General features: G+C 39.0%; 7 protein-coding genes across 20 annotated transcripts; 2 read left to right on the plus strand and 5 right to left on the minus strand.

The window, feature by feature from the left end:
* Positions 1-32,002: 32,002 nt before the first annotated feature.
* Positions 32,003-34,184, minus strand: LOC112294774 (outer envelope pore protein 16, chloroplastic). Of its 3 annotated transcripts, none has more exons than XM_024545593.3 (6): positions 34,134-34,184; positions 33,425-33,575; positions 33,101-33,152; positions 32,829-32,894; positions 32,515-32,582; positions 32,003-32,386 (listed from the first exon to the last, which is right to left on the minus strand). In XM_024545593.3, the coding sequence occupies exons 2-6, from the start codon at positions 33,536-33,538 to the stop codon at positions 32,243-32,245; spliced, it is 444 nt and encodes a 147-aa protein (XP_024401361.1). In that variant the 5' UTR covers positions 33,539-33,575; positions 34,134-34,184; the 3' UTR covers positions 32,003-32,242. The 3 variants fall into 3 exon arrangements, with proteins under 3 accessions (XP_024401361.1, XP_024401362.1, XP_024401363.1); XM_024545594.3 differs by having other exon boundaries at positions 34,060-34,184; XM_024545595.3 differs by lacking the exon at positions 34,134-34,184 and adding an exon at positions 33,775-34,118.
* A 2,573-nt stretch (positions 34,185-36,757) lies between these two features.
* On the minus strand, positions 36,758-41,917 carry LOC112294201 (GATA transcription factor 24). Of its 6 annotated transcripts, none has more exons than XM_090243915.1 (9): positions 41,547-41,917; positions 39,534-40,222; positions 39,188-39,274; positions 38,850-38,983; positions 38,498-38,629; positions 38,215-38,320; positions 38,012-38,089; positions 37,698-37,769; positions 36,758-37,457 (listed from the first exon to the last, which is right to left on the minus strand). In XM_090243915.1, the coding sequence occupies exons 2-9, from the start codon at positions 40,002-40,004 to the stop codon at positions 37,359-37,361; spliced, it is 1,179 nt and encodes a 392-aa protein (XP_090100041.1). In that variant the 5' UTR covers positions 40,005-40,222; positions 41,547-41,917; the 3' UTR covers positions 36,758-37,358. The 6 variants fall into 6 exon arrangements, with proteins under 6 accessions (XP_090100041.1, XP_024400208.1, XP_024400206.1 ...); XM_024544440.3 differs by having other exon boundaries at positions 37,698-37,776; positions 41,591-41,915; XM_024544438.3 differs by having other exon boundaries at positions 41,591-41,897.
* A 1,606-nt stretch (positions 41,918-43,523) lies between these two features.
* On the minus strand, positions 43,524-46,580 carry LOC112294205 (syntaxin-61). Its single transcript, XM_024544447.3, has 7 exons — positions 45,983-46,580; positions 45,754-45,867; positions 44,879-44,992; positions 44,569-44,738; positions 44,256-44,346; positions 44,022-44,087; positions 43,524-43,797 (listed from the first exon to the last, which is right to left on the minus strand). Exons 1-7 carry the CDS (start codon positions 46,031-46,033, stop codon positions 43,687-43,689), a joined length of 717 nt encoding a protein of 238 aa, XP_024400215.1. The 5' UTR covers positions 46,034-46,580; the 3' UTR covers positions 43,524-43,686.
* A 2,420-nt stretch (positions 46,581-49,000) lies between these two features.
* Positions 49,001-52,732, plus strand: LOC112294202 (pentatricopeptide repeat-containing protein At3g12770). Of its 3 annotated transcripts, none has more exons than XM_024544444.3 (3): positions 49,001-49,200; positions 49,501-49,580; positions 49,811-52,732. In XM_024544444.3, exons 2-3 carry the CDS (start codon positions 49,570-49,572, stop codon positions 52,467-52,469), a joined length of 2,670 nt encoding a protein of 889 aa, XP_024400212.1. In that variant the 5' UTR covers positions 49,001-49,200; positions 49,501-49,569; the 3' UTR covers positions 52,470-52,732. The 3 variants fall into 3 exon arrangements, with proteins under 3 accessions (XP_024400212.1, XP_024400211.1, XP_024400210.1); XM_024544443.3 differs by having other exon boundaries at positions 49,024-49,200; positions 49,808-52,732; XM_024544442.3 differs by having other exon boundaries at positions 49,047-49,200; positions 49,697-52,732.
* Positions 52,733-54,735: 2,003 nt separating this feature from the next.
* On the minus strand, positions 54,736-56,491 carry LOC112294206 (uncharacterized). Of its 4 annotated transcripts, none has more exons than XM_024544453.3 (3): positions 55,936-56,491; positions 55,781-55,835; positions 54,736-55,566 (listed from the first exon to the last, which is right to left on the minus strand). In XM_024544453.3, the coding sequence occupies exons 1-3, from the start codon at positions 56,125-56,127 to the stop codon at positions 55,301-55,303; spliced, it is 513 nt and encodes a 170-aa protein (XP_024400221.1). In that variant the 5' UTR covers positions 56,128-56,491; the 3' UTR covers positions 54,736-55,300. The 4 variants fall into 4 exon arrangements, with proteins under 4 accessions (XP_024400221.1, XP_024400219.1, XP_024400220.1 ...); XM_024544451.3 differs by having other exon boundaries at positions 55,760-55,835; positions 55,936-56,333; XM_024544452.3 differs by having other exon boundaries at positions 54,736-55,569; positions 55,936-56,327.
* Positions 56,492-56,549: 58 nt separating this feature from the next.
* On the plus strand, positions 56,550-59,898 carry LOC112294207 (vacuolar protein-sorting-associated protein 37 homolog 2). Of its 2 annotated transcripts, none has more exons than XM_024544454.3 (7): positions 56,550-56,847; positions 57,577-58,008; positions 58,339-58,426; positions 58,743-58,782; positions 58,942-58,988; positions 59,251-59,371; positions 59,481-59,898. In XM_024544454.3, exons 2-7 carry the CDS (start codon positions 57,938-57,940, stop codon positions 59,522-59,524), a joined length of 411 nt encoding a protein of 136 aa, XP_024400222.1. In that variant the 5' UTR covers positions 56,550-56,847; positions 57,577-57,937; the 3' UTR covers positions 59,525-59,898. The 2 variants fall into 2 exon arrangements, with proteins under 2 accessions (XP_024400222.1, XP_090100045.1); XM_090243919.1 differs by having other exon boundaries at positions 56,842-56,982.
* Positions 59,899-61,809: 1,911 nt separating this feature from the next.
* LOC112294204 (uncharacterized) lies at positions 61,810-63,817 on the minus strand. The gene has a single exon (XM_024544445.3). The coding sequence runs from the start codon at positions 63,095-63,097 to the stop codon at positions 62,072-62,074; it is 1,026 nt and encodes a 341-aa protein (XP_024400213.1). The 5' UTR covers positions 63,098-63,817; the 3' UTR covers positions 61,810-62,071.
* Between the last annotated feature and the right edge of the window lie 5,788 nt (positions 63,818-69,605).

A 69,605-nucleotide genomic window follows, 5' to 3' on the forward strand; every position in this document is an offset into this window, starting at 1 on the left:
AGACCTTTCTAGAGACAAGTTTCTAGAACCTTCTAGAAAGAAGTCTCTAGAAACTTCCAGAAGATTCCTTGAATATTCTCTTAGAATATTCTTCAAAGATTCCCTAAAGATTCTTTGAAGATTCTCTAAAGATTCTCTTAGAAGGCTCTAGAAGATTCTTAGAATATTCTAGTAGATTCTAGGAAGTTACTTGAGAAGCTTCCTAGCTCTTAGGTAGTTGCTCGAGAAGCTTCATAGTTCTTGGGAAGCTTCTTGATGCGCTTCCTTAGAACCATAGGCCAGTAGTATATATAGGAGTCGAGGTTGAAGAGTTCTTCAGTCTCGACAACGCATCTCTTGAAGCTCTAGCTCAATTCTCCTGGCGTTACTCTTGTACTCATCTGATAATCTAGTTCTTGTCATTTCTTCTTGAACTTCTTGTTTAGATTTCTTGTTTGTATTTTTGGTCTGTGACAGTTTGTCGAGACTACCTTTATCTTAATATCAGAGCTGAATCCTTCTTGTTTGAGAGCGGATTACCCCTCTTCTTGAAGGTATTCTAGCGCTTTAGGGGTTGCGGATTACCTTCCTCTAAACTGATATTTTCTCAATCACAATATCAGAGCTTAGTTCTTTGAGGCAGAGAGTGGACTACCCCTTTCCTTTGAGATACTTGAGCGTTCTAAGGGTTGCGGATTACCCTCTCTTGGACTGATATTAATTCCTTCTTTTTGTTTAGCATAGCTAGTAGAAAAGACTGTTAACATCGATTTCAGAGCTTTGCCTTCTTGATAGAGTGCAGATTACCCCTCTTCTCGAAAGCATTGAGGCATTTTTAGAGGTTGCGGATTACCCTCCTCTAAAACTGAAATCGTTTAGTGTTTTTTTTTTCTTTTCTCTTCTCCGAGTAGATTTTAGTGACAGGTAGTGCTATAATTTTTTCCAAGAGACTTAACAATTTCTTCTTCTCTCAAAATTTTAATCCATCTATTCTCTAAATATGGAAGTAGACCAGGTCATAGACAGTGCATCTCCACAAATAGACAATAGAGTGGCAACTCTTGCAGATCTTCAAGCTCTTATGAATAGTGTACGAAAGGAGATTGTATTTCTTCGCAATCCAAGTAAAGAACCTCAAATTGATCTAGTGACCGAAGAAGCTAGACGTGAAATTCATAGCCTACAACAAGAGATTATTCGACTAAGAGAAGCAAGACATGTGTCACATACGACCCCTATAGATACTTCAAGGATTAGTACGAAAGAACCAAAAGCGAGTATGCCACACAAGTTTGACGGAACAAGAGCCAACTTCTGAGGTTTTGTGCAACAAGTACGGCTTTACCTACGCCTATACCCTTCTCGTTATCCGAATGGATTTACCCAGGTTGCTTTCATAGGTACTCTTCTATCAGGAAATGCTCGCTCTTGGCTTGCTCTACTATTGGAGAAGGATTCTCCAATATTGTAAGACTTAGAGGCTTTCATAGAGAGACTTACTGCTGCGTTTAGAGATAGCGATCGAGAAAGAGTGGCTGAAAGAAAGATACAAAATCTGTGACAAGGATCACGTTCTGCTGCAATCTATGCTGCAGAATTTCAACAGCTTACATGTGATCTTGATTGGAATGATAAGGCATTCATGACACGATTTCAATATGGACTGAGAGATGATGTCAAGAACTTATTGATCACCATGCCTAAGGCGGATACTTTAGAAGAACTTATATCTCAGGCAATTATTTGTGACAACCGCTTCTTTGAATTACGACAAGAAAGACGATCAGGCTGGAGAAATGATGGAGCATTTGCTACATTTTCAAAAGGTCCAGAGAATCACTCCACAGATCTTGAACCCATGCAAATTGATGCGGTACGTTTCAAACCCCTCACAGCTGAGGAAAGGAAGCGACGGTTTGAACAAAACTTGTGTTTATATTGCGGAGAAGTGGGCCATAAAGCTGTAGATTGTCGGAAGAAACAGAAGCCTCAAACAACAAGACTCAGGAGTACATGTCACGGCCATAATCATGTAAGCTAATAATTACATATAGAAATAGGTAGAAGTAAGTAAAAGTAGATAAAAGTAAGTTAATTCTATAATATTTAATATAGAAGCTTCCTAGAAACTTCCTAGACGCTGCTTTGACTTCATAGGTGTCTTTAATTGACTTTTTGGATTAGAAACGTGGTCAACAAGTTGGCCATGTGCCACACATATTGTTAGCTTGAAGATCAAGGTAACTATGTGGCCCACACGTAGAAAAACTTGCCTTGTAAGTCAAGGCATGTGTCCTACAAAGTCAACACATATTGGAGGTCCTATAGAACGTCGCCACGTAGCCCCTAGTTAGATAGTATATATAGAGACAAGAGTGAAGGCTTCTTCACTCTTGTCAACTCCTTTCTTGCTTCTAATCCAGGTTCAAGAGTCTTTAGTTTCTTGTCTTGTGGTAATAGCCATTCCAGTTTCCTTTTAATATACCTACTTGTTTATATTTTGACTTATTATATCGAGATAGCCTTTTGGTGTATATTTTCCCTCATCGAGTCTTTGTCCTTGACAGATTGACAAGAGTACACTTACAATATCAAAGCTTTTTTTTTTCTTGAGTAAGAGTGGATTACCCCTTTCTCTTGACAAGACATAAGCGTATTAGAAGTTTGCGGATTACCCACTTCTAAACTGATATTGTTCTTAGTATCTTCTTTGTTATCAAGTCTTTCTTTTCTTTTGTCTTGAGCAATATCAAACAAATTTTTCTTCTTAGTGTCATTATGGCAGAGCTTGTTGAAATGAAGAGTGCAATGGCACAAATGCAAGAGCAAATGAGGGAGTTAATGCTTGCGATGCATCAACTCAATTCACCAACACAAGAAAGAACAAGAATAGCAGAAAGTGGAGATATTGAGATGATCGGAGCTGCTTCAACATCTACAACAAATCACGTTCCTTCTCCAATTGTACAACACCCTATAAGCACTAGAGAACCAAGAATTGCCTTACCTGAGAAATTTGATGGTACGAGATCAAAGTTTCGAGGGTTCATCAATCAAGTACAATTGGCAATTGAACTTCAACCACAAAGCTATCCAACTCCAGGATCACAAGTCAGGTTTATTGGCACTCTACTTTCTGGTTCTGCATTATCGTGGTTTTCATCTTTTTTTGAACAATGAAATCCAATATTGGAAAATTTAGAAGCTTTTTTGGCGGAGTTTCGATCTATGTATGGTGAACACGATGCAACTCGTGTTGCAACAAATAAGATCCAAATTCTGCGACAAGGAAATCGCTCAGTAACAGTATATGCTTCACAATTTCGACAACTTGCAATTGACATCAAGTGGGATGATGCTGCACTCATCAGTCAATTTCTTTATGGATTGCAATACGAAGTAAAGAAATTGATGCTCAACTTACCTGATCCTCAAACTTTGAGTCAAGCAATCGATTTTGCGGTAAAATGTGATAATCGACTTTTCGAATTTCGATCTGAGAATCATTCACGAAAACCTCAACATTATTACTCAATGACAACATCAACATCTTTGCCAAACGTACATTCAGAAGTAGAAGACATGCAAATTGACGCGGTACGTTTTAAACCCCTAACTGAGCAAGAAAAGATTCGTCGTTGTCAAGAAGGATTATATTTATATTGCGGAGAACCTAAGCACACTGCTCAACATTGTCCAAAGAAACGACGCAACTATAAAATGAGGGGTACGACGGTCAAAGAAGACAACATGTCGGAAAACGGATTCGTCCAGCTACAATAGGGACCGTGCAGCTGGAACCTTGTACAATTCCTAATGAAGGTCCTATCCTCTCCTCAGAACCCTCTCCTTGTTTTATAATAGACTTATATTTAGGACCTAAGAATTACAAAGCCTCTGCTTTATTAGATTGGGGAGCCTCAGCATGTTTTTTAGATGAACAATTTGTTAAAAGTCGTAAAATACCCTTTGTACAGAAACCTAAACCAGTACATGTAGAAGTCATAGATGGTCGTCCCTTGTCTTTTGGAGATGTCACTCATGAAACTCATCCTATAAAAGTAACAATAGACGGTCATGATAGCTACATAGCTTTTAACATAATTAAATCCCCGTCCAATCCAGTTATTTTAGGTTTATCCTGGCTAGAAAAATATAACTCTCGAATAGATTGGAATTCACGTAAACTTGACTTTTCCCAGAGCGTTATTAATGGTTCTACTAACCAAGTAAAAAATTATAAGTCTAGTATAGTAAAACCCGTACTGATAGGTGCAAAAGCATTTATACACGCAGCAAAAGAAGGATCAACTTTTGCTATTTATGCTGCACCTATTTCTGAAAACGTAAAGACTTCAAGTGGCATTCCAAGTCAATATCAGGAGTATCAAGACGTTTTTGAGAAAAAGAATGCAGATATTCTTCCTGAGCATCGTCCATATGATTGTTCAATCGACCTCAAGGAAGGAACTCAGCCACCATTTGGACCAATTTACAGTTTATCGCAAGATGAGATGGCTGAACTCAAGACATATATTGACGAGAATTTAGCGAAGAATTTCATACGCCATTCAAAATCTCCAACAGGAGCTCCAATTCTATTCGTAAAGAAAAAAGATGGATCTTTACGAATGTGTGTTGATTATCGAGGACTCAACAAGATCACAATCAAGAACAGGTATCCATTACCTTTGATATCAGGACTCCTTGACCAGTTGAATCAAGCTAAGATCTATACAAAAATAGATCTAAGAGGAGCATATAATCTAGTACGGATCAAAGAAGGAGATGAATGGAAGACTGCGTTTCGAACCAGGTATGGACATTTCGAATATAATGTCATGCCCTTTGGACTCACGAATGCACCAGCTACTTTTCAACATCTCATGAATGATGTATTTCGTGAATTCTTGGACAATTTTATCGTCTGCTATCTAGACGATATCCTGATCTATTCTAAGAACGTCGAAGAACATGAAATACATGTTCGTCAAGTATTACAAAAACTTAGAGATGCAGGATTGTACGCCAAGATGGAAAAGTGTGTATTTCACACTATTCAAGTTGACTTTTTAGGATACATCATTTCAAATGATAGTCTCATGATGGATTCTAAGAAAGTCCAAACAATCATGGATTGGAAGATTCCAAGGACGGTAAGAGATGTCTAATGTTTCTTGGGATTTACCAATTACTATCGGATCTTCATCAAAGATTTCTCACGAATTGCAGCTCCACTTACACGCTTGACTAGTAAAGATAAATTTCAATGGAATCAAGAAGCGGAAGCAGCATTTGAAGCCTTGAAGACATCGTTTGTCTCTGCACCAGTCTTATATCGTGTTGACTTTTCCAAGGCATTTTTTATGGAAACAGATGCATCAGATTTTGCCTTGGGTGCAGTTTTATCACAAATGGAAACAGATGACAAACTTCATCCGATAGCTTTTCATTCAAGAAAATTCTTAGCAGCCGAGATCAATTATGAGATCTACGATAAAGAACTTCTTGCGATCGTGGATTCCTTTCAAGAATGGCGTCATTATCTAGAAGGCGCTTCTAGTCCAGTCACTGTGTATACAGATCACAAGAACCTCGAGTATTTCATGTCAGCACGCGTGTTGAATCGTCGTCAAGCTCGTTGGAGTATGTCTTTGTCAAGATTCGAGTTCATTATCACTTATCGGCCAGGAAAACAACAAGGTTTGTCCGATGCCCTATCTAGACGTTCTTATTTTGCACCAAAAGAAAGAGATGTAGCTTTTGAGCAACAAAGAATAGTCCTCTTGAAACCGGAGCAATTTCATCTCCGAGCAATGAAATCAACATTGACTGTTGATTCAACTTTTCTCAAGCAAATCCAATCCAGTATGTCCTCAGATCCTCTTGTTCATGATATCGAGAATAATTCTTCCAAGTCTCATGATCCTTCTAAGTTCGAGTTCAAGAATAATCTATTATATTTTGAAAGACGCCTATATGTTCCAGAAGGAGAAGCACGTTTACGTGTTCTTCAAGCACGTCATGACTTTCCAGCAGCAGGGCACTTTGGATATAATAAGACTTTGGAACTCATATCAAGAGATTTTTGGTGGCCACAAATGTGGAAGTCAGTCAAAGACTTTGTACAATCATGTGATATTTGTTCAAGATCAAAAATTCCTCGTCATCGACCTTATGGACTTCTTCAGCCATTACCTATACCAGAACAACCATGGTCTTCTGTTTCTATGGATTTCATCACAGATCTTCCGAGCTCAAGATCTTATGATTCTATATTTCTGATAGTAGGTTGTTTCACCAAAATGGCACATTTTGTGCCATGTACAAAATTTATCACAGGTGAAGAAACAGCTAAGCTTTTCATTGATAATATCTATCGCTATCATGGATTACCTAAAGATATCATATCGGATAGGGGAACTCAATTTGTGTCAAGATTTTGGAGGACCCTTTTCAAGATTTTAAAAGTGGACATAAAGCTATCTTCGGCTTTCCATCCTCAAACTGATGGACAAACAGAGCGCGTAAACCAAGTCTTGGAGCAATATTTAAGGTGTACTATCAACTACCAACAAGATGATTGGACAACCCTTCTGCCATTCGCAGAGTTTGCTTATAATAATACGGTACATTCTTCCACGCAACAAACACCTTTCTTTGCCAATTATGGCTATCATCCACGACTTGATACTTTTGATTTTTCAAAAATTGATAATCCTGCAGCAGAAGATATGGCAAATCGGTTGTCAGAGTTACATGCAATAATGAAGATGTAATTGAAGGAAGCTCAAGAACGACAAAAGATAAACGCAGATCTATATCGTAAGGAGCAACCACAACTCAATGTGGGTGATAAGGTATGGCTACTTCGTCGCAATATCAAGACTACTCGACCTTGTCACAAGTTGGACTATCGTAGGCTTGGCCCCTTTTCTGTTTTTGAACAGATCAACCCAGTTGCATATCCGTTACATCTACCGGAGTCAATGAAGATCCATCCTGTATTCCACGTGTCTCTTCTTGAACCATATAAGACAATGGATATACAAGGAAGAAGACAAATGCCACCGCCTCCTATAGAAGTAGATAATAATAAAGAATTTGAGGTGGAGGAGATATTAGACTCAAGGCGGCGCCGAAATAAGCTGGAATATCTTGTTCATTGGCGTGGATATGATATTAGTGAACGCACATGGGAGCCATCCAGGAATCTAACAAATGCATCAGCTAAAGTCAAAGTTTTTCATCAACGACATCCATCGAAATCAAGATGAAAATCTCTCTTATAAAAGAGACAAGATTGAGGCAAGATAACATTCAATTTTCTATCCTTGTTTGTTACTTCTTTGTATTTGTGACGCTAATTAGATGGAGAGCCAACAACCAGCGGATTCAACTCAAGAACCTTCGTTTGCTGACCTGCCGTACGAGACATTACGATTGTCACAACCTTCAAGACGACACAATCGAGATGAACATCTTCAAGAATGACATGTTCTTCCTCGAATAGATGGTGAGATACAACGCGTTTGGTATCACGATTTGGGAAGGGACTCCCGATGTTTGGTGATTTTGCTAGAGATAGGAACAACTCCTGATGGTGTTCCAAATATTCTATTCGAAGGAAGTTACGAAGGCCTCAACAATGATCAAATAACTGGGTGGTCTTCCCGCCCTGGTATGGGACACTATCGATGGTTGAGAGGCCCTATCAATCATCTTCGAAGAGTACAGAGATCAGAATATGTGGCGAATACAATTCGTCGCATCATAGATTTCCTCAACATATGATGACCGCTCCTCGTGGAACTCGTCTCTAGAAGGGGGGGTAATGTCACGGCCATAATCATGTAAGCTAATAATTACATATAGAAATAGGTAGAAGTAAGTAAAAGTAGATAAAAGTAAGTTAATTCTATAATATTTAATATAGAAGCTTCCTAGAAACTTCTTAGACGCTGCTTTGACTTCATAGGTGTCTTTAATTGACTTTTTGGATTAGAAACGTGGTCAACAAGTTGGCCATGTGCCACACATATTGTTAGCTTGAAGATCAAGGTAACTATGTGGCCCACACGTAGAAAAACTTGCCTTGTAAGTCAAGGCATGTGTCCTACAAAGTCAACACATATTGGAGGTCCTATAGAACGTCGCCACGTAGCCCCTAGTTAGATAGTATATATAGAGACAAGAGTGAAGGCTTCTTCACTCTTGTCAACTCCTTTCTTGCTTCTAGTCCAGGTTCAAGAGTCTTTAGTTTCTTGTCTTGTGGCAATAGCCATTCCAGTTTCCTTTTAATATACCTACTTGTTTATATTTTGACTTATTATATCGAGATAGCCTTTTGGTGTATATTTTCCCTCATCGAGTCTTTGTCCTTGACAGTACAAGCATGCAAGAAAACAAGGACACCCAGCCACAATAGGGACCGTACGGCTGGACATCTCAACATCCAAAATTAATCAAGGTCCCTTTCTCTCAGCTCAACCTTCAGATTGTTTTATGGTACCTTTACATCTGGATATTCATGAACTACAAGTCGATGCTTTATTAGACTCGGGTGCATCCGCTTGCTTTATAGATGAAGAGTTTGCCAAGCTTCACAATATTTCTCTTGTAAAGAAACTTAAGCCTGTCCATGTAGAAGTCATAGACGGACGACCATTATCTTCGGGCAATATTATCCATGAAACTAAACCATTGAAGGTACGTCTTGAAAACCATGAGAGCAATATTGTGTTTAATGTTATCAAGACCCCTTCATGTCCTATCATTTTGGGACTATCTTGGCTTGATAGATATAATCCATTGATAGATTGGAAGTTGCGGAAAGTGACATTTCCAACAAACTCCTTGAAGGTGGAATCTGCCAAGACAATGTCTAGAAACAAATCCTTGTTTATAGGTGCAAGGGCTTTCATGAAGGAAGCCAAGCAAAATACACCTCTTGTCATCTTCGCAACTCCGACTTGAGAAGATGCAACTCCGACTTTGGTTATTCCAAAGCAGTATGAAGAATTCAAAGATGTCTTTGAAAAGAAGAATGCTGATATGCTGCCAGAGCATCGACCCTATGACTGTGCCATTGAATTGCAAGAAGGAGCATTACCACCTTTTGGACCAATCTACAATTTTTCGCAGACGGAGTTGACTGAGTTGTGGAAGTACATTGACGAGAATCTAGCCAAGAACTTCATCCGTCATTCAAAGTCGCCAATTGGGGCACCAATCTTATTTGTGAAGAAGAAGGATGGCTCACTACGGATGTGCGTGGACTATCGAGGTCTCAACAAGGTGACAAAAAAGAATCGCTACCCACTGCCTTTGATCTCTGGTCTTCTAGAACAACTTGGGCGTGCAAGGATCTTTACAAAGATTGACCTAAGGGGAGCTTACAACCTTGTGTGAATCAAGGAAGGAGATGAATGGAAGACAGCTTTCCGAACAAGGTATGGCCATTTTGAATACAATGTCATGCCATTTGGTCTTACTAATGCTCCAGCGGTCTTTCAACACATGATGAATGACATCTTTCGAGAGCATCTAGACGATTTTATTGTCATCTATCTAGATGATATTTTGATATTTTCTAAGAACGAGGAAGAACATGAGAAGCACGTTCGTCTGGTACTCAAAAAAACTACGGGAGCGAGGACTCTATGCCAAATTGGAGAAGTGCTTATTTCACCAAACTGAGATGGAGTTTTTGGGATTCATCGCGACTATGGAAGGCTTGAAGATGGATCCAAAGAAGGTGGAAGCAATCATGTCTTGGGAAGTTCCGAAGACGGTTAGGGACGTACAATGTTTTCTTGGATTTGCTAACTACTATCGGATCTTCATCAAGAATTATTCTCAAGTTGCTGCCCCCTTCACTCGGTTAACGTGCAAAGATAAGCTCGAATGGGGACCTATCGCAAAAAAAGCATTTCAAGATTTGAAGATGGTATTTACTACAGCTCCAATCTTGGTACATCCAGACTTTACAAAGGCCTTTTATTTGGAGACAGATGCTTCGGATTTTGCTTTAGGAGCTGTACTTTCACAGATGGGCGTAGATGAGAAGCTCCATCCAGTTGCGTTCTATTCTCGAAAATTCTCTGCTGCTGAGATCAACTATGAGATCCACGATAAGGAACTCCTTGCTATAGTAGATTCTTTCCAAGAGTGGCGCCACTTTCTCGAAGGAACTACACATCTAGTGACCGTATATACAGATCACAAGAATTTGGAGTATTTTATGTCGGCTCGAGTTTTGAATCGGCGTCAAGCTCGGTGGAGTATGTCGCTATCCAGGTTCGACTTTGTTATTACTTATCGGCCTGGAAAGCAACAAGGGTTGTTCGATGCATTATCAAGGAGATCATATCTCGCGCCAAAGGCTGGAGATGCAGCATTTGATCAACAGTGCACGACATTGTTGAAGCCAGAGAAATTTCGGCTCAACGCAGCTATTGTACCAATTGATGCTGACTTCCTCAACCAGATACGGGCCGCAACCATTGAAGATTCTCTAGCCCTTGATATCAAGCAACATGCTAGTGATGATAAATTCAAGATAGAAGGAGATCTAGTATATTTCGAAGAGCAGTTGTATATCCCAAAAGGGCCAACACGACTCCGAGTTCTTCAATCTCGTCATGACTTTCCAGTTGCGGGACATTTTGGATTCAATAAGACCTTAGAACTTATTTCCCGCGATTTCTGGTGGCCTCAAATGTGGAAGGATGTGAAAGATTTTGTTGTATCTTGTGACATTTGTTCAAGATCCAAAAACCCTCGACATCGGCCTTATGGACTTCTACATCCATTGCCTATTCCGCGCCGACCATGGTCTTCGATTTCCATGGACTTTATTACGGATCTACCACCATCGAATTCATTTGACAGCATTTTTGTTGTCGTAGACCGGCTTACAAAGATGGCGCATTTTGTCCCTTGCAAGAAGACATCGTCAAGCGAAGACATAGCAAGACTCTTTCTTGATAGTGTGTATCGATATCATGGTCTACCAGATGATATCGTATCGGATCGAGGAACCCAATTTGTGTCAAAGTTTTGGAAATCTCTTTTTGAAATATTGAAGGTGGATATCAAGGTTTCTTCGGCATTTCATTCTCAAACGGACGGCCAAACAGAACGGGTGAATCAAGTTTTAGAGTAATATTTACGTTGCACCATCAACTATCAACAAGATGATTGGGCCGCATGTCTACCGCTAGCCAAGTTTGCATATAACAACACCCTTCATGCGTCAACTCAACAAACGCCATTCTTTTCCAATTATGGATACCATCCGAAGCTTCACTTATGGAGTTCGTCAACGATTAACAATCCGGCAGCTGAAGGATTGGTGAAGGAGCTTTCGCAGCTTCAAACTATATTGAAGCTTCAATTGCAAACTGCCCAAGAATCTTACAAGGCGTCCGCGGACAAATTTCAGAATCAGCCACCTAAATTCACGATTGGAGACAAAGTTTGGCTGCTTCGACGAAATATTAAGACCAAGCGGCCATGTGACAAATTGGACTATTAGAGATTGGGACCATTTGTTATCCAGAAGCAGATCAATCCTGTAGCGTATCGTCTGGAGTTACCAGCTACTATGAAGGTACATCCTGTCTTTCATGTTTCTTTGTTGGAGCCTTATCGAGAATCGTCTTTTCCTAGAAGAGTACAATGTCCACCACCTAACATAGAAATAGAGAACCACAAAGAATACGAGGTGGAAAAGGTCCTGGATTCACGGCAAAGACGGGGTAAATTAGAATACTTTGTGCATTGGAGCGGTTACGACATTAATGAACGAACATGGGAGCCGGTCGAAAATCTCGCGAATGTGTCGCAAAAGGTACAGGAGTTTCATCGACGATATCCTGAGAAACCCAAGCCGGTTCGACGATAGCTTCTTACTGAAGCTTGCTCATCCAAAAAACAGAAAAGAGGAGAGAGCACCACCAAAATCCATAGTTGATGTAGTCATTCTCTCCAAGATAGCGTAGAACTTTGTTAGTAGCCCAAGTTTGTTCTTATTGTTTTAGCCTTTGAATATGGATAGCCAAGATACTACACTTGTCATGTCATCTCAAGCAACTAGCTCACGAAGACGACCGCGAGATGAAGAACCGCCTGCACCACGACGACGTCGAAGGATTCCGAGCAACAGATCGCTGGTGATTGTATTTGAGGTCGAGCCTGCCTACAATGGTCAGCCAGAAGGAGTGTTTGCAGGACAATTTCACAATAAAGACACGGAGGTTCATGCTTGGTCAGAAGTTGAAGGCGTGGACCACTACCGTTGGCTTCAAGGACCATTGAATCACTTGCCTCATGAACAACAATTGGAGTTCATAGCGGAGGTTATGCGACAGATCTTCATTTTCTTGCGTTGGTATTGACTGACGATAACATTGCTTCTCGGAGACCTTGAAGCTAAAGGAGGAGGTGATGTTAGGGACATAGTCCTTAGACCTTTCTAGAGACAAGTTTCTAGAACCTTCTAGAAAGAAGTCTCTAGAAACTTCCAGAAGATTCCTTGAATATTCTCTTAGAATATTCTTCAAAGATTCTCTAAAGATTCTCTAAAGATTCTCTTAGAAGGCTCTAGAAGATTCTTAGAATATTCTAGTAGATTCTAGGAAGTTATTTGAGAAGCTTCCTAGCTCTTGGGTAGTTGCTCGAGAAGCTTCATAGTTCTTGGGAAGCTTCTTGATGCGCTTCCTTAGAACCATAGGCCAGTAGTATATATAGGAGTCGAGGCTGAAGAGTTCTTCAGTCTCGACAACGCATCTCTTGAAGCTCTAACTCAATTCTCCTGGCGTTACTCTTGTACTCATCTGATAATCTAGTTCTTGTCATTTCTTCTTGAACTTCTTGTTTAGATTTCTTGTTTGTATTTTTGGTCCGTGACAATTTCTCTTATATCTAACCTTACTGTTTTCTACTTACTTGTGTCTTGCTTGTTGTGTTTTTTCAATAAGTTATGGGCCCACACACACTTTGTTGTGCTATTTAAGTTGAAGTCATTTGCTAGTAGTTGTTCTTGTGTGGAATAGATCTTATGGTGTTTGTTGATGTTAGGAATTGTATGATCTAATCTTAAGTTTTGACTTGTAGAGGTTCTGATTTGGACCTTATAGATCTCTAATATTAGTTTGAAGATTCTTAACTTCTAGGATTGAGTGATTAAGACCTTATACAAAGATCTTCAAAGTGTCTTTGGTGTTGTGGTGAGAAAGTGAGTTTTATGAGTGGAAGAACTTGATGGTGAGGTTGATTAGAGTTCACATACTTGTTAGAAGCTTCAAAAGTTGATTTTGGAGTATTTGGAATGAAGAAACATTCATTTGTTCACAAGAGGGCATTCTGAGATTTTGCTAGTACAAAATTGTTTTAGTGATTTTAAGCACATAGAGACTCTTTTTCTTGATATTTTTTGATAGACCTCTTTTAAGGCATGGCTTTAAGTGAGGGTAAAGATTTGAGAGTGATTGAGAAGTTTAGAGGTGACAATTTCTACCATTGGAAGGTCAAAATGGAGCTTTTCTTGGCATCTTTGGACCTTTGAGACATTATATATGAAAGTGAAGAGCCTCCAAGCACACATGCTGATGTTAAAGAGAAGAAGGACATCACAAGGCATGAAAAGAAGGCTTTTGGTATGATTGCCACCAATTTAGATGAAGCCAACTTTTTTCACATTATCTCTTGCACAAGACCAGTAGAAGTATGGAAGACTCTTTCTAACATATATGAGAGCAAGAACTTGTCCAATATCATCTTCACAAGGAGGAAATTCTTGACTTGCAAGATGGAAGAAGGTGAAGACCTCATGGCTCATGTCAATAAGATAAAGGCCCTTACTAATCAACTTGCAATTGTTGACAAGCTTTTAAAAGAGAGTGATATTATCATAACCTTGCTTATGAGCCTTCCTGAGTCCTATAACTACCTCACTGTGGTATTGGAGTCCGTCAAGCTAAAAGAACTCACAATGAATTATGTGGCAATAAGACTTGCCCATGAAGTGACGAAGAAGAAAGAAAAAGAGTCCCAAAGTGAGGATTCGGCTCTCTTTTGAAGACAAGGCAAGAGAAGTCATTCTAATTAATGTGGCAATGTGAAAACTTACTTCATTTGTGGAAAACCAGGTCACTTTGCTCGAAATTGCTACAAGGCTAAGAAAAAAAATAGAGAAAGTGCAAACAATGCTCGTGATCAATATGAAAGTGATGATTATACATTCATGGCAAGTAAAGGCACTTCCATGGCTGCCATGTCCAAGTAGATCATTGATTCTAGTCCCACCAAGCACATGACTCCATACAAGTATTCATTTGACACTTATAAAGAGATTTCAATAGCAAATATTCTCATCGGAGACAATCGCATAGTACAAGCTATTGGAATGGGCTCCATTGTTAAAAAGATTGTTGTGAAAGACCAAACCAAGAGGATCAGATTGAAAGACGTCTTACATGTGCCAAAGATGAAGAAAAACCTCTTCTCGGTGAAAAAACTTATTTCACATGATTATAAAGTATAATTTAATAAGAATGGGTGTTTTGTGAAGACATTGGAAGGAGATCATATTGCAAAGGGCTTTAGAGATGGCAACCTCTACTTCATCAAGTGTAGAAGGTGAATGGAGTTGAAGTGGCGGTATTTGTTAAATTTTGTCAAGATCAAGACAAGTTTGGCATTTGGCATCGACACCTTGGTCATTTGAATGCCAAGAGCATAAAGGACCTCCAATCCATGATAAGTGGCTTAGATCTTGGTCATATAACCCACAATGCTATGACACTTGCTTATGAAGGTTATATTCAAGGCAAACAACAAAGGGCCTCATTTCCAAGTGGAATTGCAACACATGGAACCAAGTTATTAGAGATTGTCCATTTTGATATTTGTGGACCTATGAAGATGCCATCAATACGAGGTACAAGGTATTTTGTCACATTAATTGATGACTTTTCAAAGAAGGTGTGGATTTTCATCTTCAAAGCAAAGAATGAGTGTTTGACAAGGTTTAAGGAGTTTAAGGTATTTGTGGAGAAGTAATGTGAATGTAAAATCAAGATATTACGTATGGATAATAGAAGTGAGTATATGTCAAAGTAATTCAATGATTTCTTGAAGATGCATGGTATTGTAAGACAAAGCTCTATTCCTTACACTCCACAACAAAATAGAGTTGCTGAAAGAGCAAATTAGACCATTGTGAAGAGGGCAAGGAGTATGCTTCATGTACAACACCTTGGACATGAGTTTTGGATGGAGGCAGTGGTGAATGCAGTGTACATAAGAAATAGGTGTCCTACAAATACATTTACATCAATGATGCCGAAAGAAGCTTGGAGTAGGAGAAAACCTTGGATTTTTCACATGAGGACCTTTGGATGCATAACATATGTAAAGATATCAGATTGTATGAGATCAAAAATTGATACAAAAGGTACAAAATGTGTGTTTGTTGAATATTATGAAGGTACAAAGGCTTATAGGCTCATGTATTTGGAGACTAAAAAGATCATCAAAAGTCGTGATGTTGAGTTTTTGGAGCACAAGAGTGCATGTGAGCACTTGGACATGTGTCTAAGTGAGAGTAATGACGTATTTATAGACCCATCTTCAAATTCAACAAAGAAGGAAGAAGACAAAGACAATGATGGTTGTAAAGGTAGAAATGAAGATGAAGAGGCAAAGAAGGTAGACAAGAAGGTCTCTACAATTGCTAAGACCAGCAATGAACAACATGAAGATGTTGATGATGATGGTGATGAGGATTATGAACCTTTGAGTGAGAAAAGACTATCTTCAAAAGAAAAGAAGGTTGGAGGTGACCATGGAATGCAACAAGTTGAGTCTTCTTCAAATGAAAGGAGATATCCTTTGAGAGATAAAAAATAATGTGGTGAATGGTAGAAGGATTACATTTTTCTTTAAGTAAGTAAAGAACATGCCAATGTTGCACTTCTTGCTGATCCATTGAATTTGTGTGATGCAATGAAGTCCACGGATGCTACAAAATAGGAGAATGCTATGGAAGAAGAGTACAAATCATTCATGGACAATGGAACATGGGAATTGATTCAACTTCCACCAAATTGAGCTTCAATTGATTGTAAGTGGGTGTTTAGAACAAAGAGAGATGCAATTGATAATGTTGTGAGGTATAAGGCAAGATTGATAGCCAAAGGCTATTCACAAGTTACTGGTATTGATTTCAATGAGACATTTGCTCTCATGGCTAAATTCACCACCATTAGAACCATTGTGGCAAATGACGGAGCAATGGACTTGTGAAAACGGCTTTTTTAAATGGAGAATTGGAAGAAGACATCTACATAGATCAATCTCAAAGATTTATTGAAGAAGGAAAACAACACCTTGTGTGTAAGTTGAAGAAATCCTTGTATGGGCTCAAGCAATCATCAAGGATATGGTACCAATGTATTGACACCTTCTTTGTGAATGAGGGATTTGTAAGGAGTGAGATTGATCATTCCATGTATATGATGCAATCAAAAGCCTTCTTGCTGATTGTTATTCTTTATGTTGATGATTTGATCATCTTGACCAATACTTTGAAAAAGATGGATTGATTGAAGGCAAAGCTAGCAAAAGAATTTGAAATGAATGATTTGGGAGAGCTCCACTATTACTTAAGAGTGGAGTTTGTGAGAGATCAAGCTAAGAAGATCATTAGATTAAACCAAAATAAGTACATTAAAGAAGTGTTGAAACAGTTCAACATGGAGGAGTGCTAATCCATTGGAACACCTTTGGATGTAAATTTGAAGTTGATGAAGCTCACGGATGAGGAATTTGCTAAAGTTAAAGAAGAAATGAAAGATGTTCTATATAAGGTAGCAATAAGCTCACTTATGTATGCAATGGTTGGTACAAGGATGGATCTTACATATGCGGTGAGTGTTGTGAGTCAACACATGTCAAAGGTTGGATCAATTCATTGGGTAACCATTAAGAGGATCTTCAGGTACTTAAAAGATACTTTGAACTTCAAATTGTGCTTTAAAAGTGATAGTATTACATTGCATGGATATTGTGATGCGGATTGGAGTCAAGATGCAAATGATAGAAGATCAACCATGGGATATAGAATATATGTATTCTTTATTGGAATGGGAGAAATTTCATGGAATTACAAGAGACAACCAACAATTACAAGGTCTACAATGGAGGCGGAATACATGGAAGTAAGTCATGGTGTAATGGATGCAATATGGCTAAGATAAGTTTTAGAAGACATTGGACTTGTGCAATTAGAAGCAACTCCAATGAAGTGTGACAATCAAGGATGTCTTACCTTTCCATAGAATCCAAAGCATCATTCAAGGACAAATCACATTGACTTTCAACATCACTTCATACATGAGAAGATTGAGATGGGAGTGATTGACATGAAGTATTGTGCAACGAAAGACATACTTGCTGATTTGCTCACAAAAGCATTGGTGAAGGATAGACATTACAAATTGACTAAGGCATTAGGTTTACTAGCCTTTGACCAATAACAAAGTGGGAGTGTTAAAATAAATGAAGGATAAGTTAGAAGGTAAAAGATATTATCTTAGATAAGTTGCTAATGGTCAAAGAATAGCAAAAAGATAAAGAAAAGTTACCAAAGTGGTGGCTAGGATTATAGATGGTGGCTAAGGTTTAAAGTAGCGACTAGACTAAGAAGAATCTAGGGTTTAGTTGGATGAAAGTAAGATGAATGCTAATCAAAATGGATGTAAATTTTACCTATAAGTAAAGGATGTTGGAAGTGAGAGGCATCTCATTTCAGACTTCTCTTGTGTCTAACCTTATTGTTTTCTACTTACTTCTGTCTTACTCGTTGTATTTCTTTAATATGCTCCACTCTGTATCCTACTTGCTTAGAATATTTTCTCCAATCCAGCATCCATATTGCACCTTGCACCTATCGTCAAATAATTATTGTTGCTTGCCGCCAATCTTACTGCTGATCATGTTGCTCATATCACCCTGCTGCCATTACTCACTACCAACTACTGTCAAATAGTTGCGAATTTCATTGCTGACTACTGCAAAACACCTGCCAATCTCGCTGCTGACTACTACCAAATAGCTGCCAATCCCACCACTGACTTCCACTACCACTGACCGCCAACTGCCGCTGTTGTTGCCCTATCGTTGCCTCCTTGTTGCTACCACTAACTGCTATTGCTGTCTTGCTGCTATTCTACTGCCACAATCTACAATCTTATTTTATATATATATATATATATATATATATATATATATTGATTTCAAGTTCAAATTTATCATTTTATTTGACTTTATATTTTAAAGTACATTTTATTCAACTTTTCTATTTGATCTTGTATTTTCTTTATAGATTTATTTATAATAAATGCTTCAAAATCTTCAATTGCTTCTATTGTGGTTCCAACTATTACCGATGAATTCCAACATTTTCAAGCTCTTTTATTTCCACCATTGATTGTGGATGGAAATAATTATCTATTATTGGCTAAAATATCAAATATAAATTTATTTACAAAATAACTCTCAGATGTTATTATATTTGAAGAATCTCCTATAATAAGTATTTCTATTCTTCCTGCTATCTATTGGAAAGCACTTCTTTTCTTTAGTCATCATCTTGTACCTGCATTACAACATCAATATTTGGAAATGGAAGATCCTGCAAAACTTTGGAAGAATCTTAAATCTAAGTTTGATCATCAAAAGATCATTTTCTTTCCACATGCACGTCATAATTGGATACATTTACATCTTTTGGATTTTTAAAATTTAAATGCTTTCAATATTGAAATATATAGTATTATTTTATAATTACAATTATATAGACAAAGTATCTCTGAAGAAGAAATGATTGAAAAAACTTTCTCTACATTTCCTCTTGTATCTGCTATGCTTGCATAGCAATATAGGAACATGAAATTTCAGAGTCATTTTGATCTCATGTCTTATCTACTTCTTACGGTGTCATGATGTAACACGATTAATAGGTGGAAGAGTGTGGAGATTATTATAATTTAAGAGATCTTAGTTCAAAGTATTAGAACAAATTATCTTAGAAATATAGTTAATAGCCAAAGGGGTAGAAAAATTAAAAGGTACCAATGTTGCCTTTTAGAAAGGTGACTTCTACTTACTTTGTAGTACCATAAGTAAGGCAAATCAAAGTAGATTAGGAAAATAAATGATATAGGAATCTTTAGAAGAAAGTTAAGAGTAAATTCTAGAAAAAAAATACTTAAAAAAACTAGAAATTGATACCCGGAGAGGGCCGGTTATGAACCAGGGTCGAAATCAGACCCTAAGCAACAAAACTGAGTCTTGACGACGACTCCAGGACTCTTTGGTAGATCGGAGAGTGGGGTTTGAGAGAAGATTGGATAGGGTTTCTATAAGCGTTGATTTTGGGTGATTTGGAGTTGATATAAATTTGTAAGAGCTTTGCAAAGTTGAGATTTTTTTCGGATGACTTGGGTTTTATGAAATAAAATAGGGTTTATGTTTTGAGTGATTTCGAGAGTTTTGATGCAGATCTATGGGTGAAATTTTTTGGATTCATGGTCATAATTGTGTTGAATACATGTTGTGAATTTGAGCTTGATCTAACGGTTGAACTGAGAGACATTGAGGTTTAAGTGAGTCAAGGTCTCAGAAAGTAGAATTTTAGGTCTAGTGAGGGTTTTTAAGATTTCATGCAATCTACTAGTTGGATTGGAGTAAAACTTGTGTGAGAGGATATAAGACTTGTTTTCCTATGTCCATGAGAAATTTGAAACCAATCGAATGGCGCAAAGAAGAAAAATTGGCTCTGGAAGGTTGGCAACAAGATTGGAGAAGGAGGCTGGCTAACACCCAAACACATTTTTGAGGTTTTCGTCAATTTGGTAACTCCGATCCTTTTCAAAAAAAATTAACTTGTTTTGAACTTGATTTTTAAGAATTATGCAAATTTTGAATTGAGATCGACGGTTTATTCATTAGATATTGAGGTTTAAATCTGTCATAGGAATTACTAGGATTTGGATTAGGGTTTGGCTAGGGTTCGGTTTAGGGTTTGGATTAGGGTTTGGACTAGGATTTGGTGTAGGGTTTTGATTAGGGTTTGGATTAGGATTTTGTTAGGGTTTGATTTAGGGTTTGGATTAGGATTTGGATAAGGGTTTGGTTAGGGTTTGATTTAAGGTTTGGTTTAGGGTTTAGGGTTTAGGATTTGGATTAGAATTTAGGGTTGGATTAGGATTTGGATTAGGGTTTGGATTAGGGTTTGGATTAGGGTTTAAGATTTGGTTAGGATTTGATTTAGGGTTTGGATTAGGGTTTGGATTAGGGTTTAAGATTTGGTTAGGATTTGATTTAGGGTTTGGATTAGAGTTTGGATTAGAGTTTGATTTAAGGTTTGGTTTAGGGTTTGATTTAGGATTTGGTTTAGGGTTTAGGGTTTGGAATAGGGTTTAATTTAAGATTTATTTAGGATTTGACTTAGGATTTAGGAATTATTAGGGTTTAAGATTTAATTAGGTTTGGTCTAAAGTTGAGTGAAATTCAATAGGGTTTTAACTAGAATTAAATTAAGGTTGAATTGACATATATTTGAGTAAAATTTGTGATCATTCTAATATTTTTTTAAGAATTTTATTGTTTGTTTGAAATTTCTTTGAGTTGTTTTGAATTTGATTACGTTTGTTTACCATTATTATAGTCTAATAAGAGCATTGTTAGTATTCTATTTAGGATTTTGTTATCGCAATTTCTATTCTTCCTTCTATAGCCAGGTGCCCGGAGCATTCTCAAGCAAGACTTCACACATTACAACAACGAAGAAGCAAAATGAACTACTCTTACACAATATGGAAGCTCGTCCTATTGGAACCACAATTCCAAAATCTCATGCACATAATATTTCAAAGTCTAAGAAAAAATTATATAAACATGGAAAACATGCTCATAAGCATCAAGGCATTCATAGTCATGACCATTTCTACCCATATAGAAAGAATAAATGTTCTACTATTAATTATAGTAGAAAAAAAAAATCAAAGATACGTCCTTATCATAAGTGTGGAATAATTGGACATTTAATACATGCGTATTATACTTCAAAATATTTTACTAAAATATTCTAAAAAAATAAGAAACTATGAATTGAGGCTTGTGAAGTTTATAACATGGATGCGTCGATGGATTCAATTGGTGTTGATGACTTAGAGGCTTATATGAATAACAAAACCTCTAATGATGAATCAAATGATACGTTCATTGATTTTGCAACAACACATACTATCTTGCGAGATAGATAATTTTTTATTGAAAAATCTTCAACTTAGTAAATTAAAAATATGATGACCATGGTTGGAGCAAATGCATTTTGTTTCTAAGAGGATATAGTAATGGTAAAATTACCTATGGATTCCATCATAAAATGTAAACATGTGATGTTTGCACTTTTAGCACCTCAGAGTCTAATCAGCTACCAAGATGTACGTATCAATGGTTATCACCTCCTGACTGCCATTTTAAATGAAAAAGAGGTTTTAGTTCTTGTGAAGAACCATAAAGTTGTTAAAAAAGCTTTTGCTATAGAAAATGGTTTATACCGAATTGCGATTTGCCTTCCCATTATATTTAATTTTTCATCATCTATCATAGAGAGTCATGCTTCTCTCTCACATAGACAATTGGAACATCCAAAATCTACATTATTTAGAAAGATCATTCCATATATAACTAGATATAATTTAAAGCCTGTGGATGTAGACTCTATGGAATTATGTCATGCATGCGTGCAAGGTAAGATGATTATTCGGCCTTCAATTTGAAAACTCCCACAAAAATTATCACAAATGCTTGAAAGATTGTATGGTGATATTTGTAGTCCTATTAATTTAATATTGGGACTATTTTGTTATTTTTTGGTCCTTATTGATGCATCATGTAAATAATCACATGTTTCATTATTATCAACTCAAAACATGGTGTTTGCCAATTTTATATTTATGTTTATTCATTTTTGGGCATATTTTTGATTATCCTATAAAAACATTGTGTATAGATAATGCAAAAGAATTTGCATCAAAGTCTTTTGAAGACTATTGTACTACAACAAGAATTGAGTTTACATATTGTGTTGTTGTCACGGACACAGAATACAGACTTGATATCTACCAAGAAGTTCAAGAAGAACTGGCAAGAACTAAATTAATCAGATGAATACAAGAACAACACCATAGAGGTGAGCTAGAGCTCCAAGAGATGTGTTGTCGAGACTGAAGAACTCTTCAGTCTCGATTCCAATATATACTCCTATTTAGGAAGCTTCTCAAGCAAATTCTACCAATTAGGAAGCTTCTAGAAGGTTCCAGAGACTTGCTTCTAGAAGATTCTAGAAGCTTGTCTCTAGAAGGTTCTAGAAACTTGTCTCTAGAAGGTTCTAAAGACTATGTCCCTAACATCACCCCCTCCTTTAGCTTTGAGGTCTCTAAGAAGCAATGTTATTGTCAATCAGTACCAACGTAAGAAAATGAAGATCTGTCGCATAACGTCTGCTATGAACTCCAACTGTTGTTCACGAGGTAAGTGGTTCATCGGCCCTTGAAGCCAACGATAGTGGCCCACTCCTTCAACTTCTGACCAAGCATGAACTTTCGTGTCTTCATTGTGAAATTGTCTTGCAAATATGCCTTCTGGTTGACCATCGTAAGCAGGCTCGGACTCAAATACAATCACCAGTGATCGATTACTTGGTATCCTCCGTCTTCGTCATGGTGCAGGTGGTTCTTCATCTCGGGGTCGCCTTCGTGAATTAGTTGGTTGAGATAATCTGACTGGCATAGTATCTATCTCTTGACTATCCATATCAGAAGACCAAACTATGGCTACTGAAAAAATTCTATTTTATCTTGGAAAAAATAACTACATCAACTATGAATTTTGGTGGTGTTCTCTCCCTTTCTTATATTCTTGGGTGAGCAAGCTTTAGAAAGAAGCTATCGTCGAACCAGCTTAGGTTTATGAGGATGTTGTTGATGAAACTCTTGTACCTTTTGTGGCGCATTGGCGAGATTTTCAGCTAGCTCCTACGTTCGCTCATTAATGTCGTAGCCACACCAATAAACAAGATACTCCAACTTGCCCCACCTTCGCCATGAATCCAGTACCTTTTCAACCTCGTATTCCTCGTGGTTCTCAATCTCAATACTAGGTAGCGGACATTGTACTCTTCTAGGAAAAGACGACTCTCGATAAGGCTCCAACAGAGAAACATGAAAGACTGGATGTACCTTCATAGAAACCAGTAATTCCAGACGGTACGCCACTAGATTGATTTGCTTCTGGATGATAAATGGTCTCAATCTTTGATAGTCCAACTTATCACATGGTCGCTTGGTCTTGATATTCCGTCGAAGAAGCCATGCTTTATCTCCAATTTTGAAAGTAGGTGCTTGATTCCAAAATCTATCTGCAGACGCCTTGTAGGATACTTGAGCGGATTGTAATTGAAGCTTCAACGTATTTTGAAGCTCTGATAGTTGTTTCGCAAATCCTTCAGCTGCTGGATTATTATTTGTTGATGGACTCAATAAATCAAGCTTTGGATGATACTCATAGTTGGAAAAGCATGGTGTGTATTGAGTCAACGCATGGAGGGTGTTGTTATATGCAAACTCGGCTAGCGGCAGATATGTGGTCCAATCGTCTTGCTGATAGTTGATGTTGCATCGTAAGTATTGTTCCAAGACTTAGTTCACCCATTCCGTTTGACCATCAATTTGAGGATGAAAAGCTAAAGAAAGTTTGATATCCACCTTCAGTATCTCAAAGAGAGATCTCCAAAACTTTGATACGAATTGGGTTCCTCGATCTGATACGATATCATCTGGTAGTCCATGATATCGATACACATTATCGAGAAAGAGTCTTGCTGTGACTTCATTGGACGATGTCTTCTTGCAAGGGACAAAGTGCGCCATTTTTGTAAGCCGATCTACCACGATAAAGATGCTGTCAAATGAGTTCGATGATGGCAAGTCCGTGATGAAGTCCATGGAAATTAAAGACCATGGTCGACGTGGAATCGACAATGGCTGTAGGAGTCCATAAGGGTGATGCCGAGGATTCTTGGATCTTGAACAGATGTCACAGGAGAGGACAAAATCTTTCACATCCTTCCACATTTGGGGCCACCAAAAATCTCGAGAAATAAGCTCCAAGGTCTTATTGAATCCAAAATGTCCCGCAGCTGGAAAATCGTGGCGAGATTGAAGAACTCGGAGTCGTGCTGGTCCTTTTGGGATATATAACCGCTCTTCGAAATATAAAAGATCTCCCTCCACCTTAAACTTGTCGTCATTGGCACGCTGCTTAATATCAATGGCTACTGAATCTTCAATGGATATGGCACGTACCTGATTCAGGAAGTCAGCATCAATTGGCATAATAGTAGCACAAAGCTGAAATTGCTCTAGCTTCAACAATGTCGTACATTGTTGATCAAACGCTGCTTCTCCAGCCTTTGGTACAAGATACGATCTCCTCGATAAGGCATCAGATAGTCCTTGCTGCTTTCCAGGTCGATAAGTGATAATAAAATCGAACCTAGATAGCAACATACTCCATCGAGCTTGACGTCGATTTAGAACTCGAGCCGACATGAAATACTCCAAATTCTTGTGATCTATGTATACGGTCACTGGATGTGCAGCTCCTTCAAGAAAGTGACGCCATTCTTAGAAAGAATCCACTATAGCAAGAAGTTCCTTATCGTGGATCTCATAATTGATTTCAGCAGCAGAGAACTTTTGAGAATAGAATGCAACTGGATGGAGCTTCTTGTCTTCTCCCATTTGTGAAAGTACAGCTCCCAAAGCAAAATCCGAAGCATCAGTTTCTAAATAGAAGGCCTTTGTAAAGTCTGGATGTACCAAGATTAGAGCCGTAGTAAATGCGGTCTTTAGGTTTTGAAACGCCTTCTCCGCTAGAGGTCCCCATTCCAGCTTATCCTTGCATGTCAACCGAGTGAGAGGAGCAGCAACTTGAGAGTAATTCTTGATAAAGATCCGATAGAAGTTAGCAAAACCAAGAAAACATTGTACGTCTCTAACCATCTTCGGAACCTCCCAAGACACGATTGCTTCCACCTTCATGGCGTCCATCTTCAAACCTTCCGTAGTCGCAACGAATCCCAGAAACTCCATCTCTATTTGGTGAAATAAACACTTCTCCAACTTGGCATATAGTCCTTGCTCGCGTAGTTTCTCCAATACCAAACGAACATGTTTTTCATACTCTTCCTCATTTTTGGAGAATATCAAAATATCATCCAAATAGATGACAACAAAATCGTCAAGGTACTCTCGAAAAATGTCATTCATCATATGTTGAAAGATCGCTGGAGCATTGGTAAGACCAAAGGACATGACATTATATTCAAAATGGCCATACCTTGTACGGAACGCTCTCTTCCACTCATCTCCTTCCTTGATTCGTACGAGGTTGTAAGCTCCCCTTAGATCAATTTTTGTAAAGATCCATGCACGTCCGAGTTGTTCTAAGAGACCAAAAATCAAGGATAACGGGTAACGATTCTTCTTTGTTACCTTGTTGAGGCCTCGATAGTCCACGCACATCCGCAACGAGCCATCTTTCTTCTTCACAAATAAGATGGGTGCTCCAGTTGACGATTTTGAATGATGGATGAAGTTCTTGGCTAGATTCTCGTTGATGTATTTCTGCAACTCCGCCAACTCCATCTGCGATAGATTGTAGATTGGGCCAAAAGGCGGTTGTGCTCCTTCCTGTAAGTCTATGGCGCAATCATATGGTCTGTGTTCCGGTAGCATGTCCACATTTTTCTTTTGAAATACTTCTTTAAAATCTTTATATTGCTCCGGTATACTTGTTGTCGAGATCTTCTCCCCGGTAGTTGGAGCCGCATAAATGAGAAACAGTGTGCCTCCTTTAGACAATCTTATAAATGCTCTTGCTCCAATAAATAAGGATTTCTCTATTCGGGATTTTCTACTAGGCTTGCTCTTGGGTGGTTTTGTGGAAAAGGTCATCTTCCGCAACTTCCAATCTATAGATGGGTTATGCTTCTCTAACCAGGAAAGACCAAGAATAACAGGATTTAATGGGGTTCTAATAATATTGAAAATAATATGACTACTATGGTCCTTAAACGTCACTTCTATAGGTTTTGATTCATGGGTGACACTACCAGACAATAAAGGTCGTCCATTTATGACCTCAACGTGAACAGGTTTGGATTTTTGTATTAAAGGGATCTTATGATGCTTCGCAAATTCTTCATCTAAGAAACAAGCAGATTCTCCTGAATCTAATAATACTAAGGTTCTCAGTTTCTGAGGGCCAATAAGCAAAGGGATTGTAAAGCAAAGGGCAGGTTGAGCGAAAAGAAAGGAACCTGGTTGTTGTTGCGATATTTCACTGTCCAGTTGAACGATTCCTATTGTGGTTGGGCATCTTTGTTTTTCTGAACAAACGTGCCCTTAGTCCTGACAATACGTCGATTTTGCTTCTTGGGGCAGTTTCCAACTTTGTGGCCTTCTTCACCGCAATACAAGCATAGACCTTCCTCCATACGCCGCTTTTTTTCTTCTAGAGTAAGAGATTTGACACATATCGCATCAATTTGCATGTCTTCTACCTCTGAATGTGAATTCACGCTGCTTGCCGACATAGTTGGGGTGTGGCGAACCGTATGTTGTCTTGAACGTTGCTCTTGGCGACGTTGAAATAGGCGGTTATCACACTTCACAGCTTGGCTAATAGCTTCGTTGAGCGTTTGCGGATCAGGAAGAGTTAAGAGCAAATCCTTCACATCGTCCCTTAAACCCCAATAGAATTGACTCATCAACGCTTCTTCGTCCCAATTAATGTCGCATGCTAATTGCCTGAAGTCCGATGCATAGACTGATGTAGAACGCATCCCTTGTCGTAGTGACCGGATCTTTGTTGTAGCCCATCGAACCTTGTCGTGTTCACCAAATGCTTCCGCAAATGCCTCTAAAAAGGTTTCAAAGTTATTTAGTATGGACGATCGTTTCTCAAACAAAGGAGCAAACCATGATAGAGCTTGTCCTGTAAGTAAGGTTTCAACAAGCCCAACACGTGACTCCTCCGTTGGATAGCGTTCGGGCTGTAAAGCTGTTATTAACCTAATTTGGTTGACGAATCCTCGAAACTTGGAACGCGTACCATCGAACTTGTCCGGAAGGCTAACTCGAAGTTCCTTATGTTGTAGAACCAACGGTGCTTGTCGAACCTGAGGTAAAGTTGCTTCTCCAAGTGTAGAAGTTTGAGGCTGGTGCAACCTAGATTGTGCCATCCCAGATGCTCCATCATTATGAAGCCTTGCCACGACTCCTTCAATCTCTGCAGTTCTTTGCGATAACGTAGCGAAGGCATTCATGATAGCATCTAACTTGGACTCTGAACTTTCCGTCATACTAATGTCTTACCTCAAACCATTCTAAGAAAAGGAAAGAAATGACTCTACAAGAAGACAATATTGGTTTAGAGGAGGGTACTCCGCAACCTCTAAAATGCCTTAAGAGCTTCAAGAAAAGGGGTAATCCACTCTCTTCAAGAAGAATAAGACTCCAATATTGTAACAAAAGAAATATCAGTTTAGAGGAGGGTAATCCGCAACCTTTAAAGTACTAGTACACTTCCAAGCAGAGTGATAATCCACACTCTAACAAAGAAGAAACTAGCTCTGATATCTAAGGTGAGTGGAATCTCGACAAACTGTCACGGACACAGAATACAGACTTGATATCTACCAAGAAGTTTAAGAAAAATTGGCAAGAACTAGATTAATCAGATGAATACAAAAACAACACCAGAGAGGTGAGCTAGAACTCCAAGAGATGTGTTGTCGAGACTGAAGAACTCTTCAGCCTCGATTCCAATATATACTCCTATTTAGGAAGCTTCTCAAGCAACTTCTACCAACTAGGAAGCTTCTAGAAGGTTCCTGAGACTTGCTTCTAGAAGGTTCTAGAAACTTATCTCTAGAAGGTTCTAAGGACTATGTTCCTAACATCTTTTATCAACTAAGAAGCTTCTAGAAGGTTTCAGAGACTTGCTTCTAGAAGGTTCTAGAAGCTTGTCTCTAGAAGGTTCTAGAAACTTGTCTCTAGAAGGTTCTAAGGACTATGTCCCTAACAGTTGTAATACAATATGTCAACATTATATTGGCACATTATTACATGCAGGTTTGTAAAATTTTTGTTTTGAAAAGAATGTATTTCCATCTCTTTAAGGAAGAGTATCCAATCAATAAAGAAATAAAGTACTTGTATTTGAAGCACCGGAAATATTTATAATGAATCCCGATCCTATCACATCTTTGGCTGAAATTGAAGTTGCTAAGCTTTTGCATCTAAAATAGATCACAAATGAAACGCCTGATGGCTTCAATGATACTCCTAGAATTATAAGAGTTTCTATTAATGAGGCTCAGAATGCTCCTGCTTTGATTGTAGTGCCACTGACTACAATATCTCAAGTTATAACAACAACTAAAAGAACTTATGGATCAGATTAGCAACCACATAAGAAGAAAGCTATAATATTGACTAATCTTGGTATTATTTTTCAAGAAATTGCCACTCAACATACACGACCACCAATTCATGATGATATATCCATCTATAATGTATCTTCAATTTTTGTGAAAAAACAATCTTAGAATTGGAAAGAATAAGAACAAGTTGAGTAAAGAATTATCTATTTTTTATTATGCTACAGACGATATTTGGATTAGACCATCTATTACGATAGATGAATTATTTGCATGTATGATTATAGAAGCCTTTTCTTGCAAGGACGACAATCTTGAACCTCAAACCATCGAGGAAGCAATGTGTTGCTCTGATTGGTCAAAATGGAAAATTGCTATTGAGGAGGAATATATCTCTTTATGTAAGAAGAAATTCTTTAGTCCAATTATAGACACTCTTACATCTGGTCTTGTGTGATATAAGATGGTATTAATACATAAGTGAGATGCTCAGGGTCAAATAACCCACTATAAAGCTCGTCTTATTGCTCAAGGATTTATTCAACGATTTGGCATTGATTATGAATCCACATATTTTCCAGTCATGGATTCAATTACATTTTGATATATTATTAGAATGGTAGTTCATGCCACCCTTGAGATCCATCTGATGGATGTAGTAACTACATATCTATATAGTTCTCTTGATGCAAATATTTATATAAAAGCTCCACCTAGCTTAAAAATAGGAACTCCAAATGGACCTACTCCAAGACAATATCATGGTATTAAATTATGTAAGGCCTTGTATGGTTTAAAACAATCCAGACCCATGTTGTATCAATGTCTTCAAGATTATTTAATTACACATAAGTTTGTAAGTGATCTACTAATCCCCCGTTTATTTATCAAAGAAGATAAAATTGGTTTTGTGATCATCGTTGTATATGTTGATGATCTTAATGTGGTGGACACTAAATCTACATGTATTGTAGCTACTAACCTACTTATATATGAATTTGAGATTAAAATGCTAGGAAAAAATAACTTTCTGTATTGGCCTTGAAATTATGCATCTCATAGATGGTAGCATTTTTTTCCAACAACTAACGTATATTAGACAAATCTTGCGCAGATTCAATATGATTGATGCTTATCTATTGTCTACATCAATGGTTGGATATGGCCGTGATGGTCATGATCCACATTACCCATGCGAGGAAGAAGAAGAAATATTGGGAGATCAATATCCATACCTCGTAGCAGTTGGAACACTTTTACATTTGGCTACATCTACAAGACCAGATATTGCATTTGCAATTAGTTTTCTTACAAGACATAGTGCACGTCTAACACTACAATATTGGAATGGCATCAAACATTTATTACGTTATTTAAAAGGTACTAAAGACTTGGGATTATACTACACATAATCTGCAAATCCAAAATTGGTTGGATATTTTGATGCAAGATATAAATCTGATACTACAACAGCTAAATCTCAAAGAGGATATGTATTTTTAAGACATGGAGCTGCAATATCATGGAAATCAGTGAAACAAACAATAATTGCAACTTCATCCAACCATGCAAAAATTATTGCCTTACATGAAGCATCTCGAGAATGTATTTGGTTGCAATCAATTGATCAATTCATTCAAACAACCTGGGGATTTTCATATAATGATTCTCCATCTATCTTCCATGAAGACAATAGTGCTTGTATTGCACAAATGTAAGTTGGTTTTATTAAAGGTGATAAGACAAAGCATATTGTTTCAAAGTATTTTAGTTATATTCATGACTTGATTACTAATCAAACACTTATAATTAAGAAAATTGAATCTGCAAATAACCTTGCTGATCGCTTCACTAAAGCTCTTTCATTGTGCAACCATTGTTGATTTACTTATGGCATTGGTATGCGGCGACTTGCTTTTCTTGAATAAAAAAGTTAATTAACTCTTTAAATAACTAAGGAAAATGATGTTGTACTCTTTTTCCTAGATATGTTTAATAATATTGTATTTAAAGGCAAAACATCATATTGATTCCATCATTTAAATACAATAAGGTTTTCCTAGATAAGATTTTAATGAGGCAACAATTGTTGATCTTGCAAGACCACATAAAAGTATAGATCATAATTCCATACAAATTTTATATTATGTAAACATTATGATGAACGAGGAGGAGTATTGAGAGCATTAAATGTAGCTAGTGCTCTCCATAATATTTACTGTAGTCTATAGTAAATACTATAGCTATAGTATTTGGAATGTAGTGGAGAGAAATTGTTTATCCTCTTCCCTTCTCATCTTGTTTGTGTAAAGCTCTCTCTCCTTAGAAACTCTCTTGTATGTGTGTGTGTATTACTTACTACTATTCTTGTGTCTTTCTAAACATTCTCAATAATTACATTATATTTGTATCAATAATCCTAAAATCCCAAAAATCCTTCTTAAAATTATAATCTTAACTTGGATTGTTCTAGTAGCATTTTACACCCTTTCTCATAACAACATAAAAATGATAATATTTTTTAAGTAGAAGGAAATCCTAGGAAAGACACCTCCCATTTATAGCACAAACACCTCTTGTGCTGCTCTGCCCTACATGTATATCCCTGTAAAAAAAAATAAACAAAAAAAACAAAAAAAACAAAAAAAAAAAAAAAAAAAGTTTTAATTTTAAATCATGATTTTCAATAATTTGCTACTTTAATACGAAGATTTGATATACTCTTATTCATTTATATTATATAATTTCACATTATGTCAATAATTTTATCCTTGCAAGACTTCGTCAAATTGATTTTTTAAATAATAAAAACACTATTTATAGTTATATGTGTGTATATACAATTAATAAATTAATTGACGTGAAGTATAAAATGAATTTAATCAAAAAAATATAATTTAAAATAAAAACTAGTGCTTTTTTGTTGATATGTGTATGCAAGGGTGTCGCCTGGAAGATGTTCACCAGGCTGACAGACATATAATTTCCAGACAACTTGTTGATATTTGCTACTTAAAGTAATTCACTTCATGTTCTACTGAATAAAATGAAAGGTAGTCACAATACATGTATCCACTCACTGCATTAGTTGGACATATTTAGTTAATATTTGTTCGATCAATACTTAAGAAAGTTTTATAATTCAAACTTTCTTCTTTCTATTTATGAGAAGTTAGTTCGGTTGTTTCTAGTCAGAACGGACTGAATATATACATTCAGGTATACACATGTAGTATATCCACACATGTAATATAATCCTGACATATTTACGTTTAAATGATGATGCTAAGTACATACTCTTCATATTATGAAATAAAACTTTCAACAGCCACGTAAGAGGTTTACACATACTTGTTACAGGCAATTTAGCCACATTGTAATAAAGTAATGGCTCAAGCCGAAGACGATTTCCACACCGTGTAATGAAGCGTAAAGAAACGATGAGACAAAATGAAGATGTCGTGTATTTAACGATTACCTTTCCACTGCAGCAGCAGCCATTAAAGGTGCAGAGATTTCGACTAGCTACTTATCCACAACCTTCAAGGCAGGTTGTTGATCTGAGAGGGTACATTGGAGCGATACTTCGGTCACGGTGATATTGATCAGCCGTGCTTCAATTCGGCTCCATCCCTTCGACAGAGAGCAGCACAAAATTCCTACAATGTGAATTCAGCGAATTTAGACCAAGTTGCGGATGAACTCAGAGGCTGTTGCGAGAGCTCCACCAGTGATGGCCTGCTGCAACATCTTGTCCTTCGTGAAACCACTTTCGGTGAGGGACAAGATAGCACCCGTCACTGCACCTCCGATGGCGGCATTTTTCTGCCAATCAGTGACACCTTTAGGTTAGTGTTAAGAAGATGCTTCAATACTGCTTCGAATTGTAAGTCATAATATACACTAGATGTTGAAGACGGTGTCCGACTGAGGGTCAGTGGTCAATTACATACCCAGTCCTGCACTCCTCGAGACTTCTCCAAGGAGTATTCAACTCCGGCGTATACACCAGCTACAGTTCCTGCACATGCCACAATAAAAACAAACGAACGACAGTTAGCTCCTGCCACTATCGGGGTGATGTTGGCCGATGACTCATTCGTGCTCTATAGTTCATGTGGAGCTTTTGGAGGTACACGGGTAGCGAAGAACGTGAAAGAAACCCCAACAAGAGCAATAAACTTCTTTGAACAGTGTGGAGATCTTGTAGATATTGGTAAAATGCTTTTAGGGAGGTGATTGGGCATACACACTGGTTGGTTCTTACCCCATTGGAGACCCTCACGGCCTGCCCTTTTGACCAACTTCTCCAAGTCGTTCTTAGTTAATGCTTCTGCATTCAGAAAGACAGATGTCACAAATGTCAAAACTATGAGGGTATCGACTCCGGGTCTTTCACCACTGCCATTTCTCAAATGCATTCGCTGCTAATGTAATTGGAAACAAGTACCTAAAAGGATGAGCAACAGGGGTCACTAGTTACAAGCTACAGATGATACAGATCCCGTATTCATCACATTCAGATCAGATAATGCATACCGCTCTTCAAGATGCGGAATGTATCTTGCACGACAGCATGGGCAGCCCCAACCTACACGAGACAACAACAGATATAAAACTCTCATGCTGAAGTAACAGATGCCGAATACGTGTCCTTTCAAACACGGTGACATTGCATTTCCTTGCATGATGAATGAGCACATGTATGGCGCCCAACATTGGGCAGTGCGTATCTAAACTTACAGCTACCTCAGAAAGCTTTCGACATTAAACATCTAACATTTGACAACAAGTTCTGATCAAGAATTAACATCGTGCAATGTGAGGCAAAGCACCAAGGGACTTGAAGGCTGTAACACTTACCCCTCCAACTTTGAGGAACCCATCGACGGAGTAGTTGAGAAGAGGATGACCCAAGTCCACAATGACATCCACTTTCGGGGATTCCACGGAAGCTGAGAACCTCGATCGCACCATTTTTCCTGTTTATTTCCTTAAAGTGTGAAGGGTATATCTGTATACATGCGCAAAAGTCTATCAACCATCAAAAAAAGTTACAAGTTCCACTACTCAGAATGCTCGACCTACAGTCAAATCTCAACATGCGAAACTCCCGGCGTCTCACCCAAAGCCAGGCAAATCAACGAAGGACCCTTCTCGACACCAAATGCAACCAAAACCTAGAGAAAAGATATACTAAAAAGATATCCCACCTAGGCGGACGCTGGGACGCAGGACGACAACACCAAATACAACTCAAGGAGGGCCAGTTCTCAAACCACATTCCCAAGCTTGAGCAACTCCCCCATCAAGCCCACATCTAAAACATAACAAAAGGAAAGCATACACCAAACTGTCGAGTATATATATATATATATATATATATATAGATACACGCACTCGAAGTGGGGCAACTCAAGAGCTTGTGCAAAGTGCAACGCAAGAAACCCACGAGCAGATTCAAAACCACAAGCAACAGATAGGAGGCAACAAAATACCGGCAGGAGCAGCGAAACAGGCTAAGCAAGTCAAAAAACACGCGAGCACCAAGATGGGGGTGAGAGAGCTGCACCTTTGAGGGGTGAGAGAGGAGATATGCAAAGGGGAGCAAGACAAGTGGAGGAGACCCAGTGTAGCAGGATGAGACTCCACACTTGTATATATGTATGCATGGGCTGGTCCCCACCACACTGGCTGTGAAACCGAGACTTGTGAAGCCCCCCTTGCGCTGCTGTGAGTAGAATTAGTGTGAGCGGCGGCATTCACCGCATCCCCATGCCCAGCTTTTCCGACGTGGATACAAAAAACCTCAAAGGAAGCCTGAGAAATTCCTCCACATATCTTTGCCGAAGTGAGTGAGGACAATTACGACGACGACGACGAGGATGATGGGAACACATGAGGAGGAGGCAAACAGTCTTGCCCGTGTGAACGGAATCCCAAAGGTACAGGTGGCATTGGTTGACTGTGCCACGTAGGATGCGACATTACGCTTCGGAATGGAAGTGGGCGGGAGGGGGGACTTTAATGGCTCTCCACCAATGAGAGAGAGAGGGGGGGTTATGATCCTTTTTGTGGAAAAGCGTGGTCCGATGACTGTGGTCCCTTATCCACTTCGCCATGATATATTGTTATTAGTGTGGGTTGGGATTGGCATTGGATAGATATTCATCTTTCATTCGTTTTTCATCCATGCAGTGCAATCCAACCCCTCTCATGCCCAAAATCCAATTGAATTGTGTTCAATGAAAACCTTGTCCTACCCCTATTATTATTTTTTTCAATTATATATATATATATATATATATATATATATGTGTGTGTGTGTGTGTGTGTTTTTTCGACTTTGACAGTATTATGTTTTCCATTTTTAAAATTCCAAAATATTTTAATGAATGTAGCAAGCAGACTATTATCTAAATGAATAACTCTTCTGGGGAAATAGTTATAAATTTGGATTTTTTTTTAATATAAATGTACTGTACCTCTCGTCTTCTCACTATTTGTATATATACACAGATATACACATATACATATATACAATGAGAGAGAGAGAGAGAGGGAGAGAGAGAGAATAAAGACACCTGATTCAACGTTGTTTCATTCTAAGAGTTTTTTTTTTTAACAAAACAGTCATTCAAGGTTACTAATTTAAACTCACCATGTGTATGATTTTTAACACTGCCCATTACAGTTTGTACTTCCATCAAGGAAATCGTAAGGTTTAATGGTAATGAATGTTCTGAATTATGTTTCAAAAAAATGTAGGAGACTTAATACATATGTTATATTATTTCAAGTTTTTCAGTTTTGTTTCATCTCATCCTAGTCAAGAAATAAAGCTCAAGATAAAAATTTGAATTGGGGTTTTTTCTTTTCTTTTCTTTCAAAAAAAATTATAAAAAATACCTCTCAGCACTATTCTAAGAAACTTAATCTATGGTTGGGTTTTTGTGTGATTTTAATCTCACTTGGAATCAATTTTTATCATACGATAATTGTTGAAAGCAAACTGTCATGCATCATTCTAATAAGATCTCTTATCAATTAAAAAAATATATAAAAATAAAAATACGTAAGTAAGAAAGTTATATTTGTATATTTACAAATAAGAGCGTTAGATGGCATTAACTTATATCCAAAATCTTGGTCACAAAAGTAAAGCATCAACAAACAACACAAACATAAATACAGTCGGACAAACAGACATTTGAAAAGGATGTAAATATAATGTATGAAACTTTCATCCAAAACGAAAGCGCATTCATCTAAACACACATGGAAAAAACCACAGCCGGGGGTAAAAGATAAAATCCAAGTAATCGTGGGGGCCAATGGGCAGCTGCCAGTGACTTGGACGATGGCACCCATGACCGTGTCCATGCGACACGTGTGAACGCCTGAAACCGGCCGGGTGATGAACGAATGGGTGAAATGGGGAACCCGTGCCTCCGAAGGAGATGAGGAAGCGCAGCGTCTGATTTGCCTCTTTTTCCTCGGTCCCCAGTAAATACTGCGATCATTCATACCTTTCCTTCTTTGAGTGTGTTTCGAGATCTGTCCAGCAGCCAATCTGACGTATCTCATGATCTGAAAGCGAGGCAGAGGAACGCGCTTTACGAAATGGCTCGAGGACAAGACTAAAGGTGCTACCGACCATAATGATCTCTCTTTAGCAAAACGTTCCCATTACATCCAACCTGAAAAAGCCATTGACTAGGGATAGAAGAATAGCCTCGGGGTGTCTGTTTGTGTGTGAAGTTGTGAGCACTCTTGTTGCGCAGATCACCACGCTGGTGGCATGATGATTGAACTTACACGATAATCGAGGAACTATGGGCAAGGCTGTTTGACCAAACTGAGTGGTGAGAATTGAGTACCAAATCTGGGAAGGATGAGCATGTCATTGATACCAATCACTTGCTGGTTGATTACAAGGTTCTCCCTCATGCTCAAACATTGATTATGAGGGAACGGGAACTGGTTACAAATGCATTCGGTAACCATTCCAGATAATAGGGGAGACAAAGAAATCAGCAGATAAGGCGACCACGGTCGAAGCTGTTCAAAATCCAGTACAAGGGTAATTTTGGTCATAAATCAAGCAGCTGAATATGAGAGTGAAGAACATCGTCTTAGCACACAGAAGTGTATATTGTATTAGAAACGAAACGAACTCAAGATTCACCAAAGATGTCTGCACAGTGTGGAATACTTTTTGATTTAAACAAACCTCAACAGTGATAAAATGATAGGTATCAAGAGAAAGAACTCCCGCAACATGGCCAGTGCACAAGCCCAAATACATAAGGGAGTTCCAAAACACTATGCGTCCAAGGAGAGCTTAAATCCCCTACTTTCGACCAAAAATTAGATACGCGCCCGAGAAAGAGAAGTTCATAGACGGCAATGCAAATCCTCAAGAGTCCCAGCTATCATCAACCTTATCCCCATATACATATATGTATGTGTGTGTGTATATATATATATATATATATATATATAGATATTGCTCCTAAATTCCGAAATTTGCGATAGAACTAGGAGCAGTATGTCTTTGAAAGCATTTCCCACATATGGGAGAGGTAGAAAGAAGTCAGCCCTCACAAATCTTCTGTACGTTGAGAAACAAGCGGCTAGTGCACTGCCATACTTCCCACGCAGGCAAGCACCCACAAGACTTCAATGGGCATCAACAAAGCAAAATAAAGGAGTAAAAAGGTAAAAAGGTAAAAAAGTAAAAAATACAATCAATGGATGAGGATGATGCTCGAAGTGCACGGCAAGCATGAGGGAGCTATCCAGCTGCAACAACAGGACCTCCACCAACTGCTACCATGCTTGCCATGTTCTTCTGATCGTCCACTCCCCTTTGTAGGCTTCCCATCTGTACATCCTGGGCATGAACAGAAAATCACAAAATAAACCTACGAATAATGAACTGACATCTGTTGATTTGAGAGGTTCGTTAAAGCTTAACCTGCCACCACATTGCACAGAGATCATCCTACTTGCTGTTAAGCTCAGACTACTCTCCTTTCCAAAAATCGGATAACCACGGGATAACCTCGACCAGTTGTTTAGGAACAATAAATAGCGTAGACCCAGGCAAATGAGAAGAGCGTACATAACTTACCACCACTCGAGAAACATTTTCTACACTATGCTGCAAGCCCGCTATCTGGTGCTGCTGTTGCTCCAGAATGATCTGTACCCTCCAGAAACCATCACACCAATCCCCCACCTTAGCTTAATGCACACAAGCCACAAAGGCTGACAACGAATTAAGCTATTGTGATACCAGATGAGAGCACAAACAGAAATATTTGGGTACAAAAGCTGCAATTTCAGTAAGCTTGCACGAAGATTAGAAGGACCGCTTTGAATCCTAGTACGCTAAAACTAAAACGAACATTCTTAATCTCCCTGTAGAGCAGTGAATGTGCTTACTTGCGGTGGATGCAACATGAGCTGCTGCTGCCCCCCGGCAGCGAGTGGTAGGTTCTTGGACAAGTCCCTTAATACACCCTGTTAATGTCAGAGAAAAAGATGCGTCAAACTCTGTTTACGTCCTCCAACAGATACGTACATTTTAAACTGCTTGTATGTGAGAAATAACTCCTGAAATTATCGTACTTTTTCAGTATATTTACCTTGTTAGCCCACATAAGACCACAGGCATTGCATAACGTCCGAGGTCCCGCAGGTCCTCGCCGCATCATTGGAGTGGATCGTTCTCCAATTCCACAATGCACGCACCTGCAAAGAAAGAGACCAGGAAAATGAATAATACTTCTTATCCGAACAAACCCAGGAATACCGATTCGCAGGCTCAAAGACATCACCTCAGAACTGATTTACGGAGCTGGTAATTCCTATAAAGAAAACCAAAAGGTAAAGCACAAGAGTATACAACAACCCAGAGGAAGCACATACATCACTTCTGGCTGAACTCCTCCTGGCCCTAAAAGTTGTCCGGAGGCTTGGGTACCATCCCAATTAGCAGCAGGTGCGCCCTCTTCCTGAGTTGGTCGTGAAGACGCAAACTGGCCTTTCTTACGATGCATCCTGTACAAAGTCTTAAGTTCGCCTAATAAGAAAGATATTGTAGAGATTGGACTATATTCTCACTGCACTTTCATGACATCATTCAGGAACAACTTCATTGTCTGCAAAGAGCTTCAGACAAGGCAGATCGCTTCCTTGATTTCCGACTGGTTAAGAATACGACATGCGTAAGAAAAGAAAAAAAAATCATGCAAACATCACGGATAACTACAAATATTACCTTTGGGCAACTTCTTTGCGAACAGTATAACGAATCTTCTTATCATAGCACCGCTCTTTGCGCTTCTCCCGAAATCTTGTCAATGATGCCAGCCGCTGGGGCATGTTCATTCTTGTAGGCAACTCTGGCATTCCCTGAATCGTTCAAGACGCAAGATCCGTTCTTAGAACTCAAAATGAAGATTAGGAGTTCGAAACTGATTTCCAAGATTAATACGATACGAACGCATAAACCAAGATGTCGCGTGCACACCTGGAAAAGGAAACCATCTCCAAAAAAATGCCTGTAGAAGGACATACTGTAACTGTGTTCGATAGGAAAAAAAGCAAGAACTTTACCTTGTGATGATGATGGCTAGACACATTCCCACCCGACATGCCTGGAGGTATCTCGCGGCCACCCAATAAAAGCAACACAGCCTGGACCTGTAATGAACATACTAAGAGAGTTAACCAGTCTAACTCCATAGACCCTCTCAGCACCGTTATGAAGCGCAATTTAAAAGCACACACATGCACAAAATCCAGGAATCGAAACATCCTACGAGAGCAGAGGCAGCAATTATCATGCGGAACAGCACAGTATACATAGGGTGGCATTATCTGGTCCACACTACATGAAAACACATGAATTTAAGCAAGAAGTATTTCATGCGAATTAAGGAAGCAATGCGTGATGCTTCACCTTCTCTGGTGGCACGGTATCAAACACGTAGACCTCGCCTTGATAAGATAAGGTGAGTTGTGTGGAGCCTTGGGTTCGTGCAGCTAGGGCAACAGGAGGATCGCCCGGATTTCCACCACCACCATCAGAATGCATGTCAGCTTCATCTAGACCTTCCTCATCTCCAGCATCATCATCATGCTCCTCCACTCCGGCTGCATTCTCCTCACCACGATGCATTCCATGCCCGTGATGACCGTGAACGTGATCCCCTTCTAAATGCCCTTGGACTCGTTGGTCCACCCTACCCTGTCCGTCTGCTTCGCCATGACCGTGGCCATGCACGTGCATCTCATGCATGCCATGCTGGGCATGGCCTAATGCATGATTCAAACTGTGCTGGTGAATATTGTGATGTAATTGGAGAGATTGGGCGTGAACAAGGTGATCTGCGTTTGACATCCCTCCCACATCTACTTCCTCAGTGCGCATTCAATTTCGAGACGCGCTTTCAATACCTAGGGGCCCTCCTAAAGTACCTAAAGAAAGCCCTGAAGCCAATCTTCAGCACCTTATGTGAAGTACCATGTAGTGTCCAGAACTCAGGCTAACGTGAAGGCACCGTCATTAGGCATAATCTCTTCTCCATACATCATTTCCTCATTGGATACACAAAGATCTGCATCCTTGGATGAAGACTGTACATCCACCTATCAGAAAATGCGAGATTTCTTTATCAGAGGAGAGGGGGAAAGACCTAATAGCAGTATTTATCAATTAGCAAATTTACACAACTTATAATCATAACAGTAGTAAAACACTACCGACGTCGTCGTCGACAAAGATGCAAACAAAACAGCAAACTAATTTGCAGCGAACAATCCAACCACGTGCTCATACACAAGAAACAAGACCTACCATCACCAATCTACGACCAAAATGTATCTTGAGGGAGAGTAATATAACAAAAAACTTGAGCCAGAATATTGTGTCGTATGCATATACTAATATCGACTGCAGAATAAAACACTGACAAGAAAAAGAAACTACAAATTAAAAAAAAAAAATCAAGATGAAACGGTTTTTGAGGCAATACCGCAAAAACCTCAAACTAGGCCTACTGAACAGGAGGTTACGCGACATGATCATGTCAAATATAATAGCTACAACACACCATAAACGGATGCATGATCCATACAAGTACGCCAACGAGTTAATCGTCCGGTTGAAGAGGGCTACAAAACAAGAACTACAGTCGTCACTGTCCTGCAGCTGAAGTAGAATACGTCCGCACGGTGTTCAAAACGCGGCACTAACTACCCACCGGGACCCAATGCAGCGACCTAAAATAGACCTAACGCTATACTAATACAAGTTGTTTCGCGCGGGAGATGCCTTCCGCATCCCCATCATAGCTGCAGATCGCGACAGTAACATTGCAACATTCTTAACCACATTCCGGCTAACTACAAACGCTCACTCTGCAAACCCCAACGATAAACAGCCGCGTAGAACGCTTCGAATTGCAAAAACAAACCACATCACATGTAAACCTTCCAACCCGTGTGGCCCATTTCTCTGGAACTAGCAATCATCAACCTCCTTCTCTCAAACCTAGACAACCCAACATAGCTGCACTTGGAACCCCAACAAAAATAAATGAAACAACGGAAAGAACAGAAAAGAAAAGAAAAGAAAAGAAAAGAAAAAAAAAAAAAAAAAAAAAAACTTCGATCGAACTACTACACGATGATTGCACAGCACACTCCCTGCCATATTTCAGAAACACAACAACGTCCTGAATTCTTCCTGCTCACGTCCTGACATCGAATTGCACAAAACAACCCCCAAAACAGCCCCCCTCCGACCTTCAAATCGCTCTAACCGTGTCTCCGATCCTTTCAAACCCTACACAGAAAAAAAATATATACACATGTATCCAAAAAAAAACCCCACGAAGGCCCTCTTCACAACTGCAACGAGCCAACCACGCCCCCGAAAAATTGCCCACACTCCACAATCACAACAACTCACCTCGCGAAAAATCCCTCTCTCGCTTGCGAAGAAAAAGCCGTTACCTCAACTCTGCTCCGCCATAGCCTGTGCCGGCACCGCGACGGCAGCTCCACTCCCACCCCCGGGCACCCTGGGCAAGTGCCAGCCACGTCCAAATCGGTGCTCCCAGTCCACAATGCGACGCTCCTTGGCAGCCCCCACGACACCAAACGCTTCAGTACGCCTGTAATGATTTGCAACACTTGGTCGGGACGCAGAGAGGTCGCTGTGCACACGGATTTCGCAACGCAGAAGGGAAGGAAGTTTGCGAGGCAGCAGGCGCGGCGAAGCGAAGCGAGGCGAGACGAGGCGAGGGCGGGGCGACGAGGGGGAGGCCAGGGACGGAGGTCCGAAGATCCCCCCTCCCCCCGTTTCTCCAATCCCTCCTCACCAGCGCCCCCCACCCCAGTAACTTTTTGGAGTGGCTACTTTGTTTGCGGCTTTTTCAGAGTGAGTCGGGTTTTGTTGTAATGGATGGTCTTGGGAGCAGGCGGTAATGGGTCTCAGACGGGCGGGCATAGGGCTGGAATTGCAGTTATGACAAAAACTTCTGCTTGTGGGGTCTTTTCAAGAAAAACAATATGTGAACAATTGCGTGGATGGGTGTTTATAAATTCATACGCTTGTAAAATTTCCTAGTGGAATTGTTATTCTGGGGTGGGGGGGGAAAACAGGTTTTTTAAGTTACACCATTCATCATTTTAATCTATTTTTGATGTCACATTTTCGTTCACCAAATTTGACAAAGAGTGTGAATTTTTCTAGAAAATATTTGTAGGTTTGTGACTTTCTTTTCCTTGATTTCTCTCATCAGGAGAATTCTTGTTTTTTCGAAAAGAGTATTTCGAGGTGATTGAAAGAAACATGAAAATGTGACACCATAGGAAGTTCATTACCACATGGGATATGTCTCATTAGTCTAAAAAAAAATTACTTCAGTATTTCGCTTTTTCAACTGTCTAACGAAATCACACATTAAAATTTACTGTACCTGTGTGAGAGCAAGATGAATTTCATTTTTTGAGCATTTTGGTTTCCTCGAGTAGTTAAAACCGAGTATTATTTCACTTTTGTAATCTGTTGGTGTTGAAATTAGTGTTTAAAATAATTGCAATTCCAAATGTTAAACAATCATAAACATATTAGTGATCAAGGGAAAAGAAAAAAAAAAAAAAAAAAAAAAACTCACCCACACAAACACACACACACACACAGAAACAATTGAAAAACACAGAAAAACACAGAAAAACAACAAAATGACAGGAAAAACTGGATTAAAAGCAACAACAAATATTACTCAGGCACATTCAGTTGGGGTGATTCAAAGATATAGCTCAGATGGATTGGTGGCGTAATATGGGTTCAATGTATTACCCTGAATGGGCAGAAGGCAGTCTCTCTCACGCAGAGCTATTGCAGCCGCTGTGGACAAGACCGGCACACGAACGATCCTCGAGGCCAACATCCCAGTGCCTTTCCAAAAAAGGGGAAGTGAAAAAGTGTTGCAAGGGTGGTTCTCGATTCATTACCTTGTTTTTACAACTGGGTTCCGTATATTTGCAGCAATGCTCTTCCTAAAAACGATAGCTTCCGAGAGCTTCCAGAATCCCAGTTCAAGCCTGAGGGATGATTCGAGACTTCACCATCTTCAGAGCTTTGAGTTGTCTCGAGGAGTGGGCGCCTGAAAGCAGCTGTGTTCATGCAAACATGTAATCCGGAAAATTACTGTTGTCTGGGAAAGACCAAGTGTCCAGAAACACTTTACAAGAAGTGGCCATGCATACATGCAGCCAAAACAAAATTTGGAGAAACTTGAGGTGGAAGAATTGAGGAACTGGCGGAGCAAGAAAGAAGTAAAAGCACAAACACTGCGAGAATCGGAGGACTTTAAAAACAAGAGAAGAGTAATCCAAATCATTTGGTTCTGGTTTAGCGGGTTGTGCTCTTCATCGGTGATTCCATTGAACGGCTGTATTACAGAAAGATTGGGAAATAAGGACATCAGAAACAATTTTGTTTCTTAATTAGAAGTTTATGACTAAGGGTTAAACGATTTACAAATATGAGCGTCATCCACGGACTACAACTGTGGTATGCTCGTCTGACACGAAGACGGGGATTAACCTGAAAATACAAGAAGAGTAAGAATTAGCAAGAGGACCACCAGAAATACAATGGTCATAACTTGTCCTTTCCAACCTGCCTTCTTCAATACTCCTGCAATTCTTTTCTGCACAATTGCAAATTAAACGAAGTCAATAGTGAGAAATTCAAAGCAGCTCACCGATCACCTCAGAACTATCACAACAATTGTCATGTAAAGTTTCAAATACATGACAGCTAGTAGGTAGCGAAAACTTACAATAATCTAAGATGATAATGAGTAATAATGGTCATGAAAGAAAATCAAGGATTGGATGTTAGCACCTTGGGCGTAGAAACATTGTAGTTTACCTGAACGAAGTCAAGTCGGTTAGCAGTGCTATCCATGTCATTTGTTAGTTCGTCCATGAGATGTCCCTGCAAAATATATGACAATTTGCGGCCTAAATATAAAGAATTACTCCAATGGAGTTACTTGTATCAAAGACAACAAAGGTGTGCAAAGGCACTTGGATCGAAGCCAGACAAAGATAGGCAGCATGGTTATGGAGTAAAATCAAACGACTTCGGGAGAGGGAGGAGCACCTGCACTGATAGTTCTTCGTGAATTGAGAGACCAACGTCACCCAAACGCTCCACAGTTGCGCTTAAATCGTCTAAGTCTTCATCTTGCTCTCTGTTGGACGGGGAGGGGGGAACAAGCACACAGAGCATAGATATAAGTGCGCATCATAAGTGACTAGAATTGCATTCATGAGCAAGGAAAAATAACATAACGTAAGGCATTGGCTGAATCCAAGCAAATGTTCAACCGATGATGTTATATACAGGTCCGTTTCACTGTGCTGTCAAGAGGCTTCACTCAGAGAATGCATGTCCTAAACCAGTAGAAACTCACTTCAAAATGAGAGCCTGTCGATCAGATTCATAGACGTCATCTACTCCGTGATTGGAAGTGGGTTGATACTGGTTCTCCAATCTCATCAACTCTCGACGACTAATCTGACCATTGCTTGCTTCAGTGTTCTTCTCCACCACAACTGATAACTTCTCCACGATAGACTGCACCTGTCGAATTTGGGAAGATACATTAAAGCCAGATTGAGAACTATTGATGTCGGAAAACATAGAGCAATGGATCACAGATATGAGCAAAAGAAGAAATGCAACCTCTAAAGATAGGAGTTATTAAAAACTACAGTAGTAACCTGGCTGCGCGTAGAGGCAGTCCATTTCTTGCGGCGCTCAATCTCAGCACTATCAACACTAAATCGAGCTGGATCCCTTTCTGCGACGCCGATTGCTCGATCCAACTCGTTCACCTGAAATTTTTGTACGCCATTAACTTTCAGTACTTCTAGAGAAACCTAAAACTTGTCTTACAGACACTGACGATTCGACAGCAGGATGACAAGTAGGATTGACATTGGATGCGTGTTGCATCTTAAATAACATCTGGAATTATAGTCCAGCACCCTAATGAATCGATTAAAATTTCTTGAAAGTTCTTAACATCCTCAAATCCAATTTTGTCTAACAATGGAATCTACATAAATTTCTTTGACAAATAGAAAACAAGACTAAAAACGAAAAGCATACCAAATGGCACACAGATTTCAACCTCCCCCATAGAAACATCGTCATAAAAATGCAATATTTTTGTATTTGATCACTATGAGGTCTTCTAATCATTACTTTTGCTACTGAACAAGTCAGATCGTAACAGCGAGTACATGTTCAAATATCATTCCATGACGGGCGAGACTACATCTCTGCATTCCACGAATCAGAAGATCACACATTCTGTTCCACAGCAAACTGCTGCAGATAGATCCACTCCTGTTTTTCAAGAGAATCCTCGAACAATAACCACATGGTATTTCAGACTATAGCCCAACGCCACATGCCAAGATCGAAAATCTAATGTGCTAAACTCGAGGAAGGGCATAACGTCGCTGGGGTGATGCTAGCACTAGAGAAAATGGCACCTAACAATCGACACTGTTGGCATATTCCTGCTAACCACCCACAAAACAAGCCGAGGGCTATCAACAGATCGCAAATGTTAGACAAAAAGCACAACCTGCCACTCGATACTCTCGCAACCAGAAAGAAGTTCCTTATGCAGCACAATGCGCTCCGCAGCAGAAGAAGGTAACTGCTCCCACCTCCCCAATGTGACCTGTAACTTCACCACCTGAACATAACCAAACACAAAAATCTTACATTCCTCCTTACTACAACGTTCTCCTAAGCCCTAGTAGCCAAATACGATCGAAGAGGGCAAAAATCAGAAAACCCATATGCCATACCGAGTCTTGCACCTCCTCACGAACGAGGTAGAAGGGATCTAACGCCGACATGATGATCCCTGCCTCCCCACGCCGCTTCTGCTCCTCTACCCCACCCGCTCAACACACCATTTTCCCCCTCACCTCTGCAATCTTCTCCAACCTCTATACGCCCGTGCTATCGTACCCAAGTGACGATGCTGCTGCTGCTGTTGTCTAGTCGCCGTCGTCGTCGTGTTACGACCGAGATAACACGCACATCATCCCCGATAGCTCTTCCGCGAAAGCACTACTCCCTCACAACAACTCACACATTCCCGATGAACTGAAGGCTCTGCTTAGTCCCAGCGGTAGCCTGCATGCCATCAAGCGCAGCGTTGATCGACCCAGTTGCGACAATCGAAGGGAAAAGCGGCCCTGCTTCTTACGATTGCTCGCGGGGGAGGGATCGGCGATGGATTTGAAGCAAGACGAGCATCGATCTTGCGAGAGGTGAAGGCCACAGCGCAACCAGAGTTGGAGAGGGTGAGGTGATTGTGGCCACTAACTTTAGCAGGGACCATTGGCAAGGACACTATAATGCTCATATATGGGGAATGTTAAATAGACCCAAGTTTTTACTAAATTGACCTAACCATCATGAAAAAAATAATGACCTCTACATTCATTTTCCCACTATTGGATCTGCAACCAATACAAACCAACCACATTCATTATGATTACCATATTCTTCATCTGAGGTGGGTTTATTTAGTAAAAGCATGGGTCTATTTAACATTCTTTTCTATATATATACATATATTTATATTTATATTTATTTATTTATTTATTTTCAATTTTTGCATTTATTTCCAGATAACTTATCTATTGAAAACTTACCATCATGTTCAATTCTTCTTTTGTTTTAATAGAAAACATTTATATATGTGCATTAACTTTTATTTTTTTTGTTTAATATTGATATATATATATATATATATATATATATACAGATCATTTTCTTTTCATTCACATTCAAGAACTATCATATGTTTTTTCAGATTTTTTATTTTGTTATTTTGAATTTGAAGATGATTGTGTGTTCTACTCTTGTATGTTAATTTTATAAATTTAATATATACTTGGTTTAGATATTATAAAAGTGTTTCTTAAATCTCTGCTCTATGTGTATACAAAGGTGATAATGAGTTTTTCTCGAGTCATTGATAATATTTCATATTTAAACTTTAAATTATATAGTTATTTGGTTATTACTTTGCTTTCTATAACTGCCTTCAAATAATACATTTGAAATATTATTTGATGTAGTACTCATCTCCAATAACATTACAAATTACAAAAACTTCTTTTTAAAGTTTTTGTCTAAATGTATTACATCTTATTGTCTTTTGATAAAGAACATGTCTTGTTAAAGGGTTTTTATTTAAATTTTCATACCAAAATTTATGTAAAAGTCCAAAAATTATCTAAATTTTTTTTGTAAGTTATATTTTGGAAATAAATTGATTTTCTGTTTGTTGTCTAATCTATTATAACAAAATTTATAAAAAAGAAGAAGAAGTTAAATCTACATTTTAAAAAAAAAAGTTGATTCTTAAATATATATACTTTATGCCATCTTAGTATTGATATTAGTAGTTGGTCCTTGATTTGATAGATGTTTTGATTATATATATATATATATATATATACGTATATACACACACACACACTAGAGTATTTTTAAAATTTCTAAATAATTCTTGTACACTTACTAATATTATATCTCTACCAAATTATAAAAAACTTTAAATTATTCTTATATCAACTTTAGTTATAGACATTTTTTACCTTGAACCCTTAGTAATTATTTATTGCAACAAGAAGTAGTAGCAACTCATTTATTTGGTAATAAAAAAAATAATATAGTTAAATTATATTTTATATTAGTTAAAACACACACACACACACACACACACATATATATATATATATATATATATATATAATTTTAGACATAACAAAACTGTCATAAATATAATTTAAAAATAAAATTAGCATAAATTAATTTAATGATAAATTATTTTTAGTTTTTAAAATAATATATTTATTTAGAAATCAAATCAATTAATATTTAAACAGAATTGTTAATGTTATATCTCCAATTGATATTGCTACATCCTATGTAATCTCTACACATTCTAAACTGACCAGAAGCAGGTTTTTGTACTTAGGGCATGTTTAATAGCCTAATAGTTAATCCCAGTATTAATCCAAAAATAGAGCAAATAAAAAAAAAGTTTATTGTGTTTTTGGCAGTCAAACAAAAATAAAATCAATAAAATTAAATAATTCAAATTTAAATAAAAAAGTTTTTGAGGAAAATATAAAATAAATTATTGATTTTTTAAAAATAAAATATTTATTGTCTCTCTTTGAACAACCATCGTTTTCTAAAAGAAAAAAGAAAAAAATAAAGAAATGAGCAAAATAAAGAAGCATATTATTAGCTAGTTGTCTATGAAGAGGTCATGTAGGGTGTAGCAATATCAATTGGGGATATAATATTAACAATTTTCTATACAAATTACATATTGTTGTTGTTTTTGTTTTTGTTTGTTTTTTGTTTTTTTGTTTTTTAAAAAATTACAACAACATATTTAAATTATTTTCATTAATCTTTCCAAGTTGTTGAAAATCCACTTCAAATCTTTAAATTATAATGAATTTATTGTATGAAAACAGAATAAAAAAGTTGAAAATTAAAGTAATTACACAAGAACATGAAAATTAACCAAAGTTTTAAAAGAATATTCTCCAACAAACTTGAAGGTAAAAAAAGAATAAAAGATAAAACAAAATTACTATATCAATATGATCAAGTCTATAGATAAAAAATTGTATTGATGAGGATTGGTCACAATAGGAGTTATGCCATCACTCGAGCAATAGTGTGGAGTTTCGAAGGCGGACAACAGTGCAATTGTGAGATTAGGGTTAGCCCTTCGGGAAGGAGCACAAGACTCCTCTGAGTCCGGGCACAAAAGCACAAGACCCCTCCGATACTGGGCACAAGGGGTGTCACGCAGACTTCGCAATTCTGCCCGCGCGACGTTGCTGACGACGAGAGGAAGGCGGAGGTTGGACCCAGTTGGTGGCCGGGACAGAATCGGTGGAACGATGTGCGAGCATCATGAAGTCATTCGTCCTACAATTAGTCTTACTCATTCAGAGGTGTTTCAGAGATCATTTCAGATATTGTATGTTCTTTGATTCCGGAACTCCTGAGAACTCTTCCCCAATGTATGCTGGGGGCTTTAGTGAAATTATACGGGTGATTTATTCTCTGCAGATTGGTGGGAAATATAGAAGGGATTTCAGACCCAAATTTTCTGCATGAGTAATGTTCGCACGTGATCTATGAAGCGGAATTTTGCTGTAATGAGATACTGCGAAGGTGATTAAGATGGGCACAATACTTTCAACCCTAGCTAAGGAATTGTTGAGTACGAGGGTTTTAGAGATGATTTTCTGAGGATTCAGATAGTCTATCGATGCAGATGGGGACTATGTTGTGGCCAGCTCATCTTTGTTGACCTACCGAAGAGGTGGCGTCCCGGTGGAGCGCTATGCTATCCAGGTACACTCAGTCTCTCGGATGTCTTATGACCTTTAGGTTCTCGAAGATTCATTTAGTTTCATTTATTTCTGAACCATTTCTTGTCGATGGTTTCGGCACATCGATACGCTTATCAGATTGCTCCCAAACGCACTGCATGCTGGGCTCAAGCAGTATGAAATCGACTCAGATTGCAGCGCGGAAACCTCTAATGAGAGGTCATGGCGTTTTTATGATTTTTATGACAGAAGGTTTGGCTTACGGCGATGGAAACAAGTACTTCAAAATTACCATGTTGGGGCAATGACCAGCATCGTTTACAACGATGGTTTTGCCTCCACAGGAAAGGAACTAGACGGCCCTACATCTGTAAGTGGGGGGGAGGTTTGGAGGTTATGCAAGGCAGGGCGTTTGAGGGAAGCTATTCAATTGCTTGGAATAATAAAGCAACGTGGCTTACTAGTGAATTCAAACACCTATGGATGTGTCATTGAGCATTGTGCCAAAGCAAGGCGTTTTGAAGACGGAAAGATGGTTCACAAGCAGTTGGATGAGCTTGGCGTAGAAATTGATATTTACCTTGGTAATAGTCTCATAAATTTTTACAGTAAATTTGAGGATGTCGCCAGTGCAGAGCAGGTCTTCAGGAGGATGACACTGCGAGACGTGGTTACTTGGAGTTCTATGATAGCTGCTTACGCTGGTAATAATCACCCAGCTAAGGCTTTTGACACGTTTGAACGCATGACAGATGCCAACATCGAGCCCAACAGGATTACGTTTTTAAGTATCCTTAAAGCTTGTAATAACTATTCGATTCTGGAGAAGGGTAGGAAAATTCATACCATTGTAAAGGCCATGGGGATGGAAACTGACGTCGCAGTGGCAACTGCACTAATCACTATGTATTCCAAGTGTGGAGAAATCTCCGTCGCGTGCGAAGTTTTTCATAAGATGACGGAACGTAACGTGGTCTCATGGACGGCAATTATACAAGCGAATGCGCAGCATCGCAAGTTAAATGAGGCATTTGAGCTGTATGAGCAGATGTTACAGGCTGGGATCTCACCGAATGCTGTCACGTTTGTAAGTTTGCTCAATTCGTGTAACACACCCGAGGCTTTAAATCGGGGAAGAAGGATCCATTCTCATATCAGCGAAAGAGGTTTGGAGACGGACATGATTGTGGCAAATGCGTTGATCACCATGTATTGCAAGTGTAACAGTGTCCAGGAAGCTCGGGAAATTTTTGATCGGATGAGCAAACGAGATGTTATTTCATGGAGTGCCATGATTGCTGGATATGCACAAAGTGGTTACAAAGATAAGGAGTCTATTGACGAGGTCTTCCAGCTTCTTGAACGCATGCGACGAGAAGGTGTATTTCCTAATAAAGTAACGTTTATGAGTATTTTAAGAGCTTGCACTGCACACGGAGCTCTTGAACAGGGTCGTCAAATTCACGCAGAATTATCGAAAGTGGGCTTCGAGTTGGATAGGTCTTTGCAGACTGCAATTTTCAACATGTACGCCAAATGTGGCAGTATTTATGAGGCAGAGCAGGTTTTCAGCAAGATGGCAAATAAGAACGTAGTTGCCTGGACCTCATTTCTGAGCATGTATATCAAGTGTGGAGATCTTTCTTCGGCAGAAAAAGTGTTTAGTGAAATGCCGACCCGGAACGTAGTATCTTGGAACTTAATGATAGCTGGATATGCTCAAAATGGAGACATTGTCAAGGTTTTTGAGCTTCTTTCTAGCATGAAAGCAGAAGGGTTTCAACCAGACAGAGTAACTGTAATCACGATACTTGAAGCTTGTGGGGCACTCGCGGGGTTGGAGAGAGGGAAGCTGGTCCATGCTGAGGCCGTGAAGCTGGGGCTTGAATCTGATACCGTTGTTGCTACATCTCTCATAGGAATGTATTCCAAGTGTGGTCAAGTCGCTGAAGCTCGAACTGTGTTTGACAAGATGTCAAACCGCGATACAGTTGCTTGGAATGCCATGCTCGCTGGGTATGGTCAACACGGGGACGGTCTAGAAGCAGTGGACCTTTTTAAACGCATGCTCAAAGAACGTGTCTCTCCGAATGAAATCACTCTCACAGCTGTAATTTCCGCTTGTAGTCGTGCAGGTCTTGTGCAGGAGGGCCGCGAAATATTTCGCATGATGCAAGAGGACTTTAAAATGACGCCAAGGAAACAACATTACGGTTGCATGGTTGATCTTCTTGGCCGAGCTGGAAGATTGCAAGAAGCAGAGGAGTTCATTCAAAGCATGCCTTGCGAACCAGACATTTCAGTTTGGCATGCTCTACTTGGTGCGTGCAAGTCCCATAACAATGTGCAGCTTGCCGAGCGGGCAGCCCATCACATTCTTGAATTGGAGCCATCTTACGCCAGCGTGTACATAACTCTTTCCAATATTTATGCGCAAGCTGGACGATGGGATGACTCCACAAAGGTGAGGAGAGTGATGGACGACAGAGGCTTGAAGAAAGACCGTGGCGAAAGCTCAATAGAAATCGATGGTAGAATACACACTTTTGTGGCTGAGGATTGCGCGCACCCGGAAATAGATGCTATTCATGCTGAGCTTGAGACGCTCACAAAGGAAATGAAGGAGGCTGGATACACGCCAGACATGAGGTTTGTCTTGCATGATGTGGATGATGTGCAGAAAGAGAAGGCCTTGTGTCACCACAGTGAGAAGCTGGCCATTGCATATGGCTTACTCAAAACACCTTCTGGGACCCCTATTCGTATCATGAAGAATCTTCGTGTCTGCGGTGATTGTCACACAGCAACCAAGTTCATCTCTAAGATTAGGAAGCGGGAAATCGTCGCCAGAGATGCTAACCGGTTTCATTATTTCAACAATGGAACATGCTCTTGTGGGGATTTTTGGTAACAGAAGCTATTCTTTTAACTCTTTCAAGCATTTTCAGAGAGTCTCTTGCCGTTTTCTCCAAGGATACGGGCTTCTTGCCCTGTTAGTGCTGTTTATGCAGATCTTACATTGGCGTGATGCATATTTGCTCTTTCTTTACAGTGAAATGCAGTTGGATATTGCAAGGAGCATAGTGTGATAATGACCTGTAAATGTGGAAGTAGTAGCTTCCACGTATGAAATACCAAAATTATCCAGATAAAATGTAGCATAAACGTACAGCATACCATCAGAGTCAATTTGATTGTTTAGATCATTTATGCTGACTGGAGCCAAGATGAGAGATACTTTTTTTTTTACGGTACTGAACAGCGTTAGAAACCGAACTTTGAATCCACTAATTTTTTTGCCTTCACCACAACAGAAGTTACAAATTCTATGTTCAAATCCTATTCGAATATGAACCAGAAACCTCTATAATAATGCAGAAATCCTAAATCTCAGTGTCGAAGCTCCACCCTGCTCACAGAAATTAGTTCCCAGACACGCTCAAATACAAGTTAAAACCGATACTTGTGTCCTGACACCGACTTCTTTCACATATTGAAAGCGCAATCGTACGCAACGGCAATCAAGGCCAGTCTTACAATGATAGCTTGTGACGTAGCATTTGAACAGGTAAGAGCTAATGCTTTCATCTGGCCTCGAGTATTAATGTTCACGGAAGATTATAAATTCGCGTTGCACATCAATCGATCATTCAGATGCTCACAAGCGCATGTACACTCTTCTACTGATCACAAACACCAAACGTACAGGCAAGTTTTCTGTGGAACATGAGGTAGATACGGGGAGCAGTTCCAGTTATGAGGTGTGCATCAACTCGTTGATCGCTGGTCTGCTCATGTGATCCGTCTAATACTCCACCTGCACAACGTCAGGGTGATGCACTTTATATTTCGAGCTGGTGACTGCACACGCTTCAACACCCGAAGGTGTCTAAACAACACGCTCTGGCAAGCGGCAGGAACTGGCGAGAGCTGGGACTTCTTGAGTCTTGATTTGGGCAGTATTATTTTGTTCGAAAACATGTTCAGGGTTGGGCACGAGCGAAACGCATGCTGAGCAATGCTTTTCTCTGGTAGAGTAGCTTCTCTTTACACCTCACCTTCTCCAATTGCATGAACACGTCGGCATTGCCAAAATATCTTCGCTGCTGTGATTCTTTCTAAGCTTTGCACCATCCTTTAAAAATCTGCTCATCCTAGAGTGAAAAATTTCAGAGCTGCAGCTGTACCTTGGGTGGGTGATTGCAAGCATATCACATGCTTCATCATCTTGACCAACAATACTTACGCACGCTACGTGACCGCAAACCAATTGGTGCCCCAGCTGGATGAAAAAGTGCTTGGATTGTGGTCGCAAATCTAACCTTAAAATATCAATCCAGAAAGGAAGCTTAAACGAAACAACTGGGAAAATTGTCTGGACGAGCAACAAGAGTCTTCAGCAACAAGTCTTTAGTGTAATAACAGAAGCACCTCGACCAGAAACTTCTCACCTTTACAACAACCGTGAGAGATACAACAATGACGTGAATTTGATTGCTACATGTGATATTTGTGAGGCAGCTTTCACGCTCACGGACCAGACCATGAAAGAATCAGCTTAGCTCAGAATATTCAACTTAAAATATTAATCATCCACAGGAATAGTGGTTATTTGATGTTGCACAAGACAGGTTGCTGTTTGACTCGAATATGACCTGAGAAAAACAAATTGAAACTGGTGTTCATCACAGAGGACACTACAATACCATTTCTTCTGCAGGCAAAGTTCATATGCCCACATGTAATAGCACGTTGTCTCGAAGAAATATCATGAAAGAAGTGCTCCCTCGGGTCCATGATGGGTCACCAGAACTTTTGGATCTTAAGAAGTGCCAGCAGAAATATTCAAGTCCCACGTTTGTCACTTCGACGCTTACGAGCTTACTAAGAAGTACTCCCATTTCATATACATGTGTAATGAAACATATGCCTGTCTTAATTCGTGAGCCCCGATTTACAAGAGCACTTCCAACTTCTAGTCAGAAATATTAACGCCGACATTACTCCCTTGTCAAATGAGTCGAAGTTCATAATGCGTCCCAAGCAAGTCGGCTAGCAGTACATGCTTGATGCAATCAAAGCAAAACCCAGTAGCACAAGGAACATATGATAGCCAAACACCATTTATACTTCTCCATATTTGACTAAGACCCCAGTCATCGCATATCACTATAAAGTCCAGAAAGATGAAACCACACGCACACCTTGAACGTGCGATTCATTATGTGCCTCAAAAAAAACTAGACGTCGAATAAGAACGCACCTGCCATCACTGGTCTGTAGCAGATATTCATGCAACTATGTTCTGCTAGAGTAAGACCGGAAAAGAGAAGTAGTGGAGAAATAATAGCATACCTACTTAAAATTACGATGGCCTACTCAGGACACGTATTTGATTATTGAATATTACCTCACAGTCAGGAAGTTTAGATTAATTTTATGCGTACAAATTCAAATTAGAAGTTCCAAAGATCCAAGGCTTCTGCGTCTGAACCACCAACCATTAATACTGCGTTCATTTAGTGAGATGCTCCCCCCCTCAGCATCAACGGAATAATGAGTTTCCCAGCGGTAGAGCACGCATGTTGATAAAGCCCATGAGGGAGCTTACGCTGATGGTTCAGGGTTTGCAGTCTCCTTGAAATTAACACCTACACATGAAGAGATCTGGTGAATTGTGCGTCCCCTACGTCTCACCAATCTTGAAGTGATGATACTTTCTCCTCAGATCAATTCAGAGGACTAGGGAGAGTCACCCAGCTCTGTTATGACGGGCGGATTGTTATTCTGTGACAACGGGACGAATATCCCACCTGCAGAAGGTCCTTCGACTACTGTATTGATGCCTACAGATCCACTAGGAATGCTAGAATTCCCAGCTGGCTCCCCCAGTCCACCTAACTTCCTGCGTTTAGCTGCACCACCATCTCCCCTCTCCTTCCTCTCTTTCCCAATCGTCACAGTCTCCGATCGCATTTGCTTGCACAATTCTCGTATCACTCGCATACCTACTGCATTCATTTACCACTAATCAAAAAAAAAAAAAAAAAAAACAAAACAAAACAAAACAAAACAAAACAAACTACTACATGATCTCAACAAACCAAGATAAACCTCACAGGAAAATTTCACAACAAATAGATGTATCACACAAAACAATCCCACGAAACAATACAAAACATAATGCTCAATGGAGCACACCATCCAGATGCCACTGCGCACCTCTCCGTATGTTGCGTGCAGCTTTGCAATTTCGATAATAAGGAGTCTTAAGCACCTGGAAAGAACAACCCCGCCAACATTGTCATCCCTTTTACAAAAGCCCCAATTAATCAGCATCTCTCCAAGAAAGAGAAAGGACAAATTTGTCAACAGACCAGTAGAGTATTAAGCCGAATCTCATGCACCGCTTGCTCCAACTCGGCGAACCTGCACGTCCCAGTTGCCACCCCCTGCTGCCTCCGCTTGCGCAACGCGGCTTTCTCAACTCGCTCCTTTTCCGACAGATCCATTGGACGCTCCGCCTCCATAGCACCAAGCCCTCCCTCCCCCCCACAAACAGAACTCATCTCAACTCGCTTCCAATTCTAAAACCATCACAACGTCTCATCCGAAACCCACCACTCGAATTCCTCTTCCCACGTGTTGTGCATCTGTGTTGGGGGTGCATTGACGGATTGTGCAGAAATCTGTGGCGAATTTCGGAGCAGCTGCGTCCACTGCTGCCAAGGACGTTGAAGGGCTGTGTATGGGGTTACAACGCTGATTGGGCTCCGAACTGTCAAGTACAGCAAAGGAGAAGAAAATATATATATATATATATATATATAAAGAAACAAAAACAAAAACAAGAACAAACAAACACAGGACGCAATTCCATTATGAGGTGTGCATGTGGCCCTTCTACTCACATTTAGTGTACATGAACTGTAGGATACGTAACAATGAAATAAACTACTTCGCTTTTGAGGAAAAGTCGCAATACTCAGGAGTGCCAATCTCTACACAGGATAGTCGGGAAAACGCCATTGTTGGGTCGGTGAGTCGTGGGCCTCGAAAGTGATCTCATCCTCGAAAGAGATCTCAATTGAGACCTGGTCGGGATATTAGACTGACAACACACAGCGAAGATGCTTCAGCTTCGAAGTTCGAAGCGACAGCTCGCAACTGAGTGCGCTGTAGGATCTCTCCCACACTGGATTGGTCGTTCTCTTGCTGCTGCTGCTGCTGCCTAGATTCAATCAACCGCACCATTACCTATCCATGAACATGCTAGGTGTATTCTCCAGGTACGCGGACGTGCTATTTGGGTTAGAAACTGTGTAGGTCCGAGGTAGAATGGATTTTATCCTGGTTGCATTGGAGGATTGGGCGGAAATCATTCAGGAGGTGGACGCTGGATTGTGTGATTTCGGATGTTGATTGTGCGTGAGTATATGGCGATTTTTCGAATCCGAAAGCTTATGGGGAATTTGACTTTGGCGGTGGTGTGTTTCGTGTGTTCGCAATATTTGTCTAGGGTTTTTAGGATTATGGTGTGATCGTCGTGATTTCCATTGTGGATGATTGTTTTTGTACTTCTGGTGGAATCCTGTTGGTGGTTGCTTGGAGGGTATCACAAAATCTCATTGCGTTCAGCTGAATAGGGGATCTCATGAGCTCGATTACGTAACGGCATGTCACTAGAGAGCTAGGCCAGAGTTTACTTGCACAGGCTCAATTTTCTAAGATGGTGTGTTTTGCCCATTGAACCTGAGCGGAGTGCAAATTTAGATGCTGTAGGAAGTAATCGTGGTGTTACTTGGTTCTTTCTGGGGATTTAGTTAAATCGCAAATTTGATCATTCTTGAGAAGAATCGCTTTATTACGTCCGTTTACAAGAGTTGCAATGAGCTGACGTACATCAATTGACGGTAGCTCGATTTCTTGGAATAATCTAGCTTGCGGTTATCCTATGTACATTGTGCTGTTCATGGATGCTAATAAGTGATTCCTCAACGTATCAAATTAAAATGCAGGGGTAGGCAGCAACAGCAACAGGGACAGCCTCCCCCTACAACACAGAGTTGGTATCCTCCTTCAGTTGCAGGCCCAGCTAGTAGTGGACGAACACGCACGCCACCGCCTCCTCCTCCAAATTTGGGCGGCCGTCCTTCAGGAGGTAGTCCACTCTCTCGGACGTCTACCAGTGAAGCGTGCTCAACTTCAGGAGGTTATATACCACCGACCAGTGCACTAGCTTCGTCGCCGAGGCCACACACATCGAATTCTGTTCCTTCTAATTCTGTGGCAGCTTGAGAGAAAAGAGGTGATCTCTTTGTCCACAAGGTAGCACATTTTTGAAGGTATGTGGGAAATAATCAGAAGTATTTATGACTCATGCCTTGGGCAGCGGTGAAAAAAGCAATATTTAACTACGGCCCCACATTCAACAATAGGAGTTGGTGCAGGTAAAAAGGTCACGTTCTGCATTATTTTAACGTTGAGTTCAGTGCCTTTTAAGCTCGGAACTGCTTTTTTTATCATTATATTCCGAAGTAGGACTCGATCATGTGTACAAAATGTATTGGAGGAGTACACCCATCATGCAATCGACCTTTGGTTCATCTTGAGGTTTTAGAGTCGTAGGGCGACTACCATCTTTCCTTAGATTTTACTTAGGTCTTACGAATTGTTGATGTGCAAGAGGTGAAAGTATACTTTGCACATTAGCCGCTATTATTCTTGTCTAATTTTTATTTACTTTCCCGAAACTTGACTTTCTCTTCTCTTTTATGCAGACCAGAGGAGTTGACCTTATTGCTGAATGACAAAGACGCGTACAATTCTTTTCTACATTCACTTGATGAAGTAAAGAGGCTGGATATGGTACTAAAAATTATGTCTCAGTCTTTGCAGATCAGGACGTAGGACTCGTTTGTTTAGCCTGTGAATCATTGGAGGACATCGTGGGAGAATCGTATTGCAGATAGATGACAGTTTATGTGATTTTGGGTTCAATGCCTGAGTATTTCTTCTCATTGCTTTCGAGCAATATTCGGCGCTCTTGAACCTAATTATTTTTAATCCATCGTGCATTTGATAGAAATTATTGTGCTACAATTCTGTTTCTGAGGTCTCTTGTATGCAACCGAAATTGATTTTAATTGAGCAGCGTCTTACTATGCCATTTGGAAATTTGCAGATCAGCGCCGAACTAGAGAAATCAACTATATATGAATCAAGTGAGCTTCTACCATTTTGCTTGTCTGCCCAAATTTCTGGACTGGTGAATTTTTATTTTATGTCTTTGTTTTCAATCGTTTCACATGAAATTTGACATAGGTGGACACGAACGTCGACTGAAATTCCTGCATCACTCACTTGCTACCTGTTTTGAGCAGAAAAAAATTTAGCTAAGGAGTCAGAAATTGCAGAACTCAAGACTCAGGTGTGTTTGTTAAAATGTTAATTACTTATTTCTTCTAAGTATGTTTAAGTCATGCGTAAGCATGCTGTAATCATGAAATTCATTCGTAATATGAAGTTCTGCACTTGATGTATGAGGTTCTTTTCTGTACTATTTTTTTATCGATGCTGGATTGTGTTTAGATTTGTGTGCTTTCTTTTAGAATAACTGTCTGAAATCAATAGTGTGGGTCGAGGAAAACGCATGTCTGATATTTTCCACTCTTATGTTTGCGTTTCCTTAGTGCATGATCATAAAGAATACAGAGCTTGCTGACACTAAAGAAAAATTTGAAGAAGTTGATAAAAGGTACATGGAGGTGCAAGCCAATTCCTCGCCATCAGCCTTTCTTCAAGAGCTCCAAGGTGTGATTCAATCCCATAAGTATTTCTTTCTTTAGTGCAGTTGGTATGTCTCCTTTTTTGAGCAAATGCTTTCAAATTACATCATACACTAATGGCTTCGAATGTGCAGTTGCCGCAAATGAAGTTGATGAAGATTCTGAGAATCTGCATTGAAAATTTCTAGCAGGAGAAATAGAGCTTCTTGAGTTCACTCAAAAGTACCGTAAGCAGCGTCTCCTTTACCACAGACGTTCGTTGATTCGCATGGCGGCAATTTCCTCCATGACGACTCCAGGATAGACTTAGTAATAGAATTCTAGTGTACACATTTATATATATCTAGTTGTACAGTGGATTTATCGCCCCACAAGAGGCAAATGATGTTCCAGATTGTTTTTCCAGGATTACTGTCAATCTGGCCCTACTGGATACCCTTAGACAATGTCAGTGGCTGTAATTGTGATCTGACTTAAAAGGTAAAAATTAATGTATCAGTTTTTTCCTGGGTATGAGACTTTTCTTGCCCAAGTAAAGCCTTGTTTTTAGCATAGGATCTAAGCAATCTTCAGAGAATGTGTTTTTCTTGTTGCATGCTTAGTTTTCGTATTTTGAGAGAACCTTGAACCGTGGTTCCTGAACATTTTGTGTACTCAGTCAGCCCAACATCAGAGCGCTATTTGAAGTGTTTTCCATGGACTAATGGGAGTTTTCTGATGATGAAGTTGGCTGGTCTTGGCGGATTGAATGTCCTTGCTGCGTCCAGTGCCTGCTGCCACCGATTATTACTCTCTCTTAACGTTCAGCCAATTGGAGTCTTTGAAGCCAACTGTCTAGCGTATTATTTCGTGTAAGGATGCAGGACAATGGCTGGTGCAGCGAATCGGACAACTGGAGTTACTCTGATGGAGCTGACCGAGTGAATGTGTTGTCAGCAGATAAGTACCAATGCTAACATAATGAAGCGAAGTAGTTCAGTTATGCTTCAGATATGGGTGGCAAGTGCACGAGAGAGAAAAGTTACCAGTGATGATTCCTTTAATTTCGTGTTTCAGACACACACACACACATTCACTACTCAATACGGTAAAAACTGGCAATTCATGTACCAATTGGCACTACATTGGGAGTTACATTTACAACTGAAGCTAAATTTTACCATTTCTTTCTAATGACAATTTTTCAAAACCAGATGATCTCATATTTACTAACAAAAATTAGCCAGATCACTTTTGAGGTGGTAATTGGCGGTAAATACACAAGACCAATTCAGAGGTTAATATAGGAAATTCACCTCTTCATTATTCTTCCAAATATGCTCCAGCCAATTTTCTGCACTACCACACAAGCTCTCAACGCTACCGATTTCTCATCGTGCCGATTAGCCGAAAGTATGTCATGGTGGTTGAGTCACCAGTCAACTATGCGTTAGGTCCACCTCAATCGTAACGTACCTTTAAGTACCTACTTCGACAAGGAGAGCTGCAACCCCTCGTGCAGTGCCTATTAGGTACCCTCTAGCTTTGCTCTTCATCTCAAAGTAAATTAGATACCACAAAGCTTTGGGGCCTGTTGAGCAAATGCTTGTGGGTAGATTGAAGGTTGTTTGTCCTCCCGGATCAATTGGGTGTCAGCATGTTATTGTGCAGTGCACGCAGGCACTTACCGACGCAGATTATGATCTTGGAAAAGTGAATTCCATCGCACGCTTGGCACATAAAAGGTTAAAACTTGCCCCACTGAAAGTAGGTAGAAAAGTGTTGGTGAAATTCCTACAATACTGGTTGTCGGAAACGTGTCGGATGGCTATGAAAACAGTTTCAAACGGAGGAAACGTCGTCTGCTGAGCTTTTAATACCCCAGTCTGACCATCTTAGTACTCAAAAACCTTGACCAATGATGATACAGTTTACACGAACTGCACTAGTAAATCCGCGACAAGCTCATCGAGAGTCCAGAACTCCTCCAGTCCCATGGGGCTCAAATTAAACTACTAATATGAAATACGAACTCCAACTTCGCTTAAGACGAACGTGCACTTGTTCACCTCCAGCCTTCTAACTATACAAGTTTACCCATAAATTTAGCTACACTACATTTTGTAGCGAGATTCGAACAGAGCATAAAATGCAGAGTGAAGTCATCACTTAAAGCAATCCAAAGCTGTGTGTGTAACGCATCGCGAAGAAGTTAAGTCAGATACAAAAATATTAAAACAAAAAACACAAGGAATATATAAAACCATAACTAAGTGCGCAGGTTAGTAATAAATGGGCAGCACTGAGATTTAAGCTCCACAAATAATGCGAACATGATAAGAAAGCAAACAAACACCTGATAAGGTTACACAAGATCCGTACAAAATACATGCACAATTCGATCACAAGCGCGAGAGAGAGAGAAAGAGAGAGAACATCGCATCAGTAGTCAATGCCGCTAACTCGAAGGACTTCAAGGCGCAGTTCTCTAACTCAGTTCTCTATTCACAAATCCGTGTTTGAACATTCGATAGATCACATCTTGCAAGGTAGTCACAAGAAGATTTCAAAACCTAGATAAAAGATTTTTAAGGAAAAGGAAGGGGGGGGGGGATGTACAGAGAAAGTGCAATTTACAGGTATATCGCTCCCTCCAAAGAATAAATCGCCACGAGGCCTCTAACTCTCAGCTCTCGCGACCAACAAACAAAGGAACCCTGACAAACTCCGAAACATGGTCTCGTCTTTACTGAAATATGTTGTCCAGGTCGTGTTGCATGTCGTGCCACATCGATGAGACAGTGTCGCCCTCCTCGTATCTGTTATTCGAGTACCCGTTCGTGGGAGTACTCCCCTCTTCCTCTATCGTGCTAGAGCCGTGCGGTGGGGATCCATTTTTCTGCTGCGGGAGGGCGGGCTTCAAGTCTTGGTGATCCCACATGGGCTTCCCGTTCCCTCCTCCTTGCGTAGGAGATCGATTATTCAGACCCAAATTCAACAGCATGGACGAATCCAGTCGTCCATCCCTGCTGGGATTGCTCCCCGGCACCACAACCCGCGGTGCAGCCATACTAGTCGCCCAGAACTCCGGTTTCACAGCGTTACCCGAATTCTCACCACCCATCTCAGGGGCTGGATAGTATCCTCCCATGGGCGCGGTTCCATACAACACATTAAGATTGGACAGATCTTCTTGCCCAGGAGGCTTGTTCGTCATAGGTGCGTATACACCGTCGCTGTGATCCATGGAGCAAGGAACATAATGATGGGTATTCGGCGGCACAAATCCTGGCAGCTGAGCGAAGTTCAACCCAACCATATCCTGCGTTAACATCTGCTGGAACCCCACATTCTGCATAATACTGTGCTCCCCGGCGCTTGCAACCCCATATGATCCTGCTCGCTGCAAGTAAGGCTCCGCGGCGCCTCCACGCGGGTGGCGGCTCTTTTTCCTGGAGCCTCCTCCAACGGGCACATTGCGGAGCGTCCCTCCTGCGGTCCAGTATCGTTGGCACTGCCTGCAGAAGTGGCGCGGCTGCGTCACGCTGTAATTATTGTAGTAGCAAAACTTCGTGTTCATGGACTCGCAGCGCGGGCATGGAATCACCTTCGCTGGCTTCTCGCGCGTCGCGTTTGCGATCTTGGTTGGGGACCCAGGGGAGGATGGGCTTGCGGGCGCGTCGCTGCCCCCACTGAGAGCGGCGTTCGGGGAGCATTGAGGCTTGCTCCCAATCAAAGCGGCGCTATCGTTTTGATGCCCAGGCAATTGCATGGTGTCTTTACGCTTCCCACGACGACCTTCGCCTTCCTTGTTCGCTGCACTACCACGCTAAAATTTCACACCAGTACTGGCTCCTCCTCTTCAACCCTTCCAAAATTCAGCTCCCATCGACCCAGTCGGAAACTCCAAAGAATACCCACTGTTTGTATCACCACCCCGATTACGACCCTCGCCTCTCGCTCTCTCTCTCTCCCATATATATATATATAACTCGCTCTCACTCAATTCTCACCAACCCGGAAACGGGAATGCTACGCCAACAGCACCAGCAGAAGCACACGGCGAGCACAAGATGCCTGGATCAATCTAACACTCCTCACTAGACAACTTGTCTTGCTAATTTCTCCGCCTCTACAACACGCCTACGAAAACGAACAACGCTGGGAAACACACACCGGCTAACTAGCCAAATACATGCAAAATTGAGAGCGGAAACCAATTATCCGCTGCAGTGAGAGACACGATGCGATTGGATGCAACCTGTGACTGGAAGCACGTGAGGAAGGTTTCTGAATGGATCGGTGGTTGTGAAATAAAAACCACAATTACAGAATATTGCAAAATTATGAAACTACCAAAATAAATAAATAAATAAATAAAAACAGGAAGAGCGAAAAAAACCCATCCAGACGGGGACACGCACTGAAGCTGTAACTAACGGGGAGTGGAAGTGGGGTGCATGTCCATGTGTGTCGCCTCCGAAGCAGCTCCACGGTCTCTGTGTGAAAGAGAGAGGGAAAGAGAACCCGGCCGCGGAATCACCCCCACCGGGAGCGCGGCCCCTCTGGCAGCCCGCACTAGGATTCCGGGCAGAGTGGGCAGGTATTCGGGCAGTTAGGCAGCGAGAGACGTGGCCCGATGTCGTCCCTATGGGTTGGGGATTGGCCCCCTCTCGGTTCCCCCGACGCTGATTCCGCCCCGACTGGCGTAGGTTCGGGTCGTGTACGATTATAGGCGTGTACAGAATGGCCCATGCCAGACCTGGTGCATTATTGGAAGCAGTCGGCCGCCTTATCTTCCTCGTTCCCCTCCCGTCCCCTCGTTCCCTTTCAGCGCTCCCTTCTCACCTTATGTGTCACCTTATATACTTATTTCATATATATATATATATATATGTGTGTGTGTGTGTGTGCACATTGACTGTTTTGTGTTATTGATGTGTTTCGGTGGTTTGTGAATGTTGTTATCTGTAAGTGGAAAAACAACAAACTTTATTTTGGGGTTTACTTGAAACTTCTACTTTTAAACTGAAAAGTTTTGTTTTGAACCTAACTGTATAAATTTCTTACATAAATTCATGTACAACATCATCCTGGGTGTCCTGTTACAGACACAAAAATAATTTGATATATTATACAGTTAGAAACAGTGAAATCTCCAATAAAATACTGTACACTTCAATCAAAGTATTCAAGTTATTCTAAATTCGTTTTTATGTTGATGAATTTGATCATTGGATTGATATAATTTTACATTGATGTTGTAAATTAGTATAAACTATAACTTGTAAATCACATTAATATATATATATATATATATATCAAGACATGAATTGTTCATGTTTTAGACACAGACTTTTTGGTCTTCCCAGAATCTAAAGTTTAAACAAACACTTGTCTAAGTTTATATATAAGATATAAGTTAATTTTAGAACGAAAGTTGCAAGTTAAAATTAGAAATTCTATATAAATAAAAATAATAATTATATTTTTAACATACTATTTATATATAAGTAAGACTTATGTTATCTTTAGTATTTTCAGTAATTTTTATACAAATAGAATAACTTCTATTGCAGTTGAGGTATAATACATGTGAGTACCCAGCCAAGTCCAGCCAGGATGCTCATAAGAATAGGCTGCAGTTTCAATTATAAAGCTTTGGCATAGATTTTGTATCCCATGTTGAGCAAAGTAATTGGTTTCCAATTTGTAAGTGTTTCTTGTTATACTACCTTTACGCCATAGAGCTATTATTCTAGTTGTAATTTCTTGTGGTAAATGTCATGTATTAATGCTTTGTTATACCATTTTGAGATAATCTGGTCCAGTTAATCTCCAAAAAATTGTGTAAAATTCTAAAGCAATACTATTATATGTTAGTGACTTTCTAGTTGCTATGTCACATAGTGCAGTAGTGAATTCTTCTAGGATAATGGAATATGATAGTTTAACCTTATTTTTTTTTGTCATCAATTGGTTTGTGATAGCTTATACCACTATTGTATTTCATGAAGTTTGTTGGAGAATACACCGGGCACTTGGCTAATTAATCTTTAATTAAACTCCAAAAGATTCTTAAAGAAATTACAAAGAAACACAAAGCAATCATAAATTAATCTTAAAGAAATATATATATATATATATATATATATATATAATAAAAAAATCCTAAATAAATATCAAAGAAATCATTAAGAAATATTTAAAATTGAAATATTAATTGAACTCTAACCAAACTTTAACATAATCTTTAATAAATCCTTATGAAATCCTAAACCAATCCTAACCAAATTCTAACCAAACTATAGACCAAATCTTAATAAAATCCTATTAAAATCTTAATTAATTTCTAATAATGTCCTAAACTAATCCTTATCAAGCCTTAATGAAGCCCTAAATCAATCCTAATCAAATCCTAGATCAAATTCTAATGAAATCTTAATAAATTTTAACCAAGCTCTAAACAAATCTTAGACCAAATCCTATAATAGATTAAAACTTCAACAACTAATAATCAAACTCTTGATATGAATTCAAAATTTGCACACTTTTCAACAACTTAGTTAGAAACAAGCACAAGAAAAATGAGATCAATTGCATTTACCAATTGAGAGTAATATAAGATAATCCATTTGGATATTGAATGGCATCTTTTTTCAATCTTGATGCTTAGCTCTCAGTACCAATATCTCCTTCTTATACTGATGAATTACTTTCAAAATTCACAAATTTTTTGTAAATAAATTATATTATTTACATAAATAATTTTCATTTCAATCCAACTAGAAGATTGCCAAAGATCTTAGAAAAACTCATTGACCCTCAAATTCCAATTTTTGAGATGTCAACCAATTTAAACTTCAATAACCTTTAACCTAACTATTTGATTAAGCTAAAATCTGTATCACATATTTAGCACACCTATAAACACAAACTTATATATTTTCACCTATAGATGTATTACAAAACTCACAATTGTTTTTAAAATATCAATCCTATTTTATTTCACAAAAATCAAAATCACCTAAAATAACTCTAACTTTGCAAAGCTCTTATAATGTCATTACAAATTCAATTCCTTCAAAATTAATACTTAATCTCATTTGTTCTCAAATCTTGTTCTTCAATTTAAAAAAAGAACCTTGAAAATAGAGTAGATGCTTGATTTTGTATCTTAGGATTTGATTTCAATCCTGATTGGCAACCAATCTTCTCCAAGTATTAATTTTTCTTTTCTTAAAATAATTTTTACTAAAATCAACTCCTAATTACTTCCTGTATATATTTATATGCTTTATTTTTCTGATCTATCTTTTTTTGGTTTATTTATGGCCATATAAAGTAAGTAGAATCCATTTTTATAAAAAATAATTTTGATACTATAAGATTTTATTATCTCTCTATCTTTTATCTATATTTTTTAATTATATCTTTTTAATTAGACTCTTTTATAATATATTTTTTTTGTCTAATGGCCATATTATTATATGACACTACTTGATTACTTGTCCCCTTGGATACTATTGTCAACTCTCATGCATTATACAAATAGCTATAGTACAAGTTACAAATATACTCTATTACAACTCAGTTGGAATAAATCTATCCAAGCATATCTTTTAACTCAATAATATTAGATGCATTAGGTTTCTTTCAATGAACTTCAAAAAACTTGCAGAAAATATGATCTCACATATGTTTCTAATGGATACAACTTTGAAGAATCTACCCATCATCTCCACTTTTTTCAAGTATTTTCAATATGTCAACATGTGTGAAGAGCTCAATTTTTACCAAAGTTGGTAAAAGAATTGATGTGCACTAAAGTTAGAGTCTCTTGTCCTCTTTCTTATATGTATCATCTTTTATAATTTATAGATGTGATCCATTGTCCTACTCATAACTATGTTTGAAGAAATTTACATATAGGTGGTAGATGGAAGATTGCACCTTCCTTGGAATGTTTCACAAGTATTACTTCATATTGCCCATTCCACAAGTATTACTTCTACTGGAGCCTCACATTCTTTAACTAAATGCGTTATAGAGAGGTAATACTTGCATCTTATTGGTGGATTATTATAATTGACTTTGATAAGGGTCATATCAATAGTAATTGGATTAATGGTGCTTACTATGGAGTCAAAAGGAATCCTAGTTTTCAATGCAATACATAACTTTTGATCAATATTTGTAGTATTGACTATATGCTTTCTAAGTGTTGGTCCTTAGCTTTGTATTAGCTCAAATGCACTACTCAAAAACTTATTGAGTATGCATTTTTGTTACAGACATATATATTTACTTCAATAGTTACTTATATGATTAGGTAGAAGTAAGTAAAATAGAATAATTTCATAAAGTCTTCTAGAGAAGCTTCTTAGAAGCTTTATAGATGCGGTTTTGACTTTAGATATGTTCATAGATTAGAAACTTGGCCAAAAAGCTAACCATGTATTGGTAGCTTGTAGAATAAGTTACTTCCGTGTAGTAGCTTGTGGAACAAGCCAACTACATGGCGCATACATAGATAAATTGCCTTGCAAGATAAGACATGTGGCTAACAAAGTCAACACATGTTGGAGGTCCTATAGGACATCGCTATGTGGCTCTTAGTTAGATAGTATATATGGAGGCAAGAGTGAAGCCTTCTTCACTCTTGTCAATGCCTTTCTAGTCTTAGTCTTGTTTCAAGTCTTTCTAATCTTCTTGTTTTTGGCAATAGCTATTCTAGTTAATATTACATCACCTTTTGAAAGACTTTCTAGTTCTCTTCAGTGATAGAAGAGTGTATTGAAGATTCCCTTTCTTTGAGATTCATATCCTTGACAATTTTAGGATTACTCAGATCGGCATTTTCATGCTCATAGATTTAGCCAAGTTAAATCCTAGGATTTGTAGTTGCAATATGCACGTGCCATACTTAGAAATATAAAGAAAGCCTATTAAAAACTTATGAGCAGTTGATTTTGCTTTGCTAATCCTTTAAAAAAATATGTAAACTAAATCTTGTCTTAGTTTTAACTCTTTACAAGTCTCCTTGTATAGATATTCAATCCATTCTTAAATTGGTTTCATTATTTGATAATATTCTATTTCACATTTCATCTTAGTCTTATCAAGTGTGACTTGCAAAGTCCTATTATTTAGTAGAAAAATCCTTGTTGCTAGAAGACAATTCATTAGATAGAAGATCACCAAAAGAAGCACACATTAAGTAGATGTCTGTATGTTTTTTTTCCATTTGCATCATGGTTGCTCCCAATTATGGCTCTATATGCTCATTTCTAATCACACTTATCACCTTTTTTTTTAGATGCCAAAGGTGACATTATGGCATGTGCTAATTGTGACTTCAATGCATTTGCGTATGAGATAAGTTATGCCATTAAAGATTTATTGGACTTGTATTTAAAGAGTGTAGCAAATAAACATTTTTTTAAGTGAAATTTCTTGTTGAGGCAAAGTTATCTATTTGCTTCAATGAAAAAATTCTAAAATTATCCCATCCTAAGTATATAGCCCCTTTGTAATTAAACACGATATGTGAGGCAATTTACAAAATTATTGTTATTCTACTTGAGATTGGACTCAAGCATTTGCTTAGATTGCAGAGTGTGTATTTGTCCTAACTCACCTAAACTCTTTGCATATGTACAAAGGAACTTGCTTGAGCTTCATTGTAATTGCATAGCATTTCAATCAGCCAAGCTTACATCTCCATCACATAGATGTTGTAGTTTCAAATTTTTTTTGAATGTTGTTTATCTCATGGTTTGTATTTCTTTGATGTCTTCATGTAGCCAACAATTATCTTATTCTATTTTAATATGGTTATATCTTATTACCAACTCTTGTCTTTTAGAAAACAAAAATAATTTATATATTTATGAAAAAAAGTGAGAGACCAAAATTTTTAAATCTTTTTAATAATTAAAATTTTACAATTTCTTTATTCTTACCTAGTCAAAGGTTTTAAAATTCAAGGTCTTTTACCTTCTCTTTTAACTATAAAAACTCCTTCACATTTGTTTCGCTAACAAGTCATGTTTTTCAAAAAAATAATAATAATAATAATTTAACCTATAAATTATTATTTCCTAAGAAAAATTGGATGCATTAGATGCTAAAAGTCCAAATTGTACCTAAAAATAATTATATATATATATATATATATATACACACACTAATAGAAAAAATATATCTCTAAAGCATGATCCAATGATAGTAGTTGAATTTCTCACGGCTCTGAAGATAATTGAGCAATAGTCAATCCC

This window comes from Physcomitrium patens, chromosome 17 (assembly GCF_059467195.1).
Source record: "Physcomitrium patens ecotype Gransden chromosome 17, ASM5946719v1, whole genome shotgun sequence".
Taxonomy (NCBI): domain Eukaryota; kingdom Viridiplantae; phylum Streptophyta; class Bryopsida; order Funariales; family Funariaceae; genus Physcomitrium; species Physcomitrium patens.

Bases quoted from the DNA above. Each gene is read 5' to 3' on its own strand.
- LOC112294774 (XM_024545593.3), bottom strand. From the start codon at position 33,538: ATGGTGCGATCGAGGTTCTCAGCTTCCGTGGAATCCCCGAAAGTGGAT. The intron at 33,153-33,424 runs GTAAGTGTTACA...TGTCTCGTGTAG, and splicing joins GGTTCCTCAAAGTTGGAGGG to GTTGGGGCTGCCCATGCTGT. The intron at 32,387-32,514 runs GTATGTAATTGA...ACTGATTGGCAG, and splicing joins CTCGAGGAGTGCAGGACTGG to AAAAATGCCGCCATCGGAGG.
- LOC112294201 (XM_090243915.1), bottom strand. From the start codon at position 40,004: ATGCGCACTGAGGAAGTAGATGTGGGAGGGATGTCAAACGCAGATCAC. The intron at 39,275-39,533 runs GTGAAGCATCAC...TGTTCATTACAG, and splicing joins ATACCGTGCCACCAGAGAAG to GTCCAGGCTGTGTTGCTTTT. The intron at 37,770-38,011 runs GTAAGCACATTC...TGGAGGGTACAG, and splicing joins TCATGTTGCATCCACCGCAA to ATCATTCTGGAGCAACAGCA.
- LOC112294205 (XM_024544447.3), bottom strand. From the start codon at position 46,033: ATGTCGGCGTTAGATCCCTTCTACCTCGTTCGTGAGGAGGTGCAAGAC. The intron at 44,993-45,753 runs GTTGTGCTTTTT...CAAAAATTTCAG, and splicing joins GCGAGAGTATCGAGTGGCAG to GTGAACGAGTTGGATCGAGC. The intron at 44,088-44,255 runs GTGCTCCTCCCT...TATATTTTGCAG, and splicing joins ACGAAGAACTATCAGTGCAG to GGACATCTCATGGACGAACT.
- LOC112294206 (XM_024544450.3), bottom strand. From the start codon at position 56,127: ATGAGTTCTGTTTGTGGGGGGGAGGGAGGGCTTGGTGCTATGGAGGCG. The intron at 55,836-55,935 runs GTCTGTTGACAA...TGTTCTTTCCAG, and splicing joins TTCGGCTTAATACTCTACTG to GTGCTTAAGACTCCTTATTA. The intron at 55,570-55,759 runs GTGTGCTCCATT...AAATGAATGCAG, and splicing joins TGCGCAGTGGCATCTGGATG to TAGGTATGCGAGTGATACGA.
- LOC112294207 (XM_024544454.3), top strand. From the start codon at position 57,938: ATGCCTTGGGCAGCGGTGAAAAAAGCAATATTTAACTACGGCCCCACA. The intron at 58,427-58,742 runs GTACTAAAAATT...GGAAATTTGCAG, and splicing joins AAGTAAAGAGGCTGGATATG to ATCAGCGCCGAACTAGAGAA. The intron at 59,372-59,480 runs GTGTGATTCAAT...TCGAATGTGCAG, and splicing joins CTTTCTTCAAGAGCTCCAAG to TTGCCGCAAATGAAGTTGAT.
- LOC112294204 (XM_024544445.3), bottom strand. From the start codon at position 63,097: ATGCAATTGCCTGGGCATCAAAACGATAGCGCCGCTTTGATTGGGAGC.